General features: G+C 45.2%; 1 protein-coding gene and 2 long non-coding RNA genes across 8 annotated transcripts; 2 read left to right on the forward strand and 1 right to left on the reverse strand.

Annotated features, from left to right (window-relative positions):
• Positions 1-15752: 15752 nt before the first annotated feature.
• On the reverse strand, positions 15753-40208 carry ZNF217 (zinc finger protein 217). The gene is made up of 7 exons (XM_072799734.1): positions 39979-40208; positions 33857-33945; positions 27761-29242; positions 24395-24511; positions 21962-23440; positions 20183-20305; positions 15753-17946 (listed from the first exon to the last, which is right to left on the reverse strand). Exons 1-6 carry the CDS (start codon positions 40206-40208, stop codon positions 20196-20198), a joined length of 3507 nt encoding a protein of 1168 aa, XP_072655835.1. The 3' UTR covers positions 15753-17946; positions 20183-20195.
• A 514-nt stretch (positions 40209-40722) lies between these two features.
• On the forward strand, positions 40723-44639 carry LOC140618648 (uncharacterized). The gene is made up of 2 exons (XR_012018713.1): positions 40723-40779; positions 43215-44639. It is a non-coding gene; the product is annotated as an uncharacterized lncRNA (long non-coding RNA).
• Positions 44640-50908: 6269 nt separating this feature from the next.
• On the forward strand, positions 50909-59792 carry LOC140618647 (uncharacterized). 6 transcript variants are annotated; one of them, XR_012018711.1, is made up of 4 exons: positions 50909-50976; positions 52930-53229; positions 56870-57289; positions 59478-59792. It is a non-coding gene; the product is annotated as an uncharacterized lncRNA (long non-coding RNA). The 6 variants fall into 6 exon arrangements; XR_012018709.1 differs by lacking the exon at positions 59478-59792 and adding an exon at positions 58801-59471 and having other exon boundaries at positions 56870-57686; XR_012018710.1 differs by lacking the exon at positions 59478-59792 and adding an exon at positions 57411-59471.
• Positions 59793-71643: the final 11851 nt, after the last annotated feature.

The raw sequence follows: 71643 nt of genomic DNA on the forward strand, positions 1-71643 counted from the left end.
ACAAAATACGGCCTGTGTTCCTCAGCATGGGCAAGAGCTCCACAAGCATCTATTTTAATGCAGTTCTCACACAGACTCAATTAGATGCCCAGAACATATGTTACATATATAACAATTTTTCACGTCATCATTAATAAGGTACGAATTCACTGACTGACACAAAAAGAAGTTTTGGTGGTTTTTATCATTAAGGGTTGGCAATCCCCTTATGGAGCACCTCCTGTGTGCCAGTCACTGTTGCAAGCATTGGAGACTCAACACTAAGGAAGTGCAATTAGTATCACTTAGATTAAAAGTCTGGGGGGTGCCTGGGTGGCTCCGTCAGTGAAGCGCCTGCCTTTGGCTCAGGTCATAAGCCCAGGGTCCTGCGTCAGGCTCCCTGCCCAGCGGGGAGCCTGCATCTCTGTCACTATCTCCGTCTTTCTCTCTCAAATAAATAAAATCTTTCTTTAAAAAAAAAAAAATCTCGGAGAAAGTATCACACTAAAAATGGATTTTCATATCTTATTTATTTTATTTTTATTATTTTTAAGTGGGCTGCACACTCGGTGTGGAGCTCAATGCAGGGCTTGAACTCATGACCCTGAGATCAAGACCTGAGCTGAGATCAAGAGTCAGGTGCTTGACAGGCAGGCCTACCAGGCGCCCCTGGTTCTCATATTTTAAAATAGAGGAAAAACAAATGTGTGTGATATGGCGGTCCCTAAGAACAAAAACTCCACACCCAAAAGAACTGAAAACAGGTATTCAAACAAAAATGTGTGCACCATGGTCATAGCGGCACCAGTCACCAGAGCCCAAAGGTGGAAAAACCCAAATGTCCTTGTATTGATGAAGGATAAACAAAGGGTGGTCTATCCATGCACTGGAATCGGGTCCAGCCATAAAGAGGAATGAAGTGCTGATACACAGCACAATGTGGAGAGGGACCCTGAAAACATTATGGTAAATAAAAGAAGCCAGACACCAAAGGCCACATATTGTGTGATTCTGTTTTTAGGAAATATCCAAAAATAGATAAATCAGTAGAAAGAAAAAGTAGACTTGTGGTTTCAGGAAGGGGAAAAGAATGGGGAGTGACAGCCAAACGGTACGGGCATCTTTTTGGGGTGATGGAAAGGTTCTGGAACTCGATAGAGGTGGTGGTTACACAATGCACTAAAAGCTACCAAATCGTAGACTTTAAAACAGTTACTTTTATGTCTTATGAATTTTACGTCCATATCATAAATAGATGATGGATACACAGATGGGTGTTTTTCAAAGCAGTTCTCGGTGTGTGTGAGAGGGAGTGAGAGGGCTGAGGTCCTAGGGTCCCGCGCTCTGGCTGCCGCACCAGCTCAGCCATGAGGCGGCTTCAGAAGCTCGAGCACATTTCTCAGCCTCCCAAAGCCTCAGTGTCTTCATCTGACAAATAAGAGAATAACACAGTTTCCTTGTCGTGAGTCTGTCACGAAGGTTAAGCAAGATAATGCCTATATCACAATTAACATAGTGCCAGCCCCACAGCCAGGGCTTGAGAAGTTTCAGCAAAAATGTTTGTTTTTGTCATCAGTTTTGTTATTTGGAATGACTGATGCCAGAAAGAAAAAGGAAGAAAAAAAAAAAAACAAGAAACTCAAAACAGGGGAGCACCTGACTGGCTCATCAGTTAAGCCTCCAACTCTTGATCTCGGCTCAGGTCTCGATCGCAGGGACGCAAGTTCAAGCCCCACATTGGGCTCCACGCTGGGCGCAGAGTTACTTAAAAAATAAAAAAATAAAATAAAAAAACACAAGGCTAGGACTTTGGAGTTAGACTTCTGTTCAAATCTTGGCTCTGCTGCCCACACGCCAGATCATGTTGGCAAAGGTGCAGAGACTCTGGGATCCTCAGTTTCCCGATCCTTAAAGACAGGGCCACGCCTGACGTTTCTTGTGGAATCGCAACACCCTGGCTGGAGCAGCGCCTGGAATCGTAGCCTCCCCACGTACTTCATGGCTTGGGACAAACACATAACAACATAAATGTGCACACGTAACCTGGATCACTTGGAAAGGGTGGTGTCTGCCTGTGGGTGTCATTATACACCTGATAGCGACGTGATGAGGGGGCCCCTCAGCTCCGTTGTGTGTGTCCCCAAAACCCATAACCCCAGGCTAAGCGGGAGAAAACAAGCAGACAAGGCCGGATTGGGGGACGTTGCACAGAACACTGACCAGCACTTCTTAACGCTGTCAACGTCACAAAAACAATAAGGACAATCAGGAATGTCACAGGGCAGAGGAGACTGCGGAGACACGGCCACTAAATGCAGAGTGGCGCCTGGACGGGATCTTGGAACAGAGGGCAGGACTCAGGGAGAGAACCCATGTGTTCGGAGCAAAGTAACTCCTGGAGTTGGCAGAGCAGCGTGGGTGCGAAAGACGTGAGCATCGGGGGCACCGGCCCAAGGTATACGGGAAGTCTCTGTGCCATCTCTAGGACTCTTCTCTAAGATTATTCCCAAATTTGGGGATCCCTGGGTGGCTCAGCAGTTTAGGGCCTGCCTTCGACCCAGGGCATGATCCTGGAGACCTGGGATCGAGTCCCTGCAGGAAGCCTGCTTCTCCCTCTGCCTGTGTCTCTGCCTCTCTCTCTCTCTCTCTCTCTCTCCCCCTCTCTCTGTCTTTCATGAATAAATAAATAAAATCTTTAAAAAAAAAAAGCTATTTCAAGAGCTTTAACAGTAAAGCATAATTTTGTGACCAATTATGAAATGCAATTATCTGAATATTAACTAACCAAAGCATAAGATGCTATCTGAGAAACAGCTGGAAGGACCCTAATGGAACAACATGGGTGAAACTGAAATCTATGCAAACTCAAACATTTCCGTATGAAGTATCACTGTTTTCGACCAAAACCTCCGCACGACAGACCCTGAGGGGGTGGGTACCCCTGGTTGGTCAAACTGCACTGAATGGGATTTTCTACTTTTTCTTTATGATGCAAAGTTGAGTTCTCTTTTGCCAATTTCACCCAATAGCCCCATCAGCCTTGTTTTTCCAAAAATGGACATTTTTGATTCACGTGTACTTTGCGTAATTTAATTTCTTGCCATCTTCCTCCAGCCTCTACTCCACGCGGGGCAGGATACCGTGCCCGGGGCTCAGAGCTGTCGATGGAATCAATGGAACCAAGCAAACTCCCTTCTTGCCCCCGGAGGGGGGCTCAGGGTCCCCTGAGGGCTGTGAGGCGAAAAACTGGGGATTTGGGGTCCGAGCTGTGCAGGGGCACGTGGAGCGCTCCAGGCAGCTGGTAGCTCAGAAGGGGGCCACCCTCTGGACCCAGAAAGGAAAGGAAGACTTGCAGAGGAAGGTGGGTGTCCTGGGGAAGGTCTCAGAGGCAGGGGGGACCGGGGAGGAGGCAAGACTGGGCTGGTGAGCAACGCTGGCCCTCAGCCCTCCCTCCCCACATCCCCCCCGAGGAGGCACATGGTGGGTGCCAGGTGGTGGGTGAGGTTCCTGCCCAAGAATAACCACCTCCCCAGTGAAGCTTCCTGTTTCGTCCTGCTGGGAGCCGCTCCCTCCCTGAGCCACAGAAGGTGTCATGCGAGGTCTGTGCGCTGGGCCGGCCCATGAGAATGTTTTCTTTTCAATGTCTTTTTTTTTTTTTTAATTTTTAAAATTTTTTCTAAGTTCCATTAATTAACATAGAGCGTATTATTAGTTTCAGAGGTAGAGTTCAGTGATCCATGACCAGTTGCATATAGCACCCAGTGCTCATCACATCCCCCGGGCCCCCCTCCCCTCCAGCCACCCTCAGTTTGTTTCCTAGAGTTAAGGGACACCTGGGTGCTCAGTGGTTGAGCATCTGCCTTTGGCTCAGATCGTGATCCCAGGGTCCTGGGATCGAATCCCGCATCGGGCTCCCTGCATGGAGCCTGCTTCTCCCTCTGCCTCTGTGTGTGTGTGTGTGTCTCTCATGAATAAGTAAATAAAATCTTTAAAAAAAAAAAAAATAAGTCAGAGAGGGAAACAAACCATATTAATTTCTATTAAAATTAGAAAAGAAAGAAGGATATAATAATAATCAACATACGATCATGAATCCAGCCTGGATTCTACTCATCTTTTTTTTTTTTTTCTACTCATCTTTATACCAAAGCAGGAGTCAACATATTTCTCCTTCCTTCCTGCCTCCTTCCCCTCTCTCCTCCTACAGACGCATGCACGCCTCCATCTCAGAATCACAAGGACCCTGAGCCTCCTCACCTCCACCCAAGCCTCGCTCTACCTTCCTTCCGACACCTTCTGAATGTCGGGCCAGGGGTGGGCACCTGGAGCCACCAGGACCAACAAGGCAGCTCAGTCTTGTGAGCAAGCAGGGACGAGAAAACACCCGATGGTCGAATCTGGAAGCTGTGCGGCGCGAGAAAGAAGACAGGATCCAGCCTGCCGTCGGGTGGTCCAGTCAACGGCGTCCACCGCCTTACAGTTCATCAGCTCCGCCTGCACCCCGAATCAGCCTACAGGTAAGTACGGACAACATCCTTACGGTTCCAGAACCCAGATCAAATGCCACAAGTCTCGAAACAGAAGACGTAGTGCTGCCAGAAACTGGGAAGTGGAAGAGGAGACGTGGCAACAGGCAGACCACCCCCCTCATGGGACAAAGTGGGGAGGCAGGAAATCCCGGGTCACCACTACTTGGAGTCCCGAGCTGAGCCATCGGTGTCAACTGCAGGGAGCTCCCACCAGCCCCCCCACAAGGGCTTCGGGGAGCATCTGCCTCATGTAACCGTGGCAGGTGCTCCGCCCTGGGCGGGCGCGGAGACCAAGATGCCAGGCTCCCCCTGGCAGCGGATGGACAGTCCCAACCGCAAAACGTTGTCCTGCCTGCACCGGGCAGCACCGCGATGGGCCAACTGAAAATATTGCCAACGTGGAGTGGAGCGGATTCTAGAAGCAAGAACCACAATGTACGGGGGGCCCGCTAGCCGCTCGGCCAGATGGAGGGGCTGCCCCTGCAGAGGTGGAGAGGGGCGTGTGCAAGACTCTTGCTCTCCCATAAATACCGCCTGATTGCTTTAGTCACCTGCATGCGTGACTTTGTTCATTTTCTTTTTTTTTTTTTAAGATTTTATTTATTTATTTATGAGAGACACAGAGAGGCAGAGACACAGGCAGAGGGAGAAGCCCAACGTGGGACTAGATCCGGGGACCCCGGGATCACGCCCTGGGCCAGCCAGGCATCCCTGTTCATTTTCATCCTAAGGGCCGTTGCAAAGGTATGGAAAGGACTCCGACATAAAAGAACACGGTCACTATTCAATTAAGGGACCGGCTACAAGCTGTCATTTTATTTTTTTTATTTTTTTATTTTTTTGCAATGTTTTCCCCTTGCCACATGGACTTTGGTTCCAAAGGCGTCCGGCTCGGGACAACAGAGCTGCTGCATGTTCTTCGAGGAGACCAAACCCCAAACCCTGACGTCCTCCGAGGCCACATAATTGCAGCTTAATCCCAACAAAGGCCCGAATTTCCGTTGACCTGACAGCGGGCGCCACCATGTGGCAAAGACGTCTCTGCCACCCAGGGCTCCCGACGGCTGCCGTCGGGTTCCCAGGGAATTTCTGATTTCGTGGGGTTCGCCCCCCCACCCCCCTGCACGGTTGGTGCCAGCGGAGGGAACTCCATCAGCCTGCCTCTAATTCACAATTTTAGGATTCACGTGATTCAAACCCGCACAAAACAGGTCCCCGGGCCCGCTGATGCTACTTCTGAAAAATCCTTGAGCTTCTGGCCCCCACGTGGCCGGTGTATTTGCAGATGAAAGGAGGCCACGGAGCTGGCTGTGATCTATGATTATTTGTTTTATATTCAGGATCAACAAAAAGCCATAAAAGGAGTCATTAGAGGATTCCATTTTCCAATTCGCTACACTTGCCTGCTCACCTTCAAAATCTAATCGATAATAATGAGGGAGACTTAAGACAAGTTCAATCAAAAGTTCAAGTCTTGCTGGTGGTTCTTGACATCGCTTTTCCGCCTCTGGTCGATGAAACCGTGGATCGTGTTCTGCGGTGTGGCGGCCCACGTTGTCTTTCCGTTGGCCACAGGATGACGTGAGCCTGCCCCGCCAGCTCCCCGGCACTTCTTTGGCCTCTCCAAACCCTTCCCGTGGCAAAAAAAACCACTCCATTCAGGTGGATCCCCCCAACTGCCGATGATTCCCGAAGTGGGCCTTGCTGCCCTCAGCCTCCCAGAGGGAACGTTCAGGGGGAACAGCAAGTGCAAACGTTCCCAGCTCCTTAGGCAGATCTCAGGTTAGATGGCACTTCCTCCAGGAAGCCCTCTGGACCTTTCCCATGGGAGTCAGACGCACCGACAGATGGGGTCTTCCAGAAAAGGAAATCAAGTTCAACGTGGCGTGTTGGGCAGCCTGTCAAGCGTCTCTGATGAGTGAATGTTCAACCTCATTTGGGGGTAACATCAGGGATTCAGTGACCTTGTCCCAACATGGCCAGACACCTGGCTAGCTGCTGGGGATACGGCACTGAGGAAGTCCAATCAGGTTAATCCTCTGCTCAGACCCACTCCCATGGAGTGGCTCCTGTCATGCTCAGAGCAAGAACCAAAACCCTTCCAGCAGGCCAACAAGACTCCATCCCCTTTCCTCTCCTCAGCTACCGGGCCAGCCAACCTCCTGCACCTCCTCACTGTCCTTGAGTAATGCAGGGCCTTTGCACATGCTGTTTCCTTTGCCTGCAATTTTTCTCTCCATATAACTGCATGGCTCACACCCTCTCCTCCTTCAAGTCTTTGTCTAAATCTCATGTCCTGGTTGAGGACTTTTCCGCTGTCCTATTTGAAGTTGCACCCCATCCCTAACCTGAGTCCTGACCCCTCCTTACCAGTTAGTTTTCTGGTAGATCTTATAAGCTCTGACATACTATATAATATACTTATTTATTACTCCATGAGGCCAAGGAGTTTTGTCTTTTCACATGATAGGTCCTCAATAAAAAAATGAGGAGTGCATGAACGAGCCTGACCTGCCCTCACGGACCTCCAAGTCTTGCAAGAGATAGGCTCTGACCAACCTCACAAACGGCTATTTCGATTTGTAATGGTGCAACAATAATCGTGCAACGGGGAGGAGGTGCGGGCTGCCCTGGATGCACCTGAGGCTCTGCAGGCAGCCACATCTTGGCCCCAATCCCCACCCCGCTCAATTGTCAGGATACTTGATTTGAACCTGGACCTATCTGTCTTATGTCCTCCCTGCAAGCCAGAGGCCAGAGGCACCTGTTCCGCCCCGGCTCTCTCTGAGAAGCCAGCATCTGAGGACACAGCGGAGAAGACAGTGAACACCAGATTTCCTTTCTTTAAAAAAAAAAAAAAAAATGTAAATTAAATTGCATTTTGAGCGTTACTGGAAATGAATACCAAAAGAGCAGTGCTGCCGTTTTGCTCCCGCATTAGAATCACTAAGCGAGGGGCTAAGCTGGGTAATGAACATAAAGGCTACCTCGTGGAATGTGGGACTATAAAAATTTTAGATATTTCAATAAAACCACATTAATAGGGTCTCATATTTCCTGCAGGATTTAAAAGCACACAAATACTCCGTCTTTGAAAAATTGTCCCAAACAGTTGAACGTCAAAGCCGGTGGGACCCCTAAATGAAGTTTGTTTCCAACAGGCGCCACCTGGTGTCGCAGCTTATTGAACGCTTTCGGGTGTGAAATGTCTGAGGTCATCAGGTCAGTTCTTTCTGCGGAGAAAAATAATCTTGAATCATTCAAAAGATTCCATGACTGCCTGTCTTTAAGGACGCACTTCTCACATGCCATTTGGCAGAAGGATATTGGGCTCACCCCCTTCGTCCTAACCGGAGGCCAGTTTGGTTCCAAATACACTCGAATCCAAGTGACTGCTTGGACAAGTCACAGAAAGATCGGCCTTTTACAAAACCCACGTATACACTAGTCACCTGCTCGTGTACATGTTAGAAGCACGGACATAGCTCGACCTCTTCATCAGCCATGGGCAACTGAACTTGGTTGGTTGGGGCCTCAGTTTTCCTTATCTGTCAAATGGTGAGGATAAATTGCCACCTTAGATGATGCGCGTGAAATCCCTTAGTGCTGCCTCTGGCACATAGTAAATGCTCAATGCCTGATACTTATATATTAAATCAAGGGGTGGGGGGAGATGGAGCAATTTTCAAAGGGCTATCAAATAATCCCATTTCTAGTAACAGTAATAAGTAACAGCATTGGCATAGACAAACATCAGAACACATAAATTCCAGGACGCCTGGGTGGCTCAGTGGTTGAGTGTCTGCCTTTGGCTCAGGGCGTGATCCTGGAGTCCCAGGATCGAGTCCCACACTGGGCTCCCTGCGAGGAGCCTGCTTCTCCCTCTGCCTGTGTCTCTGCCTCTCTCTGTGTGTCTCTCATGAATAAATAAATTAAATATTTTTTAAAAAGGAAAACATAAATTCTGGATTATTAGAGGTGTCCCTCTATAGAGGAGGGAGTTTCACTTTCTTTACCATAGACTTACCTGAGGCTTGCTTTTTTAGAAAGACATAGTATGCTTATAATTTTAAAATTAGGAGGTTTTTGGTATTGTGGTAAAATATGCAGAACATAAATTTACCACGTTAACCATTTATTTTTAAGTGTGTAATTCAGTGGCGTTTAGTACATTCACACTGTTACGCAGCCATCACCACCCTCCACCTCCAGAACTTTCTTATCTTCCCAAACTGAAACTCTGTTCCCATTAAACCCTCCAACCTCCTCCCCCAGCACCTTGCCCCAGTCTACTTTCTGTCTCTGTGGATTGGACTATTCTGGGAACCTCCCAGAGATGGAATCATCTACTACCTGTCCCTTTGTGCAAAATGTGGGTTTTTAATGTAAAAAAAATGGAAGTGCTAAAGCACTATCTCTGTCCTGTATAAAGCCCTCAACCACTGTACTATTCCAGAAGCTCTAACAGAATAGATCATGGACCTCTGAGGGCCCCAAGCCCCCTCCAGGGGTACAAAGGGTCAAAAAGACCTAATATACAATGAAGTTACTTACTTTCCACAGGCCACGTGATGTGTGATGTCACCCAAGACCGAACAAACGGCAGAGATGAGCATCCCCTTCTCTTTTCTTAAGACACTAAAGACAGTTACAGGGAAGCCTGGGTGGCTCAGCATGATCTCGGGGTCCTGGGATCAAATCCTGCATTGGGCTCCCCACAGGGAGCCTGCTTCTCCCTCTGCCTGTGTCTCTGCCTCTCTCTCTGTGTTGCTCATGAATAAACAAACAAAAGCTTTTTTTTTTAATAAGTAAATAAAAATAAAGACAGTTACAAAACAGTGAAAACACTGCCAGTCTTCTCATCCAATTTCTTTTGGTTGGGGAATTTTGTTATTTACAATGAAAAAAAAAGTAGGTATTCATATTCATATCAACATATAAAAAATTATTTTTCTTTTTGAACTAATAAATGTTGATTGTTTTAAACCGAACGATGATAAATATCAATAAGCATGACCCACATAAGCAAGAATTTTTGAAGACCCTGAATGATTAATCAATCGTTAAGAGTGTGAAACGATTCTGAAGCCAGAAGTATTAAGAATGGCCACATTATGGTAACCTTTCCAATGATGAATGGTGCTTGCGTTGGCGTGGACCGCCAGGCGTTTTTCTCTGTGTAGATGACCTGTCAGCGTGTAAACGTCTCACATGTGAGTCACACTTGTCTCCGGGCACCACATCCAGTCTCCTATAATCCAATTATCTCCTCTGCCCATCCTCACCCCTCTACCCACACATGCCCAGAAAACCATTCAAACACTCCAGACTAAAACTCTCTTGATCCTAACTACCTCTTCTTCTTCAAAATACCTGCCCCACCCACATAGCAGCCTGTGAAACTCCTTTCACTTGGTACAAGGATACATAAGGGACAATAAACTAACAGGAGTTGAGCGTGCATTACGTTCATTGCCACGGGTAGATGCATGCTTATAAGCAGTGACTCAGTGGATAATCTCATAGGTAGGAGGTTGTTGAGATAATTCTACGAGACCATCTTTCTGTCATTAAGAATTGCTGAGCTGGAATAAATTATGTATATTTGCCCATCCACCCATCCATCCTTCCATCCATCCATCCGACCAACAGATATTGAGGAAGAGCCACACTCTGGACTACGCCCACAGGAAACACCAATAAAATAAATTCCTTCCTCCGGGGAGGCCCCCTTCAGGTGGGCAAGACCAGCAAACAAGGACACACTATAATGGCAGGTGGTACTGAGTTTCATAAGAAAAAAATTACAGCAGATACAGACGTAGGGAGGCTGGAAAGGCCCTGGGGCAGGTGAAGTATGAGCACCGGGGTGAAGTCGGGGCCGGGGGCAGACTACCTGGGATACAGTGTGACCAGGCCTCGAGACAGCACGGGTACCACTGCAGCAGCAAGAGGAAGGTGCCCAGAAGTTTCCAGAAGGAGGACCAAGGCCTCTGTCGCTGCCACAGTAAACGAAGGAACAAGAGGAGAGGCCAGGGCTCAGGGCCATGGCAAGAAAGCGACAGGAAGTCTGTGGAGGATTTGAACAAGGACGGGGGTAAAACTCTCTCATTTTTGGAGTTCCAACAGGCATGTGGAGGAGATTCAGCCGAAGGACTGAAAGTTAAACAGGGAAGAAGGGAGACAGGAAGCTGCCCTCCGGGTGAAGAGTGGCTTGGCCCGGGGGACAGCAGCGGAGGTGACAGGAGGCGGCTGGGTGCCCAGAGGCTTTGCAGGAACGGAGGTCCCGGGTTTGTTCTTTGCTGGGATGAGGAAATGAGAAAGTCTCCCCGACGGCTGAAGAGTCTGGCTCCTTCAGAGGAGCGGGGAGGGCAGAGGCTGTGGCGGGTGCTTTAATGGGGCGCGGGCCAATGCCAGAGGCATCCAGGTGCACAGGTGCGTGGCACAGATGTTTGTGCACGGCACAGGTGTCGGTGCGCAGCACAGGTGTCGGTGCACGGCACAGGTGTGGGCGATCTGTGGCACAGGTGTGGGCGATGTGTGACACAGGTGTCGGTGCACGACACAGGTGTTTGTACGCACAGGTGTTGGTGCACAGCACAGGTGTGGGCGATGCGTGGCACAGGTGAAGGTGCACGGCACAGGTGTGGGCGATGCGTGGCACAGGTGTCGGTGCACGGCACAGCTGGGCTCTCGGGCAGGGCTGGAGGCAGTCCTGACATGGGACAAAGGTGCCCGGAGCTCTGAACCCGAGGGCCCTGACGTGTGTGGGAGGCATGGAGGGAAAGGACCCATCTGCTCCTACAATCCCTACCCGCAGCTGCTGGGAGGTGAAAGGGAAAAATCCCCGGGGGCTGAGGGTGGCAATTAGTCCACCGACAAACTGGGAGGATGCCTGTCGGGCCCTTAACTCAAGGACATTTTAATTACGACTATGATGAGATTACAGTTGCCAGTTTGAAGCTATTTTAGGTCACTTAGAATTCCAAATCGAAAGTCCAGGGAGGCGTAGGTAATTTCTCACCCTGGTGTAAGAATCACTTGGTGTGCCTGTTAGACACGCAGGCTCTCAGCCCTCCTGCAGCCCCACCGACCAGAATTGGGGGCGGTGGGGGGTGGCAGTGGGGCTGGGAAATGTGATTCTGAGGGGTACAGCCTGCAACAGCCATAGAAATTCAGGCATTTGATGTGTGCGCAAAAGTGATGAGGAAACCTCACTAGGTGAATAGGGGTGAAGGGCAGTAAGGAAAAAAAAGTGATCTTTTTTTTCTTCTTTGATATGACTTTTTACAGACTCAGGGGTTGGGAATCTTGTCACCCTGCTTCTCTGGCCCATTTTATCCATCGTCGTCCTAAAACATAAATCTGATACCACCATCTGCCCAAATACGGTCAAAGTGCTCTGGCAGGTGCGCTCGGGCCAAGGCCCCGAATCCTTGAGATTTAAAACATCCAAGTCTGGCCTGAACTCCAAATTTGTCCCGGGAGCCATGGTTCTTCACTGGGGACATTTTGCATCCTAGGGACATTTTGGATTGCCTGAAAGCGGTTGGGGTTAGTACGAGGGGAGGGGTGCCCCTGGCATCCAGTGGGTGGAGGCCAGGGAAGTTGCTGAACCTCCTCTGCTGCACGGAATAGCCCCCGCAACAAGAAGGATCTGGTCCCCAAATGTTGATTTAAGACCTCAGGTCTGTAGCCACGCGGGTGTCCATTCAAGTCTGTAAACTCCAAGGGCTCTTCCGTTGTTAAAGCACTTTACTAGGCACGAGGCCGCGGGGACGCGATTGCACCATCACGCGCATTATGAAGGGCCGTGGCCTTTCTCCTGTCCTCGCCACTCAGCATCTTCTGTTCACTGCTGGTTTCCTCCCACTATTACACCCTGTCCTAACGGGGTCTGTTTACCAGTTTTCAGCCCATCTTTGGCACTAACACGGAAAACGTTGGCTCCTGGGACACAAATCCCCAGCACCCAGTATGAGCTCCTCATCCTCATCAACAAAGGCCAAAGGCGTGCTGGGGCAGCCGCGGGGGTGGGGGTGGGGGGTGGGGGGGTGGGGGCAGGCTCTGCGGTTTAGCGTCTCCTTCAACCCTGGGGACCCGGGATCGAATCCCACATTAGGCTCCCTGCATGGGGCCTGCTTTTCCCTCTGCTTGTGTCTCTGCGTCTCTGTGTGTCTCTCATGAATAAACAAAATCTTAAAAAAAAAAACAAAAGGTGTGCTGAAGGAAAAGAAACAGGCAGGGAGAGGCCACCAACTTTCACCTCTCCAGATTTGATTCTTTTTCCTTCGAATCATTTGGTTTTCAGGAGAAAAGTGGGCTCGCTTTCTTAAGAAAAAATTCAATAAAACAGCTCCCATCAGCCTGCACTAGTGTGGATTACATGCTCCTTTTTATATACGGGCATACAAACACCAGCTTGTGCACGTATCTTACAGACAGAAACAATGCAAGGATACATCAAAACCTATTTTGGGGGGATGCCTGGGTGGCTCAGCGGTTGAGTGTCTGCCTCTGGCTCAGGTCGTGATCCTGGATTCCTGGGATCGAGTCCCATTGAGTCCTGAGTCCCATTGAGTCCCGAATCATCCTCCCCGCAGGGAGCCTGCTTCTCCCTCTGCCTGTGTCTCTGCCTCTCTCTGCGCCTCTCATCAATAAATAAAATCTTAAAAAAAAAAAAACTTTTACATAACACAATTATATTAAGGGAGGAAAAAAGGCAAAGCAGTATTTAAAAATGGAAAACAATGAACCTAATGGGATCTGGAGTTGTTGGCGAACGTACAGATAAGGAATTTCAGGCTTCTAACCCATGCTGTATCCTTGAGTGGAATTTATTCAGTAGAGAGTCTCCAGTAAGGACTGCTAGACACCCCCACTCCCAAAGTTTCCAATTCAGCAGGTCTAAGGTGTATTTCTGACAATGTGTAAAATTTCTAAGATGCCTTTGAAACATGCATTTCCCAGTGATGATGATTTTGCTAGTCCGGGGCCACAAGTTGAAAACCAGTTATTTAAAAAAAAAAAGAAAGAAAGAAAACCAGTTATAAACAAGTGAAACTTAAAAGCACTTGAAATCTTCACTTAGAATGTTGGCATTGTGACTTACTTGCTACACGTAGTAGGATAAATCAAGTTATGTTGGTATCAGAAAGCCAAGTTTTCAGAAAATCAAATATAAGATCAAAGAAATAACCTTATTTTAAATTAGTTAGAAACTGAGTGCCCTGAGTTAGGGCACTCAGGTGGCTCAGCAGTAGAGCGTCTGCCTCTGGCTCAGGGCGTGATCCTGGGGTCCCGGGATCGAGTCCCACATCAGGCACCCCACAGGGAGCCTGCTTCTCCCTCTGCCTATGTCTCTGCCTCAGTCTCTCATGAATAAATAAAATCTTAAAAAAAAAAAAAAAAAAAAAAAAAAAACAGTAATATAGAAGTGCCTGGCTGGTTCAGTCAATGGAGCATGTGACTCTTGAGGTCAGGGTTAGGTTCAAGCCCCCACGTTAGGCATGGATTACTTAAAAATGTTAAAATAAACCAGAGGCACCTGGGTGGCCCAGTCGGTTAAGAGTCTGCCTTTGGTTCAGGTCATGATCTCAGGGTCCTGGGATGGAGCCCCAAGTCAGGATCACCACTCAGGGGAGAGTCTGCTTCTCTGTCTCCTCTCTGCTCTTCCCCAGCTCATACTCTCAAATAAATAAAATCTTTAAAAACAAAACCCCATAGCAATAGAATTCATTGAAGTCCCCCCCCCCCCCTTAAAAAAGGCGTATATATCCTCATTCTCTAGGTTAAGAAGTCCTGGGGGTTGAAGCAATCCAGGAGTAATGAGCATCCTTATCGCCAAATCACCATTTCTAATTATCATTTCCCACAAAAGGAGCCCAGGATCTTCTGAGAAGTTAACTCTCCAGGTCTTGGTCAGGAAATGGTCAAGATGAGCTCAGAAGCTAAGAAGCCTTCAGGCTGTTGTTCAAAACACACTAAGCCAACTTAAAGGAGCCCCTGTTGGCCAGACAGGAGACTCTGAGCATCAGAGTGATGCCTGCAATTGCTTAAAACTCATGGAATGTATACGCAGTTCCTCAGAAAAAATTCAGAAGTTCATACATTCACCAGTCACGTCTAGGACCAGACTTTATTCTCAAAGCTGATTAATCAAGGGGCAGAATCAAGTTTTATCGTTCAAGCTGTATTTCAGGGTAATCGAATCACAAGTGAGGTCTTCTGTCCAATAATAATAATGCAGAAGAAATTATGGAATTTTTAAATCACCCTTTGCAATATTCTTAATGTTTATCCAGTGGCTGCTAAAACCCAGAGGAGAAAAGTTGATGGAGAACTTTATTACGGCTGGATAGTCTGACATCTGAACCCATGATCAAATTTAACATGCATACAGTTGGAAAACCAAACTATGTGTCCAGAGGGGATGTGATTGGGAGCATATAGATTCCTCCTCTCCAAAACTGAGCTCAAATCTACTTTAAACCTCTCGATTGAATTTATCAGTTCAAAGGACATCAGAGAGACTGGAGAAAGTTAGATGAAGCCACAAATACACAATAAACCCATCGAATGTGTGAATTTCTACAGGACCAAAGACCCACCCTCTTCAATAAATAAAATGTTGTAAGGTTGTAAGGTGTGTGTGGAAAGGGTAAGTAGATTAAAATACTTAAAAAACCAATCTAGGGGCTCCTGGGTGGCCCAGTCGGTTAAGTGTCCGTGTCTTGGTTTCAGCTCAGGTCCTGATCTCAGGGTCCTCGGATTGAGCCCTGAGTCAGGTTCTGTGCTCAGTATGGAGTCTGCTTAAAATTCTCTCTCCCTCTGCTCTTTCTAAAATAAATCAATCTTAAATTTAAAAAAATTTTTAAAAAAAGGATCTTCTAAAACCAATTTAAGGGCATCTTGTTTAGGTCCTGAGGAGAAGCCACCTCTGAGACAACCAGGGAACATTGTCATGGAGGTTGGTTATAAGGAATCATTGTCCATTTAGCTGTGTGTGATCATGAAAGCTCTTATCCATTAGGGATACATACTGAAGTGTAAAATGAAACTGTATCACGTCTGAGATTTGCTTTAAAATACTCAGGGGAGAAGAGTTGAAGTGATGCAAAATACTGCTGGGGAGCACAAGGATTCATTACACTAACCTTTAAGTAGGCTTAAAATTGTACTTATAAAAAGTCAAATAAAACAAAACCAGAAACCAGGGACACAATAAAGACCAAAACCCAAGACTGCAAAACACCAAATCTATATTTACATCCACATATAATAACATAACTTTAAGCTGAAATATATCATAAATAAAACAAGTAATGTCTACTGTTTGACAAGTATCAACAATTAAAATAAATCAAACTGGAATGAAATAAATACATAAACAAAAATCCAATGGATTGTACCTCTATTATATGTACTGTTGTCTCAAAAGGAAAAAAAACATACAAAACCAGTAGTATCCCAATAGTTAATACTGATGGACCAAAAACAAAAACAAACAAAAATTTTGGAGTACAAGGGCTGTGAAAAAAAAAAATGGACATTTTTATGCATTCAGAAATTCAGAAATGTGGTTAAGAAAGGAGAAATCTGAAAGCCCCCAAAATTTCAGTATGACATGAATTGACTTGTTTTCAGATAGATTTGGTGATTTTTTTTAAATACAGGTTTAAATTTCAGCCCTCTATTATCTCGTATCCCCTTTTAAGATTTACATTTATAGTCACAGCAAGCTTTCTGCAACACTCATTGGATTAGGCAAAGATCAAGTCAATCATCTTGCAAATGTGTTAATCTTCAAAAATAGGCTATAAAAGTGCAAAACTATGAAAACAAAAATCTAGATTATGTACATATGGCTCAGCTTGTGAACAGGAAAAAAGGTAAATAGTGTACACTTTCCTGATACAAAGCACTTCATTGCAATGACAGCAGACTGATCTCTAATCAGGTCTCCCTTTAACGTGGGAGTTTAAGACTTCTCTGTCAAGTATGCTTCATGTTACATAATGAAAACAAAAACAAGAACAAAGAAATAAATCAGGATTCTTTTAGGACTTCACTCTTGCTCTAACGCAAAAGGACAGGGCAAGAAAACTTAACAGTGCAAATTTATTTTTGAAAACGGTTTTCTTAATAAAATATTTTGTGGTTGCTAAACCAATGTACTGCTGAATAAACTCAGCCGCGGACAGCGTATTAAGGGAACAAAAGTTTAAAACACCTAGCAAGCCAGCTGGTGGCTAACCTCTCTTTAAAAACCCAAACTACACATGCACTGAGAAAAACGTTGCTGCTCCAAACAACCAAAAACGGGAAGACAACGGAGGTCAAGAAACAGATCACATCTTCCCCATTACCAGAAGGCTCAGCCGGCAGTTCCTTATTCAGAATCAACGTGTCTATCATTAACTCGAATATGTCCACAGTTAACCCAAATGCCGGGCACACCAAGACTCCTAGATACAAACCTAAAATTTACCCGAAAACTTTCATGTCCTTTAAAATTGCTTCCAATATGTGTAATTCACATGTATAATTTAACGTTTATGTTTTTTTTTTACATACTAATTTAAGGAAAAGCCAAGAAAACCTGAATTTTCCAACAAAAATGATTAATGTGATAAAAAATAACTTTTAGGAACTCCACATACAATTTGGTATGTTTACTGCGTATGTGGCTGCTCTGCGGAGGACATGCTTCTCTGTAAACACACACACTTAAAAACCCCACAAATCACACCACTTTTTCAGAAAAGGATCGTGGATCTGGACTCTCCCTCTGTTGACAAAATGAAAATTACAATAAAAGGGCACCGAATTCAAAATGACTGACCACAGTATATGCAGCACATATTCATAGAGGGTCAATACTTGTGTTAACAATTTTGTTAAGACAATAGACTGGGGAAGATTTAACATAATACAAATCATTGAGAATTTTTTTTAAAAACATACATTTTCAACGAAAGAGTACAAATAGGAACTGCTCAAAGTGATGAGCTACATTAGAGAAAAGAGTATGCACAGTATTTGAACAAGCAGGTTTAGAACTTACATATGTACATATTACCTGAGGTGCAAGCGTCATATACTTTCTCCCCACCCACCCCCCAACCCAGATGGTTTCTTTCCAGCAGCGCTCAAGTATGCAAAAGACTCCTCTTCTTATTTGGTCGATTCTAAAAAAAATATTATTCAGGGACAAAATAGAGATTTCCAGTCTCCATTTGTGTACAACCCAACTGTTCCAACTATAGTTTTTATTGCTATTTGGTACAAAAGTTAACAGAACAACTTTACAAAACCGTAGTGTTCCTGGCATGTTACACGCATGGTACGGTCACAGCTTATTTCACAGGCTCCCACCATCTGCTTTTGCCAAAGGATGGACGAACTCAATTTGTGGACAGTACACATCCATCAAGACCTGTGGAAACAAAGGTTCAAGAAGCGATTAAGATAAAACTGAATACGGCCCAGAAAATCTTTAATAGCAAAGTACAATCAACAGAAATAAGGAGATCTAGAAACACAGTGAGTTCCACGTAAGCTCAAATGTTGCAACAAAGGGGCGCCTGCCCTGCTCAGTGCATGGAGCATGTGACTCGATCTCTGGCTTGTGAGTTCAAGCCCCACAGCAGGTGTAGAGATTACTTAAAAATACAATCTTTACAAAAAAGTAATGTTGCAACGAAAATATCAGGACTCTGCATAATGCTGTGCCGCTTCAGAGATACTACTACATACTGAACAGTGATTTAATGAAGAGGATTTTACCAAGAATCAGAATTCATATAAGTTACACTAAGTCTGGCAAAAGCAACTGTCACCGATGAGAAACTGAAAGCTTATATAACATTTGTTCAGCCAACATCTAACAAGTTTTACCAGTGATATTCCCCGCAGTAGACTAGGCAATGAACACGAGTCTCCTCTCCACCCGAGCTAGCAGTGAAGGTGGACACACAGGTGGGGGCCAGTGGGGAGGAATGGAAGGGAACCACTTGTAGGGGGAGCATAATGGTGCAGGGGGCCAGCCCTAGCCTACAGAAAGAGGCTAGGGCTGGACCAACAGGACAGTTAGCATTTACTATTAAGGACCTGCTGTGCCATATGGCACAAGAAATCTGTTACAAATTATCTGTTCCCATAAATTTTCGTTTTTGTTTTAATGGAGAGTGGACTTAACCCCGTTCCTGTCCAACACTTTACTCTCATTCTACTTTCACTACCTGAGGGGAAAAAAGGAGCGTAGGCCTGCGTAAGGCTAATAGGTCCGTCCCTACCTGTCCCACTGGAAACAAGACAGAGAACTCGCACCCTAGACTGGGAGTATAAACGGTGGTCACATGACAGGACAAGGATTTCCATGAGAACTCAAACTGTCCATCAGCCCCCATCTCTTCATGCAATTCATTGGTAAATTAGGCCTAGAATAACTCTTCACCTGGACATCAGGCCCGCTGGCCAAACCTGGAATTAACTAAACTAATAATCACACAACTCTGACCATACTACTTGAGTCTTCTCGATATCTACAGTTATATACACTTGCCATGTGAGGCACAAAGTCAAAATGCACCTACTTGTCCCTGTCCCATTCCCCTCCCCCAACAGATAAGGATGCACAGAGGCTTTCAACAAAGATTAAACAGGAGAGTTGGGGGGTGCGGGGGAAGGGGCACAGGCTTTGGTTCATGCAGACCTAGGACAGAACCAAAAACAGAGTATACACTGGGCAAGTTCAATACTCCAAGTCTTGGTACCCTCCTCTGTAAAGTGTGCACAGGGCCTCCTAACCCAGAGGTCAGCAAACATTTTCTCCAAGGGGCCAGAGTGTAAATATTTTCAGCTTTGCAGGCCGTGTGCTCCCTGTCACAACTACCCAGAGCTCTGCTAATGTGGCACAGAAGCAGCCATCAACAATACATAAAGGAATGGACATGGCTGACAGCCAGTTAAAACTTTATAGACAGAAACAGGTGGAGGGCAGTTTGCTAATCCCTGGCCTGATGCCCCCTGCCGTGGAAAGGATTAAGTGAGGTCATGATTATAAAATACTTCAAGACTGAGCATAAAATAAATGCTTAGTAAATTCCAGTCTCTATTACTATTATTAATATAATCATCATCACTGATACAGACCCTGAGCACTCAAAGTTTTAAAACACTTCAAACCTGGGGTGCCTGGGTGGCTCAGTGGGTTAAGTGTCTGCTTTCAGCTCAGGTCACGATCTCAGGGTCCCAGGATCGAGCCCCACATCGGGCTCCCTGGTCAGCGGGGAGTCTGCTTCTCCCTCTCCTGCTGCCCCTACTCTTGCTGTCTCTCTCTCTCCCTCTCTCAAATAAATAAAATGTTTTAAAAAATAAAAAATTTTAAATAAAACACTTTAAAATTAAAATTAGGTGCACCTGGGTGGCACCATTAAGCATTCCAACTCCTGGATTTGGCTCAGGTCATATCTCAGGGCTCTGCCGAGAGTCTTTCTCCCTCTCCCTCTGCCCCTCCCCCCACTGCGCTCTCACTCTCCAAAATAATTAAACAAATCTTGAAAATAAATAAAATTAAAAGTAATTTTACTTTATATCCTACTGGATAAGCCAGATGGTTTGTTTTCAATCAGATAAAATCAATACATCATATATGCGTTCACCTTTCTTACCCGAAATAGTAAATCAAGTTTTTTTGTCATTTGGCCGATAATGTGCATTCCCAATAAAATTCTCATAGTTTCTCTTTTGTAGCATGCTGCTAGACAAGTGTTGATACGACACAGGCCTTTTTCCTGTTGGGAAAAAAAATGTGGAAAGGTCTTTAGAATTAAGTCCAACAACTGGGAAGATGTATATGGGTTGTCAGAGGTTCAATTTTCACAATTCCTGACTGGTAATGTGATCAGAACACACCAGTTGCATTCATGTTGCAAAGTTACAAGTAAAATGTTTTTAAGTGCCCTGAGGACATGTGCTAGCACAAAATTGTAAGTCACTAAAGCTAAAACAGATCTAAGTACTATGCTGTCACTAATAAGAACTATAAAGTTAAGATCCAGGGTTTAGGCACAGAAAAAAAAAAAGCCCCAAAAAATGGTATAAAAGCATAAAATATTTTAAACTTATATACACCATAAACCAAAACTGTGGGGAAGAGGAGAAAAAATACTTTTCTCAGAAAAGGATTTTTATGGGGCACCTGGCTGGCTCATTTGGTGGAATGAGCAATTCTCAATCTCAGGGCTGTGAGTTCAAGCCCCATGTTGGGTGTAGATTACTTAAAAATAAATCTTTAAAAAGTAAAAAAGGATTTTGCTTCTAACACAGAGCCCAGACTCTTCAATTAAAGGCAAAGTTTTGACGCCTATCCGTTTTAAGAGCTGGTAGGGAGAAAAATAGGCTGTTTTAATCAAAAGGCTGCAAAAATTAATATTTCATCACAATTTTTATGAAATTCACTGGAGTGTGTGAAAGCAATTGTTTTTTAATTTGCTATCCCTACCCGATCAAATGGCATCAAGCTATCCTTGATAAGAGTATTGTCACCACACAGAACCCTTAATTTGAAATTAATACAAACTGAGAGGCTTAAAATGGATTTCTCCTTGGGGCTGCACAAACCAGCAGGACTTATATCTGACAAAGGAAGTGGTTTAATCAAGTTTGCCAAGTGGGCCAGGTCCCCAGGACACTCTGATCTACCTCTTTATGTGCACAGGTACGCACCATGCACCCCTAAGGGACCGCGGCCAGGAGGAAGCTGGGGTTTTGAAAACATTTCCATGGGGAGAACTCCAAAGTAAATCCACGACTTAAACAATCTATCCATTTAGGGGAAAGGAGTGCCTTTTACGATGCACTTGGCGTTTAACAAATGCTAAATAAGGCAGCAAGAGCCGAAAATCCTAGTTATCAAAACCATTCAGAAGCCATGCACTGGGGTTCGTAGGCTTTCTGTCCCTGGTGTGCGGAGAGCGCCTGCCCCTGGGAGCTCACTGGGTGGCGCACCTGCCCATGGGGGCTCACCGGGTGGCGCACCTGCCCCTGGTGGTTCACCGGGTGGCGCACCTGCTCCTGGGGGCTCACCGGGTGGTGCACCGGCTCGTGGGGGCTCACTGGCTTGTGCACCTGCTCCTGGGGGCTCACCGGGTGGCGCACCTGCCCCTGGTGGTTCACCGGGTGGCGCACCTGCTCCTGGGGGCTCACCGGGTGGTGCACCGGCTCCTGGGGGCTCACTGGCTTGTGCACCTGCTCCTGGGGGCTCACCGGGTGATGCACCTGCTCCTGGGGGCTCACCGGGTGGCGCACCTGCTCCTGGGGGCTCACGGGTGATACACCTGCCCGCGAGGACCCGATCGCCCCAAACTTGGAGGAGGACCAGAAGCCGAGGTCCGGCTCGGGGAGCAGGGAACCCGCACAGCACGCCCCCGCCCCGGCCCCGGGCTCACCTTCCGCCGCGGGCCCGCAGAAGAGCGGCGCGGGTGTGGCGCGGGCCTTGGGTGGCAGCGCGGCGGGCGGCGGGCACACGCACTCGGCGGGCAGCAGCGCGGGCAGGCCGCGCACCACCTGGTACTTGGGCAGCTCCAGCGCGCGGCGGAAGGCGGGCGCGGGCGGCTCGGCGTCGGGCCGCGGCCGCTTGGCCAGGGGCTCCCCGGGCTCGGCGGGGCGGCCGCTCGGGGGGTCGCGGCCCCGCGGGGCCCAGGGGCGCTCGGCGCAGCCGTTGGCGGCGGCGCTGGCGGGGGGCGCCCGGGGCCTGGCGTCGGGCCTGCGGCCGCGCTCCACGTGCACGGGCTCTGCAGGCCGGGCGGCCCCCGGCGCCCCCCCGGGCCGCGGCGCCTTCAGGTTGCTGGGCGCTAAAGTGCTGGGGTCGAGGCCCGGCGGCGGGGGCCTGGCGGGCGCGGCGGGGCCCGGCTTCCCGCGGTCGCGGTCGCGGTCGCGGTTGCGGTCGCGGTCACGGTCGCGGTCGCGGTCGCGGTCGGCGGGCGCGGCCTTGGCGGGCTGCGCGGGGGCGGGCGCGGGCGCGGGGGCGGGCCGGGCCCGGGGCCGGGGGCAGTGCGCCAGCGGGGCCACGTCCTTGCCCAGCAGCGCGGGCGGGCAGCCGGTGCGCCGACTGCGCAGCGCCGACTTGCTCCGGCAGTTTTTGTGGATGTCGGGGTTGTACTTATGCTCCAGTCTCTGGTGCATCATCAGAACCTCCGGATAAAAGGTCTTGAAGGTACAAAACGGGCAGGTGATCCCTGGGATTAAACTCTTGCTCAGAGAGATGGCCGGGCAGCCGTGAAGAGCCCCGAGGGACAGGTTCAGGGGCTTCTCCTGACAGTCCGCGCCGGGCAGGTGCCTGCCGTCGGCCGCCGTCCCCGCCGGCTGCTCCCGGGCGCCCGGATCCGCGCCGAGGACCGGGCCGTGGGCTGCACCGAGGGCCGCGCCGTGGGCCGCACCGAGGGCCGCGCCGCCGTCCGCACGCGCAGGGACCCCCGCCTCTGTTCTACCCGCGGGCTCCGCGGCCTGGGGGTCGCCCGGCGGTCTCTTCTGTAACGCGTCCAAATACGCAGGGGCAGGAGTTTTGCCTATTTTATCAGTACTGTCATCAGTTGCATGTTTGTTGAAATCCTGAGTATCTTTGTGTACTGGCGAGAGGACAGTGCTGCCCAGAACATTCGGAAACGTAGAGGCCATCCCCTTAAACTGCTTCGAAGGTGGGCTGCCTTTAACATCTTTGGCACCATCAAAAAATCTTTTCAAATTTTTGGTTTGCGCACTGTCGGCGGCTAGTAGTGCATCTTCCATCTCCTGGTTTTTCCCATCGTTCTTGACTTCCGAGGCAAGATCGATCTGTTTGTCCTTATGATGTCTCTCCAAGTGATACCGCAGAGAGGTCTTCTGGGCTGCAGCATAGTCACAGAATTCACATTTGTACGGTTTTTCACCTAAAACGAGAAACGTCACCGTGTCACACAAGTTCTTGAGCAACATCGAAATAGACCTTTGGAAACCAGAATCATCTGCCAAGAGAGAATATAGGGTCTTTCCTTTTCCTGTCTCTCTCTGTAATCTTCATATTCAGGATCTTTCACCAGTTGCTGCTCGCTTTTTATCAAGAAATGTGACAAGTCTTTAATTAAAAAAAAAAAAAAAATAGGACAGCCCAGATGGCTCAGCAGTTTAGCATCATCACCTTCAGCCCAGGGGGTGATCCTGGAGACTCGGGATTGAGTCCCGGGTCAGGCTCTCTGCATGGAGCTTGCTTCGCCCTCTGCCTGTGTCTCTGCCTCTCTCTGTGTATCTCTCATAAATAAATAAAATATTTTTAAAAAATAAAAAATAAGATAAATTTTAAAAATGAAAAATAAAAAAAATAGCACATTTTAAACTTATTTGACCTTCATAATAGCTCTATGAAACAGAATATCATTATCCTACTTTTACAGCTAGGAACACAGAGGCACAGAAAGGTGAAGTAACTTCCCTGAAGGTACACAGCTGGGAAGTGGATGAGATGCAGTTCAAGCCCACCCAGCTTCCTGAACCACTACATTACAGCCACTTCGGCCATCTAAATACATATTAAATATATGCTTGTTGCATTCTAGATCGTAACAATAACACACACACACACACACACACACAAGCTGTGGCATTAAAAAAATATTGAAGAGGTTTTAATAAGATGAGACAGTAGTCAGAAACCAAACAAGAAACTATCTTTCAAACAGAAGAGTTCAAGTACAAGGACACTAACAGACTTAAAAGGACAGCTGCCCTCAACATACTACACACTTTTAAAACTATTCCAAGGGTCTAACAAGATAAAAAGTCAAGGCACAAAACTCCACATCAGAATTCTTTGAATACGAATTAAGAAAATCTAGGAAGTTCCTTACCTGTATGCGTTCTGAGATGAATATTGAGGTAATAATTTGAACGGAAAAACTTCCCACAATAACTACATTCTCTTGAGGATGTAAGATGCTTTATTTTTCCTCCATCATCATTTTTATCTTAAAGTAGAAACAAAAATATTTACGTAAGAAGACAGCTCAAGGACACCAGGAAGACAAGCTTACTTGGGGGACCCTGGATGGGAAGATTTTTAGGAAGGCATAAAACTTTTTGTATTAGTGTTGGGGTACATCAGAAAGGACAGGAACACACCAAATGCTGTTTTGGGGGTTGCTTGATGTTTTCTGAAGCTTTTTATGACACATGCGCCCTGTTTTTTGGGTTTTGTTTTTGTTTTCTGAGTACAGAAGAATTTGGTGTCACCAATTCGGTTCCTCCTTTGTTGCCTCCATCACAGGGAAGATCATTTCACAGCCTGACATGCTTGGGCAACTTTCTGATCTCCCGACATGTCTGCAGCAGGCAGGATCTGGCACAGTGAGGCTGGACCTACAGACACTGGCTGGAATAACCAGCTTCTTCTGAGTAAGTGATTTAGAAAACAGAGCCAGTATAAATTGCCAGTTTTCCCAACCACTAGGGAAAAGAAGTGCATCTTGAGATCAGGCCAGCTACCACTAGAGGGTAGCAAGCACAACTTAATCTTTAAAAGAAAAAAAAGGTTTGGCGTTGGGTCAAAAAAAAAAAAAGTAAGTTTGTGGAAATTTAGCACATTTCAGAAAACAAATTTCATCATTCGTGAGCATTCACGTGGGCAAAACTGTATCTGCGATCAGTCAAGATCTGTCCCCAAATGACAATGGGCTACACTTTATACTTCAATCTCTGCAATGGCCAGGACGCCGTATCTCTGCTGCAACAGCGTCAAGGTCTACTGGGAACACTCATTAAAAGATGATTATACCTCAATACCAGCCCTCCAAAAGACAGTTATGTTCACTGCAGGTAAGCTACTCGCTCCCATAAAAAAGAACGTTAAAGCTCTAGAGAAACCTCCTCTTACTCAGGATTGAATTATGTGCACTACCATGAGGGCAAGAGAAGTGAGATCATCTCTCAGAAACTGGCCCTAACTAAACTGGCTTTTTTGTCTTGAAAACTGTTAACTCCACTAAAAAAGCCTCTTTTCCCTGCTCCTTGCTCATTCTGCATTTCAAGATTACATATACCTGGTTTACAGATTCTAAAAAACAGCCTATAAGCCACCCATGGGCAGCCTCCTGTTCAACAGACAGAGGACTGTATGATCCCCTCACCCTCAACTCCCCTGAGGAAAACCTCTAGATACCTCCAAACATACTAAAACAGCAGAGACAACCAGTGATTACCAAGACTTAAAAGATAATCACATGCAACAACCACTATTAAACTTACCATAAAGTTGAACAAACATAAATACAAAATAAAATATACCTAGTTTGCCTTTTGTCTTCTTTAAAGTAAATCTAATAGAAAGCCCAGTTGATAGAAAGTAACAGCAAGATAAATCTAGACCTCCACACCATAAAATAAATTTGGGAAAACCAATTCTCTAAACACAGAAGGCCCAGCTTTGTCTTACAATCACACCCAACTAGCTGAGTTTGAACCTTACTGCAATTTCCTACTCCCAAGTATGTGTCAGGATTTATGGTAGGTTACATCACATCCAAAAAAGTTAGGAAATCCATCTATTTTAACAGAAAGGACACAAAATGACCACATACACCTGGTTCCTCCTCCTTTAGCATCACCTCTGATTTTTACAGTGCTAGTTCTTCAAGGACTGCAAACTTTTTACCAGTAGGCTGTTGAAATTCACCTTGCAAGGTAGAAATCAGGGGTCGATGAACCAACTTTGCAAACAGGGAAATCAGGGCGAAGAAAGGTGAAGCAACATGTAATGGGGCCACAAAACAACACAGTGGTAGAACCAGACTGCAGGCAAGTCGTGGCGCTCCCAGCTATTACCAGGCGTTCTAGCCGCCTGCGACCGAGATTTCCACCAGAAGCTTCTGCCCACACCACCTACTGGCAGAACAAGACCCATCATTTCACTTCTTTCAGGGCGCCGGGGCAGCGCCGGGACCAGTCATCCCCCCGTTACCGCATGCCCCCGAACAGGACGCACACTACCAGGACCCCCTGTGAAGACGAAGCCTGTGCTCAAGGCCTTTCTATGACGTCATGAAGACATCATAATGTCATTTTCTAGATCTCTGAAGACTGTAATATTCTAAGTGCTAGGTTCCCTGTGTCCCCTGAAACTCAAACCATTCTAAATACTCAATGTGCACATCGTGTGCTTGGAAAAAGAACCGGGCGCGGGCTTGGAGGATGAAGAGGCCAGCGTATCATCTGGTCCGATTCATCCTGGGGCTCGCTCACAGGTTCTCACAAGCCAGCCGCACACCAGCAGGTTACAGGGAAAGAAGACAGCAGCGTGTGCTTAAACCAAAGACCACGTTTGTGAATGGCAACGTCCCTGCAAGACTAACTCATGTTCCCATCATTCGGTTGTTGAAGATGCAGGGGCTCTTTTAACGGTCTTCGAGTAGCAGAGTCCTTTACTTAAACAAATTATAATTAAATGGATTGAAGCAGCACCAGGTTAAGTGCTGCTGGGCGAGGCGTGAAGCACAGGTGAGCTCCTCCGCCTTGGATAAGAAGAGGTCAGTGAGCCTCCAGCAATGGCTTCTGTTTCCTCCAAGAGCCATTAGTACCTGAGAAATCTGAGCAAGTGACATTTCTTTTAAACCATCTTTGGGGTGTTCACATTCCCTTTACACACAAATGGTCTTAGTTCCTGAACTGCTAACAATCACTAGCACACCAGACAGAGGAGGACAGGGTACCTAGGTAGCACCGCACAGTTTCTCTAAAGGTGCTGGTAATTATTCCAGCACCTTCTGCGGCCACTAGAACATCGTCTGGAATAAGTGTATGAGAGCTGGGTCTTGGAGGACAGGGAATTTGGTTGCACGAAAGGAGAACCTGTTTTTATAGATAAGATCTGGTGTGTCACGAAACTTCAGCGAAGCCCAGGGTCTCCCAACCTTGAGGCCATGGACGCCAGTGTGGGGTCGCCCCGTGCACAGTAGGATGTTGAGCAGCACCCTGGCCTCCACCCCCTGGCCTCCAGCAGCCTGCGTACTAACACAGCTATGACAACCAAAGATCTCTCTAGATGCTACCAGATTCCACAGGGGGCCACACTGCCCCAGGTCGGAAGCCCTGTGTAAGGGAAGACGCCTGTCCTCTGTTGGCAAAACATAAAACACCACGGGTTTTCAGAGGCGGAAGAAACCCTGAGGACAGTCGAGGCCCTGAGAGGTGAAGGGACCTGTTACACAACAGAGCACACTTACCCAAATGGAGCCCTTCCGGAAGTCCATCCTCAGATCCATCTTCAGAACCACCTTCTCGGTCGACGGCTCCATGCTCATCCAGCGTGGTGGGGAGGTCCGGAGAACACGTCCGAGGCTGCCTCCCATCGACGGACATGGTGGGCGACCCGGCGTCGGCCCTCCGGTCCTTCTTGTGCACTCGCGAGTGCAGCACCAGCTGGTGGTAGGTGCGGAAGGCTTTGCCGCATTCCGAGCAGTGGGTCGGCTTCTCTTTGTGACCCGACAGCTTCGGGTCCGCTTCCGCAGAAGGCACTTCACCATTGGAGGGTCTGGGCTTCTCTTTATCTTGGGAGAAGCCCGCACAACCGCTCTTACTGGTCTTGGACTTGCCAGAACCTTCGGAATGGTTTTTACTCGCGTTCCAAATTTCTACGAGCTCCTCTTTTTCCGAACACGAGTCATCGTTGTCAGTACTTCCTTCTTGCCCTGGCTGCTCCTTCACTTCCCGGCACACGGCCACTTTTCCTTTGGTGGCCAACTGCCAGGCCTGGTAGGTGGTGAACGGATCGAGCTGAGGTATCCATTTTGTGGGCTTCTTGACGGTTTCGGGGTGAGATGTGGGTCTCAAGTTTAAAAACTGCAGGAGCTCTTGCCCCGGGGCTGGCATGCCCCCCTGCTGACAGTCTGTTTGTGTACTGCTGGCACCGGAAGCCGTCTCTTTGCTGTGCATCTTCCTGTGATCGATTAGACTTTCCTTATTTGGAAAGAGGAAGCCACAAACCATGCAGATTTTGTAAGGAGAGGAGATGCTCTCGGCCGCGTGCTCCTGCACCACCTCGTTGATGGTTACTGGGCTCTCCGAGCCTTGCTGCAGTTTGCTCTTGGCTCCAGATTTGCCAGTGTGTGTCCGCATATGATTTTTAAGAAACCACGGCTCCTTGAATCTTCTTCCGCACACATTACACCCGTAGGTGAAGGAGTCCTTATGCTTCTTCATGTGGATCTCGACGTCGAAAGCAACTCTGAATGTCTGCCCACATACTTCACAGCTGAATTCTTCATTTTCTTTGCAATTCTTGTCCTTGGGAGGTTCTGTTCTTACTTGACTTTTATCAAGAGGACTAAGATACTCTGCTTCAACGCGCAGAACTGCTGGCTCACAGAGGATAGGCCGATGTTGCATTAAGACGTGTTTATTAAGGTCTTCTGAATGTGTGAAGGTCTGATTGCAAAACATACAGTCCAAGGGCATATATCCTTCTATCTGGATGATACTTTTCTCCTGCGTAGCTCTGAAAGGAACAGCGGTGGTCCCTTTTATTGACACGGCATCATCTAGCTCCATCTGGTTGCCCAGGGAATTGCCAATAACTTCTGGTCCATCCATATACACTAACAGGGATTGAGTGGGCATGTTTCCTGGCACTTTAGGATTGTATATAAAATAAGAATCCGGTGGAGGAATTTCTGGAATTGGAATAAGGCCACTTGTAAGACTTGTCACTCACACCCCCAGCAGCCCTGGGACTTAAAACTAGAACAAATATTTGTTATAAAAGTTCAAAAGAAAGTATATATTCCTGTAGCTTCTTATCTTCAGAAGTCTTAGGAAGCTCGGTGACAGAGCCTCTCACTGGTTCTTTCCACAAACAAGGCAGACAGACTCCCCAATGCTTTGATTCAAATATGAGTCAGCACAAAGCATTAATTCTCTTTGTCTCCACTGAGTGAGTGATTCAATTGAGCAAGAAGTCAATCCCAGCAACCTGGAGACAAGGGATTTCCAAAACCTAGAGGGGGAAAGAAAAACAGAAATAGTTAGCTGCAGCCAGAGAAAAGAGAAGCCTGGTGTGGACAAATCACAGCTGGCCTGCTCGTAGCAGAGGAGGCGCCTAGGTCATCTGCTCCACTGTTAACTAACACAGTGCATCCTGTTAAACATGCTCGTTAATTAAATCATTAGCATTTTATCCAATCAGTATACTTATCAAATCGCTAGATTTTCATCCAGTTAAGAAACTTAGCCCGTGGTCCTTTAAGGATTTAAATCTAAAATGTAAAGATTCAGGACAGAAACTGTTAAATTCAGCCAAATACATTCTGAATGCCACTACAATGCACACGTGTAGCCTTATAAACAGGCTCCACTAATCTAGAGAGTATGCCAACTGTGAAAAATGACAATTACAGCACTTTAAGTAAAAATATAAAAGCCAGAACTTCACACTGTCTTATATACAGTCGAGAAACACAAATGCCTAAATGCACCCTCGAAGCTTACACAGGCACTGGGGCCAACAACATACACACACATGAAGCTTTCCTAAAATCCACATACAAAAACTACAGAACACCTTAGAATGATGCTCATCTTGGTCAAGAGAAACCCCCATCATTGTGGTTCACAGAATATTCTATTCCTCAACCCACTGCCCAAAGCCCGAGTTGCTTTTAACAACTTTTCTGCCTTCTGCAGGCGTTAGGGTAGGGCTTCCTTGTCTACACAATAAATAAGGAAATACATACACAAAGCTACTTTGTGAATATACACTTGAAAATAAAACCCTCCACACGGCCAGTTCAACGTGGTCCTCCCATTTTTAACCCACCTTTCACATTCTGCACTGGCCAGGTGAAAAAAAAAAAAAAATGGATTCGTTGAATAAATTCAGCTCTGCAGGCTCAGGTTTAGAAGCTAATTGTCATTCTTGAAGAAGAATTAATCTCCAAAACCCCATACCACCCACCCCCCACCTTTCTGGCAGGCACAGAATTGGTTTTAAATAGTCTCAACTACTTTAGCTGAGGTCTGTTAATTCTACCCAACAAAAAGAGTTGCAAACTACTCCCACCACCTTCAACTTTACTTTCTTCTCTCCACTTCCTCAAAGAGCAAGGGCCTGCAGGCTCACAGAAGACAAGGAAACATTTCTTCCCCCTTCTTTACATTCGTAATAAAAGAAAACTCTCAGGCCCCTTGCTATCTTTAGTTTTGAATAAACCAGATCTTTAAGATGAAGCTTTTCTAAATAAGACTGCAGAACAAAGATTAGAGTCAAGAAAGAACATACAGAAGTGTTTTATCTTAATTTCTTAGTTATAATCACAATGGAGGATAAAACACAGGGGGTGGCTACCAGAGTGTTATTAACAGAACACTCCAGAGACCTGAGTTCTAGTTCTGGCTAAGTCCCAGCGTTCAGGCTATCACCACCACATACCCCATTTTTATCTACTTGATGTAGACGGTTAAATGACAGGATCATCCTCAAGAGTTCTAAATTTCTATGGTTAGGGGGATAGATCTTCATTTATGGATAGACCTACTCAAAAGAATACTTAATGCTATCCTAAATCAAGATATTAAATGATATTTGAAAATGTAACTGATAATTTAGGGTCCTATGCAGTCATTTATTCATTCAGCAAATATTTACTGATTGCGAGCATACCGGGTAATATTTTTAATTGAAGAAATTATCAGTACATATTCTAGAAAAGCAGCTCTCAAACTCAGACAACATTGTTTTCACCAGCCAACAGATATATGAAAAACCAACAACTCAATGAATTCTACACCAACTAGAATAGATTAATTTCAATTTGAATAAAGGCTGTCCTCTATGAGGTCCTATTTTTTTGGTTGCAAAACAGCTTTTTAAAAAATGAAAAGAGTGGCAACAGCAAGCAGTAAAGTCTTTTTAATCCCCTAATTTACCAAAACCAAAGTCAGTCCTCCATGTCAGACCTCAACATGAACTGGCTGGTTTTTTAAAGAAATGTTACTACTCTGTGATATTTTAAACTGGGAGGAACTCCAGTTTTCTACAGGTAATCTTTCCCAAAAAGACACCAATCCTAAACTCACTCCTTGAATGAGGAACATGATGTGGGTACATCCTTATTATTTCTCACCCAGGGTAATGGCAAATAACTGGAAATGCCTGTCTTCGAAAAATAGTTTAGCTTCAATTTTTATCTGAGATGTTCAAATGTCTGGGTTAAGGAAGTCATCATCAGCTTCTAATACAAGACCTGAAGGATTAGTAAGGAGGCACAGTGCAAAATAAATAAATAAATAAAATCTTAGCAGAAAGAAGAGCTTCAGTTTTGCTGGGGGTGGGGGGAAGGACAGAGGTCCAGAGATGAGGGGAAGGATGTCCACCTAGTATGGTCAGATGGAGAAGACCACTCTCCCAGGCAAAAAACCCAAGTACTTCTTCCTCCAGGGAAGCTTCTGGCACAGATTCTGATAATCATTAACTGTACCCAACTGTCCTAAGCACTGGACTATCTTGGGTCATAGCCATCCTTACTACTCACCCAGGATATGAAAACCCTGGGCCATTTCTTTGAAGATCCTAGGAAGAGAGAGACCCTGTCCAGCTTGTTCCCTGCTGTCCCCCCATGCCTAAAAGGAGTCTCTGGCCCAGGGTCAGGCCCTCAACCAACACCTAGTGAATAAATGAACAAACACTACATCGTCAGTCCAGGTATGGAATCAGTACTGCACATCTCTAGCCATGGTCACCAACCATAACTGATCTGGTATTAAAATTAACTCGAAGGCTCGTCAGAACATCGACAAGGCTGGCTCTCTGTGGCTGCCATCTAATATATACCATTCTCTGCCATTTCCAGGGTGTAATTAAAAAAAAAAAAAAAAGAATCTATTTAATCATACCATGAAGGTGACCAGCACAGAGCAAAACTGTGTCATCTGGTCTGAAAACTACTCTCCCTTTACTGACCCACCAGAACAGAAATGCAGGACAAGCTGGGGAAATCTCTGATAGCAAATGCCTTCAACTCTTGACTTAGAAACTGAATGCAGACTAAGCACTTCCTTAACCTATAAACCAATTATCTACAGCACTTAAAACCAATCTGCTAACAAAATCTAAAATCTTTAGTGACTGCAATAATAAAGACTTTCATACTAACAAAACTCACCAAAAAATAGACATTCTAATCTAATTACTGTTCATAACAGCCATTCCGGTGGAGTGAAGTGAGCACCCCCAAGGCCTTCCCTGAACCGGCGGCGCTCCAGGTGGGGCACACAGAAGCCAAGGACACACCAAGGCCCTGCTGGCAGAGGAAGTTGTCTGTCTTCACAAAGAACTGGAGGAAGGAGGAGGAGATCATAATGCAACCCTACAATCTGAATGCTTTTAGTCGGCAGAAAGTGAGCATTCAGGACATACTAGGCTAACTGCAAGCAGTTGGCAAAAATGTTTTTCAACGTTGAAAAAAATGCTCTTAAACAAAATGCTCTTAAACCTTTAGTCGGGTAAATGACAGCCCTTAACCTTCAACCATTCGCCCCAAGGCACCTGAGGCAAGAGGTTATCGGGTATCACCTCATTTTCTGAGACAATACTAGGGCTCACTTTCGTATTATGATTACTTAAAGACTTCAAAAAAATTTACAACAACATAATCTTTGGGGGAAAAAGTAGGAACCATATTGCTGTAACCACCTGGAATAGAAGTCTAATGCTCTTTAGGCCAGGTCTCCTGTCGGTTTTTTTTGTTTGTTTTCCTTTTCAAAGCAGATCCGCATTTGAGAGTAAAGCTCCCATGAATTCGGCCACTACCTCTAGATTTTGAAATTCGCAAATATTACACAGTATACGACGCTTCATGAAAAACACAGCAATTTGTGCTTCAGCACAACACATTAGAAGTAAACGCCACCTTGGTGACAACTGTTGCAACTCAGGAGTAGTTCCTTATAGCCAAGTGTGCTCACACTGTTAACCTTTAGTGACCGCACAGCCTCTACTTCAGTGGAACAGGTTATCTTACATTTTTTTATATGGAATATTTATTACCCTATTATGGAGCAACAGGAACTCAAAGTCCTCAAAAACTGTCAAAACATATAAATATTCTATTTATAGCCAAGTAATTTGCAGTATTCCTGCAAACCTACTTTTTCCCTCCGAGTCACTTAAGTGTCCAAATAAATGATCATTAAAATATTTAGCCCAAACAAACTGCTGGTCTCCGGCCAATTCATTTGTACCCTTTAAACAGCAAAATTATCTCCAAGATCTGGTCAGGAAACTTACAGTTTTTTCTATAAATGTTCCTTCTGTAGGTCACACATACTGTTTCTTGTCTTAATCCGACCAGTGAAGAGAACTGCACATAGGAAGCCACAGTGGCAATCCAAACCTGTAACTTTAAATCCTTTAACACTATTTCAAGGAAATCACCAAGGTCACACCCATGAGCTAAATGGTCAACCCAACTTTCCTAACATAGCCGTGGAAAGATGTTGAAAAGTGAAAGAAAAAGATTAAAATATTCAGAAGTTTACGTTCAACATCACAATCTAAACTATTCAAAAGCAAATGACTCTTCAAAGGCAAAGCCCGGGGACAGATCCAGATCCTGAACACTGTTAAGTGTTCAGTCCCAAATACGATTAGAGACCAAAGTACCATAGAAAAATATAACCGTATTAGTATATTTGAGCCTCAACACTAACAACTCTGATTCATTCCAAAGCAATTAAGGTCAGTTAAAGGATCCTAATGTGAACACGAAGCACCACATATTAGTTTTAGTTTCAGTATTATCGATATTCACAGATACTGTGGTCTGTGAACCGGCTCTTAAAAATTCCAGCCTGACCGGAAAAAGAGAACTCTAAGGGAAATGAATAAAAAAATAATTTTCTTTAAAAGCAAGATTAAGCACTGTTATGGGTCAGGTTCCACTATTGCTACTTAACCAGTACTACCTTCAATACTTTGAAAAGATTTTAGACAGGACTGACACCAGAAAGAAGATTTCGACAAACTAAAACAGTAAACTCTTCTATCTTTACCTGTATTCTTTCGCTCCCCACAAGGAAAACACCCTGTGTATGCACACACACGCAGCTAACTGGAGATACAGATAAAATAACTATAGCCATCATACTACACCAATACCCTACACACCTACACTTCTTTTTCAACAAGGCCAAATGGTGAGTGTTCTTAATTATACCCAATTTAACTAACCAGATTAAATATAAACATGGGCACTGCCTTTTAAGGCATGAGCTCTTTCTTTAGCAACATTTAAATAATCCCCTCCCTATCTCTGTTGAGTAAATACTAAAGTTGTATGTCTGGCTCTTCTAAGTCACCTGTTTGCTTTCAAAATTAAGGGGGGGAAAAAAAACTCCTCTTTCAATTAATACATATAATCACTGTTGAGTCGATTTATATATTTATATACTGAACTAAAAACAAAGCTTATCCGCAGAGTTAAAAAAAAAAAAAAACGCAAACACACTTCTTCTGGCATAACTGAACTGTTCTGAAAAGTTACCTTGATTTTGACACAGGTAGGAAAAATAACAACACGTAGTTCTCCTAATGCTGATGCAAGAACAAGATGGATCTGGACTCTCAATCACCAGTCCATAGAACTGTATTTTAAAATTCAAGAGGTTTCCTGACACACTAGAAACTAATGAACAGCAATACACAAACCACTGCGGAACCCATTACAAAACGGGCATCTGACTCCAGGGTGGGTAGAGGCTCTTCTGTACCAAGTGAAGGAATGTGGAGGTCAAAGAGAACTTAGGTGAAGCCTTCAAGAACAAAAGCTAAGGAATTTGAGCGAATTCTTCTCATTTAACTTACCCAGCTGTCTTCTCAGGTTTAGTAATTTTATTTCTCAACTTTATCATAAAATTACCAAACTGGCCCCTAATTTCCAGTAACTCAGTTATGTAGTTACCCGGGGCAGGAAGTAATGGGGATGTTAAGAACAGTCAGTCAACAAATGTTCAAATGTAAAGTCGTTAATGAGCATTCCAATGTTCAGCATAAAAGGGTAGCTTGTGGTGGCAGCTGGATGACAGGGGCTGCCCCACTGTTTATTTGGAAGATAGCTTTATACAGGAATTGAGCTTGCTCATCACAAACGGCAGATTTTAGGAAAGGATGGTCCCTGTCCCACTTCCTCAAAATCAGATTTCTATCTGCTCTCATGGTCTCAATTCAAAATCCTGTGCCCCACACACCACTGGCAAATTTGCCTAACTAGATGATCGGCTAGAGAAAAATAATCCAGATCACCGTCTTCCTTAAAAAGCCAACAAACTTAGTAAGTTTTTTTACACTGCCCTCCAAGGGAGGCCATTTGGTTATAACGATCAAGCTTCCCTCTCCCAAATTTCAGAAATTTCCTGCTGTCTTTGTGTCAATCCTTCTTTCTTCCACGTGCATCTACACCGGTTAACACCCCTCCCCCTACAAAATCTGGAAATGAGGTGTACAGATCGACATCCCACCACAGACTCAGGCGTAGTCTACATGCTGTAACTAAACCTTTCACTATTTAAAGCGTTTCATGTGATTGGGACGAGATTTCTTTAGTTTCTGCTGGGTAGCTGTCCTGTAAACAAACACCTTCCAGGTTTTTCTTTCTAACACCTCAGTTAACGTGGAAACTGTTCTGTATGTTCCAGAGGTAGTCGTTTAAATTAAAATCTCATTACACTTTTTTTTATTCTAGTGGAATAGTCCTCAGCTTATACAATGCTCTCAGATTTCTCGTTCCTACTGTACAACTCTAAAGCCTGAAAATATATAGCCATTGTTCAGGACTTTGGCTTCAACTTTCCAATTCATTTACTAAACATACTGCTACGGGGTTAAACTCAAATAGGAAATTAGCAATGAACCATTTAAAATAAGTCATCCCCAACAACCTCAAAAACCCTTACACACAGGCCACACTGGCATATGTGAGATGGAACACTCTCAACTGAAATTGTCTTTGAGCAAATGGAAACAAAGCTTCACGTGAAACATAAAAAAGGTCCAATCATTTACAATCCTACAAGCGTCAGAAAGAAGTATCTTTTTTTTTTCCCTTCAAGTAGAGATAGTAGACAGTCAAGAGTCATTAAAACTACTCCAAAGTTCTTATCCACCAAGATCATGTTTGTGACAACTGTGAGAAAAGAATGTGATTTTATAAAGTGGGAAAACAGCACATCTTTTGGGACCCCTGAGGCTCTAATCAAGCGTCTCAGAATTAAGAGTGCTCCAGGGTTGGGAAAAGGCAGCCCTGCTGTGGCAAAAACATGCCATTTCATCATAAATGTTGTTAAAAGAGAGAAAAGTGATTATCTGAGATGAGGAGAGAGGGACTCCGTCGTTGCCAGGCCATTATATTCTTTAATGATTTCATCAGTTTGTAAGTGACTTGATGATGAAGTCTTATTTTCTGATTTCCTCTTTAAAGGTCCACTGGAAGGGAACCAGGGGCTGCTATTCCTCCCAGAAGTTCCTCTGCCAAAAATGGAGGCTTACAAAGAGAATGCAAATCTACCTCCACCTTAAAAGTAAAGGCAAAGTCAAACCCTCCTCCTTCCTCCCTCCTCTTCCCCTCAACTACCTGGGAAAAAAAAAAAAAAACGGCAAGCTTTATCTAAATAGATTCTTCAAGGTGAGGGGGAGCAGTATTTTCTACAAATTTTATCAAAGTGGTGTATTAGTTCCTTTTTTTGATTAGGAAGTGAAAGGGAATAATATGAACCCAAGACAACTGCTAAACTTCGATCTTACAAGTTATTAAAAACAGCAAAGGTCAAACTGCAAAGTGTTAGACGGTGCTGTGAAGATAAAAGGACTGAATGAAGTTGGACACTAAAGAAAAGTATGTGTCCTTCACCTGGAAAAGTCATAATCCTCCCCCACTTCCTCCTCCAGCGTGCAAACCTGTGTGGAGTCTAAAGGAGCAGCTTTCCTCTTCATACCAAATAATTAAGATTCCAAACAATCAGATTATTAGCCCTATTCCAACAAACAAGCCAAATAAATTGTAAACTTGTGCTGTAGCTACTGACAACAGGGTTTTTAAATAAGTCTCTCTGCCTCTTGAATTTAATACTTATATAACTGATGAAAAAAAATGGCAGCAATTTGGGGTGGGAGGGGTTTGACTTCACTAAAACACCAGGATTAAACACACACACACACACACACACACACAAACACACACTCTACTATAGTCTTTGGGATACTGAACAAAAAACAGTATCTAAAATAAACATGACTTCTCAGAAAAAGTCATCTACCATTAAGGACACACCTTAAAAGTTCTTAGCACACATTAACTAAGCAAGCACAAGCTAGTGGTCGGACTGCTGTATTTTTCAGACAAAAAGCAATTAGATTATTACTCTGCACTTGTCACTGCAGACACCACAGGCTTTTTGGAAACTCTACGGATTATTCATTCCCAAAGTATTATAAAACTTAGTATTTTAAGTCTTATTTGATATCAATCAAGGCATCCATCCATGGGGGAGGGGGCGGGGAAGAGTACAGTAAAAAGAACATTTTTAAATGTACTCCTTAACACATACAAAAGAGAAGGTGCAAGGCCTCCCAAGACCCCTACCTAGTCGCCAGGCCTGGCCGGCAGCTGTTGTTACCCTGCCTTTTCTTTTGTTGAGCTTAATCTCATGTCAACTCATTCAACCAACTCAAAAGCGATGAAGACATAATTGAATCAACCTGAACTAAATCAGACCTAGGCTTCTTAAAACATACAGCTTAATGGTTCCAAACGATCCAGAAAGCTGGGAAACCAGCTAGCATGTAGCATGTAGTGGTCACTACTACGGGACCCCCAAACTGGCCAGAGGACCACTGCAACAGCCCTTTGCGTGTGATACACATTTAGGAATGTTTGTGCCAATGCTTCGAGCCCTATAGGCTGATTCAGAAAGATAAATTGAGGCTCAAGGAATTTCAAAGAGGAACACACCAAAGGCCTTAAACTCTAAAGTGACTATTCTCTTCCTGGGAGGTGGGTGTGGGGGGGGGGGGTGGAGGAGAGAGACAAAAATAAAATAAAACTTTCTACTAGTCCCAAGTGTGAGCAGACTACTGGGGTCCCAGAAGTGGCCACTGGTGGCTCTTTCCTGTTCCTGTAACTAAACCTTTAGGAGAAGTCCCCGCCTGCCCACCCCTCCCCACCCCCATCCCACCCGCCCAAGAATGCGGCTTCCCGTCCTCGGTGGCCCTTCCCTGAATCCCAAAAATGTGGGTTCTAGCCCGGGAGCTGGACGTGTGGGTCCCGATCCCCGCGCGCAGGTACGGGCCGGAGCCACCCCCCGGGCCAGGCCAGGCCCCCACCGGGCAGCACCGCCCAGGCCGCCCCCAGCCCGGCCTCGGGGGGCCCCCGGCAGCGCCCTCCTCCCCCCTCCCCGGCCCGTGCCGCTCGCATTTTGGGGCCAAAGCAAGAGAAGAGGGCTCTACATCTGAAACTGCGCGGTTTCGCCACTCAGCGCCTCCTGGCAGAAACTTCCCTTTTAAAAAAAAAAAAAAGAGAGAGAGAGAGAAAAAAAGAAAAGAAAGAAAGAAACACTTATAGGGAACAGTTCAATCCTGCCTGCCCTTTAGAGTTACGAGTTCTGCCTCCAGCTGGCTCTGGGACTCCGACTGGAAGCGAGGTGTAAAGATATTCTCCTAAGCGTTTAAGGGCCATTTAAAAAGTTTCAAAAAATCTTTAAAATTAAAGGGGGGGGGGGTAGGGAGGGAGGAGAAAAAAAAAAAAAAAGGGAAGAAAAGAAAGCACCTTGTCCACACACACACACACACACACACACACACACACACCTCCAGGGAACGCAGCCCGTGCGCCGCCGGCTCGGGGATGGGCAGGACCCGGGGAGCCGGGCCGGGCGCGGGGGCGCGGGGGGCGCGGGGGGCGCGGGGGCGCGGGGGGGCCGCGGCGGCGCCAGGCCCCTCCCCCGGCCCCGTAGACGCGCCCTCCGCCCGGCCCGTGGGGACGGTCCCGGCCATTGTTTGCGGGGGACGCCTGTTAGGGCGCATTGTTTTGGCTGCTCCCAAGTTGCCCCGGCCCCTCCCGGGCGCTCGCGGGGGGCCCGGCCGGCACACCCCGGGAGCCGCCCAACTTTCCCGGGGCAGCGCCCGCCCGCCCGCGCCCCGCGCCCCGCGCCCCGCAGCCCGCGCAGAGCGGCCGCCCCCGCCCCCGCCCCCGCCCCCGGGCCCGGGATGCGAGCGCCGCTCGGACGCCCGCCCGGGGCTCGGCCGGCGGCGGAGGGGGCGCCCGAGAGGAGCCGCGCCGGCGGGCGGCGGGCGGCGGGCGGCGGGCGGCGGGCGGGGGTCCCCGGGGCGGGGGCGGGGGCGGGGGGGGCGGGCTCCCGGGGCCCCGGGGGGCGAGGCGCGGCGCGGCGCCCCCTTTACCTGCGGCTCCGGCTCCTCGGCCATTTCCTCGCTCGGCGGCGGCCGGGACTGAACTGACACCACACGAGCGAGCCGAGGTTTGAATGAGGAGGGGAGGGGGCGGGGAAGGCAGGAGGGAGGGGAGGCGACGGGGAGTTTCTCTCGGCCTTTTGTGCGGACACCTCCCGGCTTCCGCGCCCGCACCGGCCCCCCGAAAGCGGCGGGGGTCGCCGGGCGCGGGGCGAGGCCATCCCCCGGGCCCCGCGCCGCCGAGACCGCCCCCCGCACGGCGCCCCCCGCCCCCACCCGCCCCGCCCGGGGATTTGGGGGCCGGGCTCACCTCGGGCGCGGGGCTAAGGTGAGCGGGGCGGGGGTGCGCACGGGGCAGAGGCGCGGGCGCCCCCTACGCGTCCGCGCGCGGACAGTGCAGGCGCGGGGGGTCCCTAGGGCCGCCGGGGCGCGGCGCGTCCGGCGCAGGGGGACTGTTGGGTCAGAAAGTGCTCAGGGAGCAGCTGTTGCGCCCTCCCCCGGCCCCGCCGCTCCGCGACGCCCCGCCTCCTGCCTCCGCCGGCCGCGCGGCCCCGCCCCTCGGCCCCGCCCCCGGGCCACGTGGTCCGCGCAGGCGCGCCCCTGCCCCGCCCACCGCCGCGGACTCCGCCTCCGGGACGCCAGCGCGCGCCCCCGCGTTCCGGCCCGCGATGCCCGCGCACGCGCACGCGCACGCGCGCGCCTCCCCCCCCTCCCCCGCCCCGCCCCGCCCCGCCCCGCCCCCCCCATCCGGCTAAACGTGGCCCGCGCGCGCTCCGGCCGTTCCACCGACAGGTACGCGGGGAGGGGGCCCGGGGGCGGCGCGCAGGCGCAGGCGCAGACGCACGCCCCGGCCCCGGCCCCGCCGCCTCCCGCCTCCCGCCTCCCGCGCAAGGTGTGCCCGGGCGAGGGAGGGGGTCCCCCCGCGTGCCCGCCCCGCGCCTCTGCACCCGGTTGGGGGCAGGTGAGAGGGCGGCCGGGCGCAGACGGTTTTTCGGATTTTCGCCGAGGGCGGGGGTGAGCGAGGTCGAGGAGCTGGACGCGATTAAAAATGGCTCAATTACTACCTTCCTAAAGCTGTCCCGTAATTGTCGTGGTTTTTTTTTGTTTTTTTTTTTTTTTCCCTAAAAGCGCCCGACTTGCGCCGCTATTATAACTTGAGATTTCTGAACTTGGCCCGGGTTCCGAGCATCCACTTTGGCTTTGCTAGAAACCCACGTGGATGAAACCAGGCTTCCCAAATCCCCGGGGGAGGGGGGGGCCTGTGTCCCCCCATCTCGGCCCCCCCCCCAGGAGGAACCCTGGAAGCAACAATCACAACCACCAAGTTTTTGGCCCCAAAATGCAAACGAATGCAAATGTAAACAGAGCTCTGCAACTCAACACACAAAAACAGCCAAGTGGTGGAGGGTTTTTTTTGTTTTTTTGGGTTGTTTTTTTTTTTTTTTTTTTTTTTTTTTATGGGATATGGGTGTATCCCAAATGGAAAAACTTAAAAACCTATCAAGAAAGGCCCTTAAAGTATATATTTAATAAATGGGGTGGGGGGTGGGTAGGGCGATATACATGCTCTGCCGGTGAGCAATCGAAAATGGAATTTGAGAGACAGCTTCTTAGCAGAGGGGAAGAATTTGCCAAGTGTGATGCTTTGCTGTCATTTTATATATAACTACTAACCCCACATATGGTCTGGTTAGTCTTTTTTTTTAAAAGGAAGTGAACCAATTACTTACAATTAATTAGCAGTGCCAGAAGTAAATTCTTTGGCCAGAACTCTTTTTTTTTTTTTTTCCCCCCAACCACTCAAAATACACCGATGTTGATCATTTCTATTTCCAGCACCAGGGTTCCTTTTCTCAGGGAAGATAAATATCTTTCTTTAAAATATTTTTTTAAGCCCCTATAGTCACATCCTAAAACGCAATCCCAGAGACGCTCTTCAACAAACAAGAAACTTCATTTAACTTAACCAAAACAAATGACTTGGAGCATTGCTACAAAACAAACTATGAGCAAGTGGAACCAGGTTGAGCCTCCACATTCGGTGTAGCCTCGCTCTACATGTTAATGGATAACCTTTGAACTCTGAAACCTTGAATGCTGTAAACACAATGGCACTGATAGTTAAAAATTCTAGTGTCAAAATTGGGCAAAAAGAAAAAAAAAAATCCAAACTTTGCAGGAGGGGGATAGGCAAACAATCAAATGTTTTGACAAATAATCGCTCACTAAGAACAATGAGGCTTCTGGCTCTCAGACCTTGTTGCTACTGAATTATTTTCTGAGCAAAAACGGTTGTGCTTTCTCTCTCTCTCTCTCTGCTCTTACAAAGCTACCACTTTGTTAGCATAATAGCATCCTATGGTTTGTTAGTTACTGTTTCTCTCTCCTCACCCTAACCCCACCCCACCCCCAAAAGAAGAACCTTATTATGTTGTAGCTTTTAAAATTGAAAGATAATTGTATGAGCTGATCTATCTGCTAAGAGTTTTATATGTGATCCTTATGTTTGAGCAAAGAATTACAAAGAACCTTATTCCTGGAGACGTGCCAATAAAACTGGGAAATCGTTGCAAAAAATTCTGCCCGTGACTGAGTGCTGGGTTACAAACACATACTGTGTTTTTAAATGGACACACAGTGATATGAATTTGCTAAGGGCGTCCGTGGGACACACACTCTCCCCTTAGAATGTGACGACTCATACTTTTAAGATTTACTTGGGAAGCATGCCCAGTTAAAACCCTGAAAAATGGAAACTCCAAAAGTAAAGAACACTAGGAACGTTTAGTTTTGTAGTAAAAAGCTCAGAACTCCTTATTATTCCATGAAATGAAAATTGAAAGCCCAGCGTTAGTCAGTCTACGGATACTTAGCTCCACCCACGAGTAATCCTGTTTTGCCATCACCCCCAGCTAGACTATCTCTAAAGGAGTCAGGTGCTGCAGAGACGCTGGCAACAAACAAAGGATAGAACCAGAAATGTCCCTTCGAATGGAAGCTGATGCTCTGCACATGTTAACCAGAGAAAGGGCGGAAAGAAGCCCCACTTCGCCTCCCCTTAATGCGACAAACATCAGCTACACCTCGTTTTTCACAATTATCCAAACAGACCAGCCCTCCTTAAGATCTATTTCCCAGGGTACGCTTAGAAAATCGCACTATTATCTCTGATTTAATCCTCGTGATAGGAGACCTCTTCCTCTGCTAACTTCTGATTTTCTCTCCAGATGCTGCCTGCCACACACAGCCTTCTCAGATCTCATAACAAAACAAAACAAAACAAAAAGCCCTCCTAATTTGCTACATTTAACATTTATTGGGATCATCTTTGGAGACTTAGCCTTCATTAGAAGAACAATGCGATATGATCCTCCTATTTCACAAGTTATTTTATGTTACTGTGGAACTCTTACAAGAAAGACAGTTTGGAAACTGCACGTAAATCCCTGGAGCTGAAATGGAGCCAACATAGATACTCGACTTAAAAAGAATTCAGTGTTCAGGGCAGGAAAACCCGAAAACTGCAAGTGAGGAGTCAGCAGGAAAAGAAAATGAAAAAGTTAGGCAAACCTGCCAGCTCTTGCTAACTACAAAGGACATTTGAGAAGGAAACGGGGACAGCCCTTTTAACACGACTGAATGCATTAAATTAAGTGGGGATCACCAACAAGTCCAGGGAATGCTACACTCCTCTCTTCTCTATCAGGTTTCTTGATCCCACTCCGAGTCATCTCGAAATTTGAAGCCCTCCATAAAACATCATCGTGTAATATATGATAAAAATAAATTGCAGAAGTCACCTTTCAGAAGTGGAGGCAGTGCCCGGGGCCTGGAGACTCTCTCTCCCTCGGAGTTGCCAGTCCACTTGGCTCAGAACAATACTGTAAGAGATGAGACTGCTGGTTTTTACAAGCAAACTGGAAAGGGAGGGGCCAAGCATAAGGCTCAATTTAAATCGAGGATTAGACACAATTGCGACTTGATTAAGTTAATCAATTAACCTTGATAAGGTGCAAAGAGCGTAGTTTGTTTTTAACTGTATTTGTCCCGTCGGCAAGTTCGACAAGGTCCTTCCCCCGTCGGGGAGCACGACTTTTTGTGTTCTGCCAATCTTGGGGCTGGTTTTCCAAGGTTGACTTCACTCAACGTTGCAAATGTAAACTTTTCTTTAAAAAGTACACGTGTCACGTAACTTTCGGGGCACCTCTTGAAAACTTTCTGCACTCCTCCGATATTCCAGACGGAAGGGGAGGTGGCCAAAGGGGAAGGTAGCTAATGTCTGTTGAAACCTGATGCCCCGTCTCATCTCAATAAATGGATCCATCTACCATCCGCCCACTTCCTCAAGCCAAAACCCAGAAGTCAAACCATATTTCAGCTCCATCCCCCCACATACACCTTTAATCCATCAAGTCCTTTCATTTCTATCTCAGTATATCTCAACTCTGTCTACTTACCTCCATCTCTAATACAGCACCATGACCTCTCTCACTGTCTCCTCCAATTAAAAGGAGTATGTAAGGGTTCTTCAAGCTTCTTCCTTCCTAGCCCTGCCTTAATACAAGCTCCACCCGGAGTCCAGGAGATCTTTCACTGTATAAATCAGGTTCTGTCCCCACCCAGCTTAATGGCTTCCTATGGCCTCGGGGGGGGGGGGGGGGGGGGGGGGGAATAACAAACTCCAGAGCTTGCCTCCCCAGCTCTGTAGATCTGGCCCCTGCCTAACTCGGCGGCCTCAAGTTTTGGCAAGCCCTTTCCTGGGATTCTGAGCTTCAGCCACTAGGCCTTCCCTCTGACCTAGAGCCTTTAGACCTGTGGCTCCCTTTGCCTGGCTCCCCCTTCCCATTCTTTCAAGAAGTCAACTTTTGTTCCTCCTGAAAGTGATTTAAACTCTGTGCCTTTGAGGGGGAAAGAGGGTGGGTTCCCTCTGACATCGTCCTGGAAGTCTTCTCTCCAACTGAGGTTGCTCAACTACTCCAGTTCCACTATCTGAAAGCTGCATTGGCCTTAGAATATTTATTTAATCTCTCTGGATTTCAGTTTTCTCATCCACAAAATGGGGTGATGATGATGAGATGAGAAGGAAGACTTTGAAAGTGCTCATCAGGGATCTCTGGGTGGCGCAGCGGTTCGGCACCTGCCTTTGGCCCAGGGCGCGATCCTGGAGCCCCGGGATCGAATCCCATGTCGGGCTCCCGGTGCATTGAGCCTGCTTCTCCCTCTGACTGTGTCTCTGCCTCTCTCTCTCTCTCTCTCTCTCTCTGTGTGTGTGACTATCATAAATAAATAAAAATTTAAAAAAAAAAAAGTGCTCATCAAAAAAAAAAAAAAACAAGAAAAAAGAAAGTTCTCATCACAGGGAAAAAAATTCTAACTATACAGGGTGATGGATGTCAACTAAACCTATCAATCATTTGGCAACATATACATATATCAAATCATTATGTTATATGCTTTATGCTTGTATGGTATCATGTCAATTATATCTCAATAAAACTGGAAAAAGTATAATTAAGATTTTTTTAAGATTTCATTTATTCGACAGAGAGAGAAAGCAAGCACAAGCAAGGGGGTAGTGGCAGACAGAGGGAGAGGCAGAAACAGGCTCCTGGTGATGTGGGGCTCCATCCCAGGACCCCGGGATCATGACCTGAGCCAAAGGCAGATGCTTAACTGAGCCACCCAAGGACCCCAGGAAGTGTCTATAATTATTATTTATATAAATAATAAATATTTTTTCTGTAAGACTCTGGACAATTAAATGAGACACACTGAGGAGCTGTAAACGCAGTTGTTTACGGGGGAGCCTACGGGGGAGCCGTGAGGCCTGGCACCGTCCTAGGCACGGGAGACAGAACTTGCAGTAAGCAAAACAAACGAGGACTTTGCCCCTTTAGAGGGAGACAGACCACACAGATAGTATATCTGCAACATAAGGGTCCCTGGAGAGGGCAAGAGGCGTGCTGTTGTAGATCGGGTCCCCCTGAGGAGCAGAGAGGCCCGGGACATTGGGCGGCAAAGCATTAGTGACACAGAGAGCAGGAGGTGAGAGGCTCAGAGCAGAAGAAAGGCAAGCTTGGGGAAGAACTGCAAGGAGGCCCGTGCGCCTGGGGTCCAGTGAGTGCACATGGGGAAGGAAGATGGAGCCTGGTAAAGACACTGGCAGGGGCTGGCGTTGGCTCCAGTTGTGCCATGTCAAACAGTCAGTTCTATGTCCCCATGCTCTTCACCGCATCTGCAGCGCTTCATAGAGCTGGCCACTGCCTCGTCCGTGAAACACTATTTCCCTTGCTCCGGACTCCACTTTCTACTGATTTCCACCATCAGCACCATCCCGCACCCCATCAACCCCACCCCTCCCCTGTCCTCACTGGACACTCCTTCTCAGTCCCCTCGTGGTTCTTTCTATGCTCCCTGATTTCCAGATGTTGAAGCCCAAGGCCCAGTGCTGGTACTCTACCTTCTTTTTCCCATTCATTCCCTAGATGAGTTCATCCAGCCCAATGGCTCAAAGTGCCATATAGAGGTTTAGGCCTCCTAAATATCTATTTTCCACCCAGGCCTCTCAACTCTTTTTTTTTTTTTTAAGATTTTATTTATTCATGAGAGACACAGGCAGAGGGAGAAGCAAGCTCCCTATGGGGAGCCCAAGGCGAGACTCAATCTCAGGTCCCCAGGATCACAACCTGAGCCAAAGGCAGATAGATACTCAACCACTGGGCCACCCAGGTGCCCCTCGCCTCAACTCTTAAAACATATTTCCCACTGCCTCCTCCATCTCTTAGATGGCTGCCCACAGCAGAGCTCACAACAGATGCATACAGAGGGGAATAGTAAAACACGGAGCCCAGCGGCAGACAGGTCCAGTGGGAAGAGAACTGAGATTTGAGTCTTGAGGCCAGCCAGTGGGATCTTGGCTGTTTCCTCCTCTGTAAAATAGAGATTATAACCCCTACTAGGCCTGCCCCATTGGATGGCTGGGTTGCCCTTGTCAAACCACAGGGGAGCTCTGTGTTGTTTAACAGCAAAGGGTGGTTTCCCTGATGACTCTTCTCATGGATCCTGAGTAATCAACTCCACCAAGGGCTCTCTTTTTGCGTAGGACTGTCTTTGAGGAGACCAGGTACTCTAGCCTCAGCCTCAGCTCCCCTAATGACATTTACGTGAGTCCTAAAACCCAAGGTTCTGCATTTTGCTGGGAAGAGTGCACAGAGTCCTTGTCCTCACTTCCTTCCATCTCTCCTTTCTGGATGAGACAAATGTTCCAGTGAATTGTCTGTGTAGTTAGTTGAAAATTTATTTTTCTTTTTCTTTTTTGGTCTGAATCAGACTGTTCGATCCATTTAGAGCAGGGACCTGTCCAAATACACACTCAGGGATGCCTCCCACATTTCTCTGCCTCGGGATGGGTCATGTGGACTCGAGCACCAATATTTCAGAAAGATCTCATGGCAAAAGCAGGACCAGTGTGCCGAGAGGCTAGCTGATGCACGCTAACATTTATTGAGTTCCCAATGTGTGCTTTTCACTTTGTAGCTCGTTTAATCCCCTTAATGACCCTGTGAGGTAGGGTTTATATTTTGCTATTTGTTAGAGGAAGAGCCTGGGCAGAGATTAAGTAGCTCTCCCCAGGCCCACAGGCAATGAGCAGCAGCTACCTTTACTGTGTAGACCTGGCCATGCCTCACCCTCATACCTCACCGGTGTACCCCCAGGACCTTGAACCATGCCTGGCATATAGTAGATGCTCATTAAATACTGGATGAGAAATGAGTAAATAGATACTATGGGCCAGGCACTTTACATCCATTATCTCATTATATCCTCCTAGTAACACAATGGCTATTTTTAGACTTGCTGTAAATGCAGAGAGGTCACATATGCATCCAACCAATAGCATGTGTCTGGCATTGTTTGCCACAGGCCGGGGACACCACTGGAAGGAAAGCAGACTCTATTTACAGAGCTACCATTGCAGCAGAAATGCAGACAATCACATCTCTGTCACATCGATCTTTTCAAAAGTCACATTGATCTTTTCAAAAGTCAAACCTGATTACATCAGGGCCCTGCCTAAAACTCCCCATGTCTCTTAGAATAAAAACCAAAATCCCTGATAATGTGGCAGGCAGCATTTGGGCAGGGGGTGCTCAACGACTTTGGGTTTTATCCCACGAACACTGGGATGCCACTGGAAAGAAATGCAAGTGAAACCAACCCACCGAACTTCAAGTGAGTGTTTCTTCCTTGAGAAACTATCTCCTGCGAGATCGCATCCTGGTTAAACAAAGAAGATCTGGCAAATGGGAGGACACGACCATTCCTCTACTTCCTCTCCTGCGTGGAGGGCATGATCGAATCCAAGATACAGAGTGTCCCTGAGAAGCAGGACTGGCATGGGACTACCCATAATCTTCCCAGTCTTCACCCCTGTAGTTATTACTGCCTTTTCTTTAAAAAGAGTCAACTAAAAAAATAAAAAATAAAAATAAAAAGAGTCAACTGAGGCTCAGGATGGTGAAGCAGCCTGCCTGAGATCACACAGCTAACAGTTGGTTTCCCCACCTTCCACACTACACCTGAAGCCTATGTCAAAGCCCAGCTCTGTCAGTGATCTAAATTTCCTTACTTCTAAAAAAAATCTATACCGGTGCACATTTCTCGCACATCCTATTTCCTGAATGTTCACCAGTCAGCCCTGTGTGACTCTGGGGCAGGGTTGAAACATCCTCACCCAGCATTCTCCTCCCCGCCCCCTCCCCATTCTGGAACAACAATATTTCACTTGCCTGCCCTGGGGCTAGCCCCTCCCACCCTAGTCACTCCCTGGCATTCTTGGTGTACCTGCTTAGTCGCCCTCCATCATCCCCAGTGGACTCCAAATCTTCTTTGAAGGTAGGGAAGAAAGATCCTGCAAATTTACATCCCAACAGCAATCAGCAGAGTGCTTTTTGCACAGAGCTGGGAGGTAATAAACGTTTGTGAAATGAATATGTCCTAGACTCAGTCTCCAATTTCCATATGCTTTTCTTTACACAGCCCCTCAGAGCTAATCAGTTAATCAATCTCGCAGATCCTATCATCCAGTAGCTCCCAAACGCACCTTCCCCTTTCTATTCCTACCATCCTGTTTTGGGTTTCCTTCTGATCTGTGTCATAATCTCATAACCGGGCCCCAGTATCTGTCTTCTTCCTAGCCTAAAATACTTTTTCCCCAACCCCAACAAATAATCATCGCCCTGCAACTACCGCCCTGTATGAAAACCTCCAATGTACCAAAATAAATCATAGTTTCCTCTCTTAGGATGCAAAACGACACCAAGGGCCCCAGCCAACCTTTCAGCCAGATTCATTCCGTAAATATTTATTGACCACTCCCTTGTCTCAGGCACTGGCTAGGTAGTAATTAAAGAGTGAGGTACAAAACAAATGGGATTCCTGCCCTCATAGAGTTTATATTTTCAATGGAGAAATAGACATTAAACAAATTAAAACATGAGAAAAAATAGATAGGCCTATAATTATCGTAACTACCCTAAAGAAATAATCACTTAGGGACTCAAAGAAGCGTACACAAGGATATTCATTGCAGCATTGTGTATAATAGTGAAAAGTAAAAAAAAAAAAAAAATAGTGAAAAGTAAGCCATGAGCTACCTGTTCATCAAGAGGAAACTGGCCACATAAACCATGATATTGAAATAGAAGAATATAGAAAGCGGGTGGAAAGAATGAAGTGGTGTCACATGTGCTCACATGGCTAGATCATCAAGACAAGACATTGTGGAGTAAATAAATACATAAAGCCACACAAGGTATGCCATTTTTGCTGAAACACACTTACGCAATAATATACTTTATAAAGAAAATATACGTATAGGTACATAATACATATATGTATATAATATATAATACACACATACACGTTTATACTACACACAGACCATAAGGCATATATAGGCCGATCATTTAACAATATATACAAATATTGAATGATTATATTGTACAACTGAAACTAATATGTTACATGTCAATCGTATCTCAATAAATAAATAAGAAAAACATATGCAAAGGCATGAATAAAAGTTGGTTAATTCTCAAATATGGGCAAGGATGCAGGACCCTTTACTGGTAGCTAAATTTTTTTTAAGATTGTATGTATGTATTTATTTATTTATTTATTTATTTATTTTTAAAGATTTTATTTATTAAAAAAAAAAGATTTTATTTATTTAATTTAGAGAGAGAGCACACAGAGGGAGAGGGAGAAGCAGGTTCCCCGCTGAACAGAGAGCCCCAGCTCGGGGCTCGATCCCAGGACCCTGAGACCATGACCTGAGCGGCAGGCAGAGGCTTAACCAGCTGAGCCACCCAAATGTCCCGGCAGCTAAATATTTTATTTTTTAACATGAAAACATATGCAAATTTGACCTGTATAACTAAAAATTAGCTGCCTATTCACATAGAATTCCAAACTATATTAAAGATCCTGCGAGGGATCCCTGGGTGGCTCAGTGGTTGAGCGCCTGCCTTAGGCCCAAGGCGTTTAATCAGGGGTCCTGGGATCGAGTCCTCATCGGGCTCCCTGCATGGAGCCTGCTTCTCTCTCTGCCTGTGTCTCTGCCACTCTCTCATGAATAAATAAATAAAATCTTTAATAAATAAATAAATAAATACCCTGAGATACAAAAAAAAAATGTAATAAAATACTTAGTATTTTTATATACTGCTTTTTAATGAACTATTCTCTACTTACCCATCTCCTTGCTCTGTGCCCACTGCCTGTCCCACCTTCATTTTGAACCTCCCCAAACCCACATGCCACATATGTCCGAAAATCAATCTGTAGCCATCCTACCCATCCCCCATGGTCCACTCCAAATGCCACCAAGCTCTTTATTCAGTCACTCTCTTTGTTCAACATCTCCTTTATGACATTTGCTGGGCTATGCCTAGCCCTGGCTGTGCGTGTTTGTCTGAAACCTCAGAGGTAAGGCCCGTTTCCTCCATATCACGGCACATTGGCTGGCACCCAGGAAAGTATCCCAATATTCAGCTGTTTTATTGAATTAAGTAAATATGCTCCCTGGATTCTTCCATTCACTCATTCATTTACTTTCTCACTCAACAAATATTTATTAAGCACTTACTGTGTACCAGGCACTGTTCTGGGTGCTAGGAATGCAGCAGGAAACCAAACCCATCCAGATGCCTATCCTGGTGGAGTTAACACTTACTATTGTACTATATTAAATGGTAAGTGCTCTGGGGCACCTGGCTGGCTCAGCAAGTGGAGCATGCAACTCTTGATCTCAGGGTTGTAGGTTCGAGCCCCACCTTGGGTGTAGAGATTACTTAAATAAAATATTTGGGGAAAAAAAATTAAATGTTAAATGCTATGGAGAAGAAAAGAGGGGTGGAGCAAAGGGGCCGGGGATTAGAGGGAGTTGCCAGAGGTAATGTTCAACAGGCTAGTCCGGGAAGACTTCCCAGGTGGAGTCTCCCAAGTAAAGATCTGAAGGTATGAGAGTGGGAGCCATGTGAAGTTCTGGGGAGAGAGCATTCCTGGCTGAGGGACTGCCATGCTGAGACCTCGAAGCCATGTGCCCCATGGTTCAAGAAACAGCAAGGAAGCCAGTGCTGTGGCTGGTGTGGATGAATAAGAGGACACAAGTCAGAAAATTAGGATGGAGGAGGTACACATCATTTTGAGCACTGTAAAGACCAGATGTTACTCTGAATGAACCTGAGACTTGGTGAGTAGTACAAGCAGACTAATAATGACCTGACTGAGATATTCAAGAGTCTTGATAACAAACTGATAAACCGATAAAACCAAGAGTCCCCCTAAAATGACAACCCAGATAGTCTCCCTTGCTGAAATCACTCAGATCTTTAAGAGTGTTCATATTTTCAGCACAACAACAACACAACCACAGCCACAATGGTAACAGTGAGAAGATGAGACAAAGAGTAACAAAAAGGGAAAAAGAAAACAATTTGTTGAGCCCCTGCTACTTGCCTGAGTCCTAACTCCACACCTGATCTATCCAATCATTGTGTTACCGTGTCCTGGTAACCCGTATAGTTAAATTCCTGTGGCAGGTTGAGGACACTGTAGCCGCTGTAGCCACCAGAAGTTAATTCACTCCCTGACTTACTAACTTCTTTAACTTACTCAGGATTCTACAACAAGAATGAAGTGGAATTCTAGCCCAAACAAATTCCAAAGCCCATGCTGACTCATGCCATTCTTTTTTTTTTTTTTTTTTTTTGGTACATTTTCTTTTTTTGTACTATGTGGTTGACTTTGGCCTCAGGAGAATAGAGAATAATAATAGCGATCATTGATTAAGAACTTATCATGGGCCGAGCACATTATTCGCACCCTTTCTGGATGCCAGGCAGAATGGATACCCCAGCCCCCACCCCGATTGCCCAGATTAGAAGCTGTACCTCCCAGTGTTGACACGGTAGTGAGTGAAGGCCCGAGCTCTTAAAAAAAGGTTTCCAGGTTAAAAACAAGATCCTAGGCTGCTCAGCTGTTGCCCTTGCCACCTCACTGGAGCTCTCTCCACCCCCACCCTCACCCCCATAGATGGAGGTAAGAGCACTCACTGACAGGTGTATTTGGAGGAATAAATAAATCCTCACTAGTAAAATGCTTTGGGGAGAATTTGGCACATAGTGAGCATTCAATCAGGACACACTAGTATCATTGGGGCACCTGAGTGGCTCGCTGGTTGAGCGTCTGCCTTTGGCTCAGGTCGTGATCCTGAAGTCCCAAGATCGAGTCCCACATTGGGCTCCCCGCAGGTAGCCTGCTTCTCCCTCTGCCTGTGTCTCTGCCTCTCTCTGTGCCTCTCTCTCATGAATAAATAAATAAAATAAAATCTTAAAAGCAAAAAACACTATTGCCACGGTCTCTTCTCCACCACTGCAGGACTCTTATTCTGGGTTGCCAGGGTCCTAATCTGGGTTGGAGAAAAGAAGCTTACATGAAGTGAGAGACTGTGAGAGCTGGGCCCAAGTCTGTCCACTCCAGAACCTGAGCAGCTCTCGATCATCAATGCGAGACCACCCAACGTAGACAAAGCAAATGGAACTCTTTGAAGAAAGATACCTCGATCCAAGCGATCCTCACGGAAGCTGGGAGATACCTGCCTTGCGGGGCTCCTTGGGCATCTTCCCCAAACAGGAGGTCAAGCGAGACTGGAGAGGTGCCTGCAGGAGAAAGTCAGAGGTGAGTGGCCACAGGGAAGGATGTGGGCAGATGAGCCCCTGTCTCCCTGACCATAGGTGTGCCCCCTCCAGCCACACCCTCAAACAGGATGCTGGGATTTGGGGGAAATACTGGAGAGGAGATCTAAGGTCACACTCCTGATAGGTGTGTAGAGTGATCAAGAACTCCTGGGTCTAGCACTGAGGGGGGCACTTGATGGGATGAGCACTGGGTGTTATTCTGTATGTTGGCAAATTGAACACCAATGAAAAATAAATTTATTATTAAAAAAAAAAAAAAAGAACTCCTGGATCTAGACTGAAGATCGGAAACGGCTGCCCCGGGGCTCGGTGGCATAGAGGATCCAAAGCCAGCTCCCTCACCACTTCACCTTCAGCTGATGGGCTGGGGCTCAGCAGCTCCCAAAACGAACCTGCAGGCTTTCTCAGAAACCAGACCTGAGTCAAACATGGTCTTTAGAGCCTGCCTGGACCCAAACCCCTGCCTCCCCCGCTCAGCTGCTGGCAAACTCAGCCTCCCGACTTGACCTGCCTGCCTCACCTGTCCAATGACAGTAACACTGCCACCCTCTCCATGGGGACTCTGGAGGGCTGCAGGAGCTAATCACAACCAAACCTCAAAACAGGGCCTGGCACCCTGCGATCACTCAGTAAACATCAGCCCAAATGACCTGAGTCATTATTCTCTCCAAACGTCCCCTTGTTCTAAAACAGCCCTCTGCAGCTTAACTTAATCACTTTGGCTTCTTTGACAACTTTAAAAAACAACAACAACAACAACAAAAAAAATGTGGTTAGCACATTTTGTTGACATATTTTTACAAACACCAAGCCTGCATGTCCTCTTAAAAATGTTTTAAGAGATTATAGTTTGTTCCCACTTGCTCAGAGGAAGTATTTCAGCGTCATTGTGTGGGATGAAGACAGTGAGGAGTACACGAGGATCAGTAAAACCTCTTTCCTGAACTTTTTTCCAAAAAAAAAAAAAAAAGAGAGAGAGAGTTAAAGATTCAGATTCTGGGCTTTTTTAAGGACCCTCTTGCTAAGTATTTTCTGATCAAGTTACCTTCTTGGTTTCTTCTCTCCCCCATAAACACAACACGAGAGGAATGAGATAGTTTTTCTTTCTCCCTGCCTCAAAAAAAAAAAAAAAAAAAAAACACCCAAAACTGTCACATAAATTTCTCCAAACCAATACAATCGAATTTTCTACAAGGATTTGTCACTGACATGCTCTATTATTCTTTAAAGAAAATGAGAAGGCTAGGCACAGGCATGAGCCCTTTCTGAGGCGCTTTTTATTGGAAGTCAACAAATCAGAACAACGTGTCCCCAAGGAAACAAAGTAGAATTTGGACCAAGCTAAAATGGCTCTGCCCCTAATCCCCGGTCCCCCAGTGCTGTGGGGCTGCACTGACAGGAAGCGCCTGCCACCAGAAGTTTCTGCTAGTTTTCACCAGTATTTCAGCCTCATCTACCCAGCCGTAGAGACACAGATAAGATACTCAGCTTTAAAAAAAAAAAAAAAAAAAAAATTTAAATGAAGAAGAAGGAGGAGGAGGAGGAAGAGGAGGAGGGGGAGGAGGGGGAGGAGGAGGGGGAGGAGGAGGAGAAGTAAAGGCCCAGCTGCTGACCTGATCCTACCTTCCTGGTGGGCAGAGGGAGCAGAAGAAATGCAGGCGCCCCTCCCCCGCCAGAACTGGGCTTCCCGTCTGGGTGGAAACTATCTCATTACCACATTTTCAACAAGTAGACCGGTTTCCTCGTTTAATCAAAGTTAGTCTGTGGTTGTTTGGCAGTGTGCGCAGGCCGTGTTTTTACAGCTATAGAAAATGGGTATTTATTTATTTTGTGACGGCTGTGACCATATGACAAACATAAGCCAGCCTCAGCCAGTGATTTATAAGAGCTCGCAGAAGCACTGCCTTTAAGCATTTTAATAGAGGCTCTCTCATCCTTTGTAAGTGGAAGTGTAAATTGGTACAGTCCTTTTGTAAACAGCTCAGCGAGGCGAGTCAAGGGCCTTACAAATGTTCATACATTTGGGTGCAGCCGGACCCCTCCTGGAACCTGTCCTAAGGAAATAGCCCTAATAAAGGAAAAGGTCTTGAGAGCAAAGATCTTCGTGGCAGCGGGCTTTACACTAACACTCGCTCCGTGTGTGCAGGGGAGCGCACAAATAAAGACGTGGTTCATCTTCCAAAGTGATCTCCTGCTCTTGCGCACAAGGCCGTTTCGAAATTTCCAAGTTTTGAAAATATGCCATTGGGAAATAGCTTTAATGGGCAAATGGAAAAATCAAGACACAAAAATCACGTTGTTAAGAAGCCAGAAATCTTCGTATTCGTAAGCAAAAAGGGGAGATATAGGTATACGTAGAATTGTTTACCTTGGTTTTCTTATCAAGGGACATTTTAGTAGGGACTGGGTGTTGTGTGATAGCAGGAACTTACTCTTAATTCAACTGCTGTGATAAAGGCACTGAGGGATGTTTGGGGGGGTAAAGGATATATATATATATTTGATATATATATTATATATTATATTTAATATATTTAATTTTTAATTAAATTTTATTTCATTAAAATTTAATGTATTATATTTAATATATTAAATCTATATAAATATACTTATAAGAGCTATAAAGATATATATCTTATATATATAAATATATATATTTATAAGAGCTATATCCTGAAACATATAGGAGGAGAATGACATGTTAGAGTTTATAATACTTGAGCAGATTTTAAAAACGGGAGAATTGAAGCAATGTGGTTAACTTGAAATTGCAAAACTGGGTGTTGGGTATGGGGGTGGTTCGTTTTACTATCCTCTCCACCTTTACATCATTGCAAAATGCTTATTAAAAAGTTTTAAGTCGTAGTTTTCTGATAATGGGATACGTATGACCTTTGTTTACCTCCCGTGTTTCTCGGATTATTTTCTACGATATGCCTTCTTTTAGGAAAAAGGCATTAAAAATCCGAAGAGCTGACAGTCCGCAGAGATGTTTTTATTGCTGTGTAATAGTAGTGAATCCCCAGAATGCTGTGATAAGCCTGTGTACCTTAACGTGAGCTCATAAATGGTCCAAATCCTCTCTCTGGGATAGCACCCTGCCATCTGAGACTATGCTGTAAATATGATCGGCTGATAAAAAGCCCAGCTGCCACGGACCATTTTAAAGATTAGGAACCATTTAAACACACACACACACACACACACACACACCCCACCTCTAGCCTCTTAAATGTTAAGTGGCAAGATACTCTGGTTTTACTTCCAAAGTTTCATGCAATAATCATGTAAGCAGCAAGCAGCACAGAGCTCCACATACCACCAAGCTGACTCAGAAGGAAGGGTTCCACATTCCTTAATTAGCAGCATCAGAAAAGCAGCTCTTCCTGCAGTGGAGTTTCCCATTTCAGCCAGCTACTCATTGGCTCAACACACCCCACAGGTTCTCACAGGGGAGTTCCAGAAAGTCTGGAACCCGAGACAATGTTATTGAATTTACATTAACCATTTCCTTTGTTCTGCTTTCATTCTAGTTTATTTTATCATACCCTATTGTATTCTGATTTTTGCAGATTGAAGATGTCCACAATAGCATTATGCATATTCTTTTTTGTCTCCAGGCTTCCCAGACACCCTGTCTATACAGAGATCACAGCCGGGAGCAGAATAAATGAGCACTTCACCAACTTGAAAATACAATTCTCTTGGTTATTAATAGTCAAAAGACTCCCAGTACTGGGCCAGAAGTTTCTTTTTTAGTAGCAATTACTTAAATTAAGTTTCTGATTTGTATTAAAGTTTTCTGGCAGAACTCAACACAGGATGCAAGAGCATGAGGAAGATTTCCAAACAAGATTACACGGTTTTCCGATGTGATACATTTGATCATCTCTGAAAAGGCAGGGGCGACATTGCAATCTTAATTGAAATGTCAAATTCTTGGGAAACGTTCTCCTTGTTAACATTGGACTTAAGGATTGTAATGATTATTTACTTTGAGCTCCAGAGGTTTTGAAGAAATGTAAAAGAATCCTAAGCAGGTGAATGAGAGATTTGACAGATACTTAAAAAACACCATTTGGGGAAAACCTGGTTTTTGTCCCTTGAGGGATCCTCAAAATCTGTTCAATGAGGCATTGTTCCATTTTTTTTCTCTTTCAGTCTTCTCTTCCTTGAACTAGGCCTTTTCAAAGAATGCTTCTGCTCATTGACCAGCAGGTTGAGAGATTTATATTTGGTTTCTAATTAAGTACCCTAACTGTAAGTGAGAGAATGGAGAAGAAAAGCCCATAGTCTTATATCCCAAGAAGAAAGCAAGTGTTTGCTTCAGTGGCAAACCTGCCTTCTCAGGAGTCTAAGGGGGAGCAAAGAAGGCCCATTTTATTTCTTCTGAAGACATCCTCTGGCGCTTGAGAACGTCTGATGTTGTTTAGCAGGGTAAGCCAACCGCTGATGGGTTCTGTTAAGAACAAAAGCCTTGGCTTCTGGTCCCAGAGAGTAATGAATTTCTAGTAACACTTAACATGGTAATTACGATGAAAAATGTATTTTAAAATTAATGTACTTTAACAGATATGTCAAGTTGAATCCAGAGCCAAGGACACTGGCTTAAACTAAATTGACTTATGGCCTTTTGGGATTCTTGGGTCATGTAAGAGCTCAGTTTGACTTTATCCCTAACTCAGTTTCTCTATTCCCTCTTCATATCACAACTATTAGAGACATAAAAAGTGCCCTGTGACTATGATATAGTCTTTTGGGAGACCTGGAAGATGTCATATCTTTTTTTTCTTGAAAATAAAGTTTATAGGGGTCCCTGGGTAGCTCAGTCAATTGAGCCTCCTACTCTTGATTTCAGCTGAGGTTGTGATATCTGGGTCATGGGGTCAGGCCTGGCCTCAGGCTTCATGCTCAGCGTGGAGTCTGCTTGTCTCTCTCCTTCCCCCTGATTGTATACTCTCTCTCTCTAAAATAATAAAATCCTTTTTAAAAAATTAAAAATTAAAAAAAAAGGAAAGTTTATCGGGGCACCTGACTGACTCAGCCAAGGGGGCACATGAATCTTGACCTTGGAGTTGTGAGTTCAAGCCCCATATTGGATATAGAGATTACTTAAAAATAAAATCTTTTTTATTTTTAAAGAAAGTGTATAAAAACAACACATTGTAAAAATATTATCCCAAACCCAAAAAGCTGATTCTTCTGTCCGTTTCAAAGAAATCAAGATAGAAATAAAATTGTTTTTATTAATATTTGGAGGACGGCATTCATATCTAAGTAAGAATTATGCTTGTGAAAAAAAGAGATCTGAACTCACTCTAAAAAATTTTGCCCCCTTCCATTTCTGTACATTAGAAAACCGTTCCTGCCTTCCTCTTTACTTTTCCAAGTTATTAAAGATTTTGTGTCTTTCTTAGTTTCCCGGTATGAAGCAAAACACTGTAAATACATCAGAGAAATGCTAGAATTTTAGCCAGTAATAATTCAAAGCTTTGACTCTGAATACAGGCACCCACTATTCACAGTATTTCCCATTGTATCCTGTTTACAGAGAACCCAGATGAATGGTGCCCACCTGGAGGTGTCCCATGGACCGAAATAATCTTAGCAAATGTGCGATGGTCTGGGTACAGCCGCTGCTACCTCCTCATCTAGCTGAGCCCACTGCTTGGTGCCACCAGTCTGTTAGATAGTAACCTTCAAGCCCTCCTGGCCTTGTTGATATTTCGTTGCCTATCAGTGGATCATTAGTTGGAGTATTTCCTTAGTCATAGAGACTAGCCGTTTGTTGGGACGTTCTCAGTAGGAACTACAGTTGAAGATAACAGAAGGGTTATTTAAACATGAATGTGAAAACACAAAACAAAACACTTCTTTCTTCTTGGGGCCTAAGACTGTTTTGTTATTTTCTGATTCTTAAACTTGTTCAGGCTTCTTAAGTGCAGAGATCTGATTGTCTTTTTAATCTTTCCTGTGACATTTGAATGTTTAAGTCTTTTGAGAATATATATATTTACATTTTCCAACCAGCCAACGGCACTTAATATCTTCTATAGTTCCAAAGATTAGGAAAAGAAGAGAAAGCTAGAGAGTTGGCAAGCAAGTGTGTAATAATCTGGCAAGGAAATTCTTGAGCAAGAATATATGGGTTTGAGTTTATTGGAACATTTGAAAGCAATTAAATTGTTTTTTTCCCCTCAAACTTATTTTTGTCCTTTTTACTTTAAGCACACAGAGGCATACAGCTGAAAAATAACATTGCAAGTATAAATGAATCATTAAGCTGATCAAGCCAAGAAGCTACTACCAGGAGTCTTTATAGAATACTAGGTAAGGGGGATCCCTGGGTGGCGCAGCAGTTTGGCGCCTGCCTTTGGCCCAGGGCGCGATCCTGGAGACCCGGGATCGAATCCCACATCAGGCTCCCGGTGCATGGAGCCTGCTTCTCCCTCTGCCTGTGTCTCTGTCTCTCTCTCTCTCTCTCTCTGTGTGACTATCATAAATAAATAAAAATTAAAAATAAATAAAAAATAGAATACTAGGTAAAATGTCTGTCATCTATGCTCAGGCTTATTGGAGGGGTCGGGACCAGCCCTTTAAAAAAAAAAACTGATCAGCTCCTGAATATTCAAATTTATATTTATTGACCTGATACAGAGTGTCCTGCATAGTGTTAAAAACAGCGTCTTCCAAACTGTGGGGATAGACACGAAAATGAGATCTATGATTAATCTATATGTAAATGTGTGTTGAACACATGTAAATAGAATATAGTAGAAGCCCCAGTAGATGAATCAGAGTTATTCAGGATAACTCCACAATGAGCTAAGAGAATATCATTAGGTCTGTGTACCTGCCTTATTTTAAATACAAGCGCTCCGAAACTTTGCAGTAGCACTTAGGAAAGACTACAGGGTACACTCTAGTATGCAGTGGACAATCCTTTAAAAATACTTCTTTATTTTTATGATTAGAAGCCTTACTGTTCATTGTAGAATTTTTTTTTTTTTTTTAAGAGAGAGAGCACAAGCTGAGGGGGGAGGGGCAGAAGGAGAGAGAGAGAAAGAGAATCTTCAGCATCTCTGTGCTGAGTGTGGAATCTGACTTGGGGCTCAATCTCACGACCTTGAGATCATGACCTGAGCCGAGATCATGACCTGAGCCAAGATCAAGAGTTGGAAGCCCAACCGACTGAGCCACCCAGGCGCCCCTGTTCTTTGTAGAAAATTTTAAAAACGTCAGAAAAGCACCCTTCAAGTTAACACCTAAACATTCAGCAACAGCCCCGGTTCCTACGTTGGTGTGTTTCCTTGCAGTTTTTATTTTTATTTATATTTATTTATTTGGGATCCCTGGGTGGCGCAGCGGTTTGGCGCCTGCCTTTGGCCCAGGGCGCGATCCTGGAGACCCGGGATCGAATCCCACGTCAGGCTCCCGGTGCATGGAGTCTGCCTGTGACTCTGCCTCTCTCTCTCTCTCTCTCTCTCTCTCTGTGATTATCATAAATAAATAAAAATTAAAAAAAAATAAAATAAAATAGTTATTTTTCCTTGCAGTTTTTAAAAAATGGCCGAGTACTTGGCTGTATCCTGCTTTTCTTCATTTGATTGTTCAACGTGCTGATGTTTCTCAGGTGTTAAAAATAATGTCAGATTGTTAAATCATCTCTTGTTTCCTTTCTCTTTTAAAATTTGCAAAATACCAACGGTATAGGCTATACAGACCCCCTTCCTGCTCACCCACTCACCGCCCCATCCTCCTCCCCACACAGCTCCTTCTGGTTCAGCAGAATGGTAAAGAATATCTCTGAAAACTGAGAAAAAAAAAAAGTTTCACTGACAGTTGAATTAAAACCCTAACAGGTAAAGACTCATACCAGGAAACTTTTTATTTTAAGATTTTATTTATATACTTGAAAGAGAGAGAGAGAGCACAGAGGGAAAGGGAGAAGTAGACCCCCACTGAGCAGGGAGCCTGACCTGGGACTTGATCCCAGGACTCTGGGATCATGACCTAGGCCAAAGGTAGATGCTTAACCTACTGAGGGGCCCCAAGAAACTCTTTTTCCCCTCTGTATCTTAAGATATTTTAGGACATATTATCCAGGAATAAAGACCACAAAAGGGATATTCACATTGTAAAGGAAAACCAAATTGAGAGGGTCCTTATCTCCTTAAAAAAAAAAAAATCTTAGCTCTGGGCCTCATGGTGACTTGGAGGGAGGGCCCTGGGAGGCTGGATAACCACAGCGGGAGGGAAACTGGTATTTCTCTGTGTGCTTTTTGTGCTTCCTGAATTCGATATCAGAAGAGGATATTCACTTCTTTAAAAAACACACATGGACATGTTTTAAGTACAGAAGTACATATGTCTGAATCCCAGTCTTAAGGGATCAAGCTCTCATTAAATAAGACACCTACCCCCTCTGTCTCCAGTACCTGAGTTTCCTGACCTCCTCCTCTTGCTTTCCACTTCAGAATCAAACTTCACTAAGAATAGGACACCTGCTCCATTCTGACCATGAGTGCATTGTTGGAGAAGCCTTGACAGTGCTCCGCCCCAAAAGTTGATTATCAAACTTTATAAAATAGAGACACCCAAAGCTATGAGATGGATCTTCACAGCACTTGTACTTTGTCTATTCTCAGCCCAATTCAGCTTTCTCTCAACACATCCGACCTCAAAGTCGGCAAATGGGCCACTAGAAGTGGACCTCATGTCACATTTGCTATGATCCAGAGTGAGATGCTCTGGTGAACACCTGCTTGAGGCTTCTTCGGGGGCACCTGCCTGCTAATGTGCTTCCTCCACCCCTTCCTACTCTCCCTCATGGGATTAATTTAGACATTTTCTGAAGTATTTATTTAAAACCATTCTCCTCCTGAGTCAGGATGGACTTTGCTCATCCTATTTCCTTGAAATAAATATTTCCACCTTGCATGGGTGAGCAATTGCACGAGAGCGTGATTTCTTTCAGAGCACACCATGGATGATAGTATGTGTTTATAGAGATGTAAAAAAAAAAAAAAAAAAGTGTGCAATTTGAACTTCCCTTCCAAAATGACGACAGGTGCCTCTGGCTTGTAGAAAACGTTGCAAGGTTTGTAATTTGATATATAGGGAGAGAATCCACTGTGGGGCGACTCTCTCTCTCTCTCTCTCTCTCTTTTTTTTTTTTTTTTCTTTTGTCTTTCTGTCTTCTAATGGGACTGGCTGGCTGGGGAGCTCGCCTCGCCTGGGACCCAGGTAGGGATGAGCCCAACCACCCAGGCAGGGCCAACTCCTGAAACCCGAGTTGTAACAGAATCAGTCCTGACCCAACACAGCCGACTGGAGCGACAAAAAGTTTGATTGTGCAATTTTCTCAGTAAGATGACCTGAGGCTAGTCCCCTGTTTGCTTTCTACATTCTAGAAAACGTTTTTAATGGGTTGGGGAGTCTTTCACACTAAGCACTCTCTGCTCGTTAACGTGGCTCAGAGTGTTGTGCCTTGTTATGAAGTTGTATTTTCAGAGCATGTGGTGAAAGTCAGGATTTTTCCCTTCCTCCTCCTCTTCTTTTTTTTTTTTCCCCTCTTGCTTTAAAAACAAGATAAGCCTGTATGCAAATAGAGTCCACAGTGACCAGTCCCCTTCTCAGCGTTATTTATCATATCACAGAGCCTTCCTTCACCCATTATGCTCTATTTGCATACCTTTAACATTAGAAACATTTATTCCAGTAATGAGTCATCTGAAACATCTTCTGGGTTTAGAGCTAGGAAGCTGGAGTCAAGAGCACCAATGCCGGAAGAATGGATGTCTTCTGTGTTAAAAAACCTCAGGATTGTTTATGTGGAGAAAGAGACAGAAAGGAAGAGAGTTTTGGTTTTGTTTGGGGTTTTGTTGCTGTTGGGTTGTTGTGTTTTTTTTTGTTTTTCTTTTTCTTTTTTTTTTTTTTGGTTCCTCCGTTTGTTTAATTCCAAGATTGAAATGTGCTGGAATGGATTAAAGATAATATCTGAAATATATTTAGCTGCCTACTTCGTACGTTGAGAAATATTCTGTGCGAATGAGAATCTCATTTTAGGAAGAGAAAGGGCCGACTGCTTGAGCTGAATGTAGCTAGTCTGTCAAAGGAGAGGAAGAGCTTTATACATTAAATTTTTTTTTCCCAGCTCTAAGGAGACATAATTGACACACAACATTGTGTCAGTTTCAGGTGTACAACCTGTTGATTTGATACATTATGTTTTGAAATATTTCTCAAATGGAAAAAAAAAAAAAAAGGAAAGAAAGAGAGTGAGAGAGACAACCCCAATGCTTTTCTCAGAAAGAACAGGAAGCCTGAAGGAGGAAGTATGTGACAGTTTATTTTTCAACGAGCCCACATTATCAAGTGAATGAAATCCCTCTGGAAGCTATAAAAATGAAAATCCGGAAGGTGGCTGTGTTCAGGTAGCACAAAAGGCTCCTCAATATTTAGAACTTTTTCTCAAAGCTAAGTTATTAATGAAAGCCAATTATTGCACTTTTCCAAAAGGAAACACTGAGTCATTCATGAAATGATCTAAGATTTCGAAACTTGCTTACACCATTTTTTTTTTCCTCCTCCTTTCCTACCTGTGCCAAAAGCCGGCTCAGAAAAAGCCAACCAGTAACCGTGGCCTAAATCCAGGGAGCCGGCCAAATTAGCCGAAGAATGGAGTAATTTAACAAAGACTCCTGATGCCCCAAAGGGTGACTTGTCTCACCAGACAGGCAGGCGAGAGAAAGTGCCTGCACGCCTGCCCGGAGCTCAGAGCCCGGGAGGGGCCCCTGTCCCTGACCCCCACCCCCACTGCCCACCCCCCTGCCCCTGGGGGTGCGATCTGGGGGTGGGGAGTGGGGGTGGAGGTGGGGGGCTGTGATTAACCAGTTCTGGCATCGCAGTTATTTGGCCAGAGCCCTGGCCTGGCTCCAAGTTTCCTGTGGAACAACAAGTGGGCGTGGGCCCTCGGATAGGCCTGAACCCTGTTCCAAGGAGGCATCACGTATTCGTGGCCAGAGACCTACGGAATGGGGTCAGGGCTGGGGTACTAGATGAGGATGTGTTCAACTTCTTGATCCGTTTATCAAGCGTGTTTAGTGTAGGCCATTAAATTGCACCCAGGGAACAGGCAACACGTGGGTGGGTCAGGGGTAAACTGTGAGTGAGGTGGTTCAAACCCCAGGGCAGCTCCGGCCCCCCTCTTTCTGGCTGTGGAAGAGGGTTCCAGGTGCTCATTTTTAAAAACACGACTTTAGATGAGAGAGCCCTTTAACAAAGTGTTAAGCCACCGAACTTTCTGGGTAGGCACCATGGAAGCAGCCTATTTCATCTTCGCAAACAACTATAAGGCCATGTAGATAAATAATGTAGACAAGGAAACAATGTTTTGGTCCAAACAGTACAGGAAAGGCTTGGAATTGTGCCTCCTGAGCACAACACCTTATGTTTGCCTTGTTCAAACTGTTCAAAGGATTTTATGGATACATTGTCTTAGAAGGCTCTGCGAGTCGGAGAGGGGAAGCACACTAGCCCATTTTACAGATTAGGAAACCAGGGCTCAGGGAGACCGTGACCTTTCTAAGGTCACAAAGGTAGTTTGCAGAGGCCAAACTTCAGGCCAAGGACTCCTGGCAAAGGGTACCAAACCTCCCTGGGTGTGGCCTGTCCCTTATGACCAGGGTCTGAATGTCCCTTATAAGCAGGGTCTGAATGTCCCCTTCTGTATGTCCAGACCCAGTGAGCTGCTGTGTCTGTTGCCTTTACAGTCAACCTGAACTTTCCAATTCTTGAGGAATATTCACTTCTTGCTTCTACTCCCTACCTTAAAAATTCTGGTCCTTTTTCACAATGTGGGATGCACCTGTCTGAAAAGGAAGCGGTCTAGATTCTGGTATTGGCATAGAACAACTTCCTCTTTTTCTCCTTGTATTTCTTGTGGTACCAGTTTTATCCCAACGCCTAAAAAAAAAATCTCAGATTCCACACCACGCAGGAGGGGCTTAAAACAAAAAAACAAAAAAACAAAACAAAACAAAAAAAACACTTTCTCATCCACTAAGATGTTACTAATAGTCACCAGTGATTCTAAAATTTCCTCTGTGTGTGTGTGTGCGCGTGTGTGTGTGTTTCTTTTTTCACATTTTTTTTCACCATGATTTTTCTTTTTCTGGTCATTTAGGAGGAAAGATATTTTTAAAAACGATCATCACTTTTTGTGTAACTCGCATGGTGTAATCCACACACTGGGGGGTTATTACTAACACCAGGAGAAAAAATACTGCAGTTTCAGGACTAACCCCTTAGACACTTCTTCCATAGGCCTCGTTTATTTAGAATATGCCCAGTAAGCACTGGTTAAAAATTGATGATTCCAGAGCAGTCTTCCTCAAGTGATTTTTGTAAAATCCCTAGGAGACCTTGAACATTCTGTTACAGTTTTACAATCACAGAGAGGAGGACGGAAGGTAGTGTTCACGAGGAATATTGCTTTATTACTCAGCTAAAAGTCCCTTTGGCTCTAAAAGCCCCTCCTCCCAGGCGCTGCCGGCTGGGAGAAGTCAGCATTTTCTCTCCCTTCCTGTGAACGATTCCATTTTCAAAATATGTAAAAGAAACCTCTGTTCTTGCAGTAAATGATTTTCCCCCCCAGTGGCCAGAGACCACCCCCTTCTTATTTGCAGAGCAGTAGCCATGGGGTGAGAGGCAGTTGTCATCAACTCACCTTGCAATGATGGCAAGCCTCTTGACACGCTGTTAACCACGTCTCCGACGCTGTTGCGTGCTTTTTCTGTGTATTAGCTCACAGTCTCCTCACTACAGCTCTACAGGGCAGATGCTGTTTTGCAGAGGAGTAATCCAGAGCACAGAAAGGTTGACCAACCTATCCAGGATCACACAGCTCAGCACCGTGCTCCAACCCATTATTCTTTGCTGCCTCCAGGCATCCATGCAGCCCGCAAAGCTTCAACCAAGTGGGTTAGCTCACTGACCTCTGTCCCAGAGGCAGAACTTTTTTCTGATGTCACCAGAGTGTGGGTGAAAATCGGGGAGTCTCTTGTGCAGAATGGTGACTTGGAGCTCACTGAGAATGAGGAGGTGGGTGACCTTGATTGTAGGACAACGCTTTAGGTCTAACCCCGAATATTTCCTTTAAATCTCTGAGCCAAGTCAGTGTATGTGTGTGTGTAACACAAACACATAGTGCTTCCCCAGTTAGGCAAACATGGCTTATGTAAAAAACTAAAGTCCTTGATGGTTTAGCTTTGGACAAGCAGATTCATTTCAATTCATTTTAAATACTTGTAAAACTTGAATCGTAAAATGTTAACACTTGGTGGATTTTATCCGCTAGCTGAAGTTACTATCTTGGAAAACAGCAATCAATAAGCAAACTACAAACGAACAAAATAAATGCACAAGCAAGCAAGCAAACAACGAATTAGATCTAGCCATAACGCTTAAGAGAATATATATTTCGCTTAATTATATTTTCTAGTTACTCAGGTGTTCACAAGTAAAAGTTCTGTTTCATCTTTTATATATTTTAATTATATATTTTAAAATATATTTATATGGGGGCGGCCTGGGTGGCTCAGTGGTTGAGCATCTGCCTTTGGCTGAGGTCGTGATCCCGGGGTCCTGGGATCGAGTCCCACATTGAGGTCCCCGCAGGGAGCCTGCTTCTCCCTCTGCCTATGTCTCTGTGTCTCATATGAATACACAAATAAAAAATCTTTTTAAAAAGATAAAATAAGGGATCCCTGGGTGGCTCAGTGGTTTAGAACCTGCCTTTGGCCCAGGGCGCGGTCCTGGAGTCCCGGGATCAGGTCCTGCTTGGGGTCCCAGCATGGAGCCTGCTTCTCCCTCTGTCTGTGTCTCTCTCTCTATGTCTATCACGAATAAATAAATAAATAAAATCTTTTAAAATTTTTTTTAAAAAGATAAAATAAAATCTATTTATACGTATACGTGAATCTTTCTTGTACATTTTTAAATATACAAAAATACTCTTTTTTAATTTTTTTTATTTATTTATGATAGTCACACAGAGAGAGAGAGAGAGGCAGAGACACAGGCAGAGGGAGAAGCAGGCTCCATGCACCGGGAGCCTAATGTGGGATTCGATCCCGGGTTTCCAGGATCGCGCTCTGGGCCAAAGGCAGGCGCCAAACCGCTGCGCCACCCAGGGATCCCCAAAAATACTTTTTATATATTTATTTTTAAGATGTTATTGTTAGGTAACCTCTCGGCCCAATATGGGGCTCGAACCCACAACCTTGAGATGAAGAGTCGCATGCTCCACCGACTGAGCCAGCCAGGTGCCCCAGAAATACTCTTTAATCTTTAAATGTGTAATGTATTAAATACATCATCTTTTATAAAACCGGTTTGGGGGATCCCTGGGTGGCGCAGCGGTTTAGTGCCTGCCTTTGGCCCAGGGCGCGATCCTGGGAACCCAGGATCGAATCCCACGTCGGGCTCCCGGTGCATGAAGCCTGCTTCTCCCTCTGCCTGTGTCTCTGCCTCTCTCTCTCTCTGTGTGACTATCATAAATAAATAAAAATTAAAAAAAAAAAAACGGTTTGGATGTCAATAAACTAAACCACAAGTAGAAAAAAATACCATTTTTCTTGAATAATTCAGTCTTTCAGTGCCCTCATGCTGTACTAAATAACCATCCATGATGAAATAGAAAGAACATGAAATCAAACTCTACCTACATGGACATCATGACTGTCCCTGGAAACTTCTTTTCTTGGACCAAATTCCGAATATCAAGTTCTGTTCTCATGATCTATCTGTCTTCCTCCTAAAGAGAAAGTGAGAAAAGGAGTCAATTCTCAAATATGTACCCATACATTTTTATTTATTTATTTATTTATTTATTTATTTATTTATTTATTTATTTTTAAGATATTATTTGTTTGAGAGAGGTGAGAGCATAAGCTGTGGGATGTATCCATACATTTTTAGTTATTTATTTATTTTTAAGATATTTGTTTGAGAGAGAGAGGTGAGAGCATAAGCTGTGGGAGGGGCAGAGGGAGAGAGAGGAACAGGCTCCCCGTGAGCAGGGAGCCCAACTCGGGACTCGATCCCAGGACCCCAGGGTCATGGCTTGAGTCAAAGGCAGATGTTTAACCAACTGAGCCACCCAGGTGCCCCCCTCCCACAAACACATTTTTAAATGCAGCACATACTCTATGAATATTGCAGTGCAGCTTTAATAAGAGAAAGAAAAGCTATCTCTGGAACACAAGTGAAATATGCAGAACCTACATGGGTCATTAAAACTTATCTTTATCATCAAGTTGCTAAACACTAAGGAACACATACATATGCTATGACAAGTGCAATTTAATTAAGCTTTGCATTCTGTTTGATGAAAAGACCTGAAGGCTCTCATCTTAGAATAAATTCAGTGTAAATCCCGCAAGAAAAAGTGGAAATGATTTCATTGAATGAAAGAGCTCAGTGAACTTTTTAATTCTTATTGAGCAGAATGGATTTATGCCCATAAGCCATGAATGCAAAATGCTGTGCCAGTCCCTTCACAGAGAAATAGCGTCCTCCTCACCACATACAGGATGTTTTCTTATCACCCAGACCTTAACTAAAGGAAAATATAGTAAGCAAATGCCACCAAAGAAATCATCTATGTAAAATCCCACAGATTTCTTATGTCCTTGACATTATAGATCTTGAATTCAAATAAATCTAAAAATATTTATGAACCAATGAATCTGTAATCTGAGTAAAATCATGATAGTGTACAATGTATGAAAATCTTACACCCATGGACAGCCATTCAACAACATTTCTGTTGCAGACCTACTCTGGGCAATATTTTAGGGGGCAGAGCTACATTGACTCCTTTAAGACTCTCAGGTCCTAAGTGCATCTGGGGGGCTCAGTGGTTGAGTGTCTGCCTTTGGCTCAGGTCATGATCCTGAGGTCCTGGGATTGAGTCACCCATCGGGCTCCCCGCAGAGAGTTTGCTTCTCCCTCTACCTCTCTCTGTGTGCCTCTCATGAATGAAAACATAAAATCTTAAAAAAAAAAAAAAAAAAAAAAAAGACTCACAGATCCTTGAAAATATAGTTACTTTTCTATAGCCATGACACCATGGGAGTCTTGCAAAATATGGCCTGGGGCTTTCCTTTTATTTTCCTTATTTATTGAAAATTTATTGAGTACCTACTATGTACCAGAATCTGTGTTGGTGCAGAAATGCAGAATTACACACAAAAATATAGTCCTAGCCAGAGGCAAAGTTTTAGCCAGGTAAACAGACATTATAAAACAGCTAATTCTAATGGAACTCAACCATTCGTAATCATTAGAATTGCTAACAGCTTGATTAAAAATGCAGATTGGGGCAGCCCGGGTAGCTCAGCGGTTAAGTGCCGCCTTAGACCCAGGGCCTGATCCCGGAGACCCCGGATCGAGTCCCATGTCGGGCTCCCTTCATGGAGCCTGCTTCTCCCTCTGCCCGTGTCTCTGCTTCTCTCTCTGTGTCTCTCATAAATAAACAAAATCTTTTAAAAAAATAAAATAAAATAAAAATACAGATTGGTCAGGCCTTCCCTTGGAGACCAGTGGTCACTCACACTCTGTCACCCCAGGGGAGTTAGATTCAAGTGTTCTTAGCCTCACCATGCAGGAAGTATTTAGCCGCAGTTGGAATAAATGCTCAGTAGAAAAATTACACAGGATTGTGAGGGCCGGCTTCTCCAATGATGACTAAGGGTTGGTACTTGGGCCCCATGATACTTTTCAGGGCCCACAAAAATGTTTTTTTGTCTTAATTTCTCCCAAGCAAGAAGAGAATTAAATGTAACAATAATGGATATATAATAATCATCATCATCATCATCATCATCATCCAGCTGGGATTATATTCATCTTTATGCCAATGTAGTAGCAAAACATAATTTTTAATACCCTTTTTGGAGGAAGGGACTCACAGAGGCTAAAATACTTTGAGTCCCAGCTCTTTCTCTCCTTCTGAAACCTTCCTGATCGATAACATCCGTCTGTCCTACATTCACAGTTTTAAGCTGTGTGATCTTGGACAAGTTACTTAACCTCTCTGTGCTTCTGTTTACTCACTGGTAAATAACCCTCAATCTTTTTTTTTTTTTTTTAAGATTTTACTTATTTATTTATTTGAGAGACAGAGAGATAGAGAGAGCACAAACTCAGGCCCCCGCCTGAGCAGGGAGCCCAATGCAGGGCTGGATCCCAGGCCCCCCGAGATCATGACCTAGGCTGAAGGCAGATGCTTAACCAACTTAGCCACCCAGGTGCCCCAATAACCCTCAATCTTGCTGTGAGGGTGAAATAGGTTACTATGTATAAAGTACTTAGAAAAATGTCTGGCACATAATAGGTACTTAATACATACTAGCTAGGTTTATTATTTAATCACATCTTAATTATATTTTATGTATCTTTCAGTGAAACTGAAAATTTCTTTGTGTTGATTCTACAACTTTTTTTTTAAGACTTTATTTATTTATTCATGACAGAGACAGAGAGAGAGAGAGTCAGAGACACAGGCAGGGGAGAAGCAGGCTCCATGCAGGGAGCCCGACATGGGACTTGACCCCGGGACTCCAGGATCACACCCTGGGCCGAAGGCAGGCGCTAAACCACGGAGCCACCCAGGGATCCCTGATTCTACAACTTTTATTTTGCTTCTCTCCAAGCAGTTATCATGATACAACCTAAGAGTAAATATTCAATAAATATTAGGGAATTGATAAAAATAAAATTTAGGAACTATATTAATTAGGATCAGAACCAATTATAAATAATAGAAAACCATAAAGTAAAAGTTTACTTCTCCTTCATGAAAAATAGACTTGGGTCTGTTTAGGGCTGTGTGGCCCTCCACCATGTCAGCAACTTTCTATTTCACTGCTTAGCCCGCCTTTCATGTGGCTTTGGCCTCAGGATCCAGCCTTGCTGCTCAAGCTCCAGCCATCAGACCACATTCCAGGAAGCAGAAAGAATGTGGGAAGGTCAGAAAAGGAAACATCCTCCTTAAGGACAATTCCAGGAAGTCATCTATATCACTCCTCCTTACAGACCCTTAGTTAGAATACAGTCATATGGCTACCCTTTCAAGAGCAAAGGAAGCTCTTTTATCTGGGTGGCCATGTGCCAGCTAAAAGCTGGGATTTTATTGCTGATAGAGAAGGGAAGACATATATTAAGGCAACTAGTAGCCTCTATCCTGGCAGTTGAGTTTGATACGTGAATCCCACAGAGAAAGGGAATGATCTCAGCCCTCTTATAGGAAGCTGGCAACATGAGGCCTGCTTGTGATTTTTTTTTTTTTTTTTGTAAAAGCACTGTTTTATCTTGTTTAAAACTAATA

The sequence above is a fragment of the Canis lupus genome, chromosome 26, assembly GCF_048164855.1.
Source record: "Canis lupus baileyi chromosome 26, mCanLup2.hap1, whole genome shotgun sequence".
Taxonomy (NCBI): Eukaryota; Metazoa; Chordata; class Mammalia; order Carnivora; family Canidae; genus Canis; species Canis lupus.

Excerpts from the sequence above, each read along its gene's own strand:
- ZNF217 (XM_072799734.1), bottom strand. The coding sequence starts at position 40,208 with ATGGCCTCGCCCCGCGCCCGGCGACCCCCGCCGCTTTCGGGGGGCCGG. Across the intron at positions 29,243-33,856 it reads TCGGATTAAGACAAGAAACA|TGACAAGTCTTACAAGTGGC; the intron begins GTATGTGTGACC and ends TGGGGGTGTGAG. Across the intron at positions 20,306-21,961 it reads CTGCGGGCCCGCGGCGGAAG|GAAAAAGGCCTGTGTCGTAT; the intron begins GTGAGCCCGGGG and ends TTTTCCCAACAG.